The sequence below is a fragment of the Benincasa hispida genome, chromosome 10, assembly GCF_027475165.1.
Source record: "Benincasa hispida cultivar pf3 chromosome 10, pf3_genome.v1.1, whole genome shotgun sequence".
Taxonomy (NCBI): domain Eukaryota; kingdom Viridiplantae; phylum Streptophyta; class Magnoliopsida; order Cucurbitales; family Cucurbitaceae; genus Benincasa; species Benincasa hispida.
In genome coordinates, this window is record NC_143487.1 from 16,731,323 (window position 1) to 16,803,411 (window position 72,089).

Consider the following 72,089-nt stretch of genomic DNA (forward strand, 5'->3'; position numbering starts at 1 on the left):
GGTCAATGATTTTGGTGATGAATAGTAAAACTATATAATACATTAATTACTTGTTCATTTTAGCCTGTTGGAAGGTGTGTACATATTTTATTTGAAACTGACCCTTGTGTTTGTTATGAAATTGGTTGAAACGAAGTTTCACAAACTTGGGGAATACTCTTCTAACTAGAAAGAATCGTGACCAAAGATTTTCTTTTGGGAAGAAAGTAGAAAAGAATTGTGATTCTTGCTGAAGAACGGAGGTACTAATTCCAACTAACTAACTTTACTATCTTTCTTATTGATTTGAGTTTTTTGTTGTCGAAAATAGTTACTTTGCCCTAGGGGCCTTTTTGTAATTTTCTTATGGGCCTAGAGTTTTCATCTGTCTATTTATTTGAGCAAAGCTTCTGTATTTTGGATCACTTCAATAATAAAAAATAAGTCTCTATCGTGGTTTTTCTCCCTGGTTCTAGGGTTTTCCACGTAAACCATTTGTGTTCTTCTTCTCCTTTATCTTTTATTTTCAGCATGGTATCAGAGCAGACGACGAAACCCTAGCCACCATAGATGAGTCTCCTTCGACGACGAACTTCGAGATGGCTGCCACGATTAAGGAGGTTGTCTAACAGTACCTAGAGGTTGCTTTACTGCGTCTTTTTCAACAGATCATTGTCGGACAGACAACCCCAGCCATGGAGATAACCCAACCGATTGACAGTCAGACCGAATCGGGCTCAGCCGTGGATCATGCCCAGCTCTTCGACGATACCTAGAATGCGCGTGGTAAGAATCACACCCAGCCATTCGACGGCGCCCAACCTTTCAACAGCGCCCAGCCATTAGCTCAGCCGTGGATTGCGCCAACCCAGGCGGCCTCGAACCCTCGGCTGCAGATGACGAGTCGTGTCGATCTCATCAACTCGACCAGCCGCCGAGTTTCCGTTGAGCAACCGCCACCGTGGTCCAGCCACGTCCAACAGCAGCGATGCGGCTCACAGCTTCAATTTGGTAGCTTTGAATGGAGATACGGGCAATGGGCGGTCTATAAGTGTTTTCCCTATTGAGATTCAAAGGTGATTTGCTTATCTTCAGCAACAGATTTCGAACCTTGGAACAATTATTGGCACAAACCCACAAAGTGCTTAACCAGAGCCAACCAATCTTCCGTTGTATTTCGAAAACTCGGTAAATTCTTTCCATACTTTACCTACTACAAATTTGTTGTTTGAATCAATGGAAAATTCTGCAGGAATTATTATTGGAGAAAAGTTGAATGACCAAAATAATTTCTTCTGGTCACAATCCATCAAAATGGTTTTGGAAGGAAGACAAAAATTTGGGTATCTAACTGGATAGATACCAAAACCTGAACTTGGTAATCCTCAAGAACGCATCTGGAAAGCGGAAGACTCGTTGTTATGGTCAGTTCTAGTGAATAGCATGGAACCCCAAATAGGCAGACCATTACTCTATACGGCGACTGCCAAAGATATTTGGGATGCGGTGCAGCAGCTGTATTCAAAGAAGCAAAATGCATCCCGTCTATATACCTTACACAAAAATGTCCACGAATGCAAGCAAAGAACCATGGACGTGACATCATACTTCAAAAAATTGTTCCTATTATGGCAAGAGATTGACCTGTGCCGTGAAATTATCTGGAAGTGTGTACACATGACGGAACTCAGTATTCAAAAATTGAAGAAGTTGATCGAGTGTATGATTTTCTAACTGGGCTAAATTCAAAATTTTATGGTGTTCATAGCAGGATATTGGGCCAACGTTCTACACCATCTTTTAGGGATGTGTATTCTGAAGTACGCTTGGAAGAAGATAGATCTAGTGCGATGAATAATCTAGTAGTTACATCTACTGATGTTGCCGCTTTTGCTACGAAATCCTCTGGACCTAACAATGATAAGAAACCTCCACCTGTTTGTGAGCACTGCAAAAAGCCATGGCATACAAAAGACCAATGTTGGAAGCTGTATGGGAAACCTCCAAATAATAGACGACGTCAGTCACAGGACAAGTCCGGCCCTAGACGAACTCTGGTGAGTGATTCGACGAGTGACAAAACCCAGGCTCAAACTCAAGCAGATGGTCAAAATAACTTAAGTGTTGTCGGGGTCAGTGTTATTGCACACTCAGGTACAACTCAATCCTTCGGCCTTATTAGCATTAATGGTTAAAAAAAAAACCCTAGATTATGGATTCAAGAGCCACATATCACCTAACTGGTTCTTCTGATCACTTTATATCATACAACCCGAATGCCGGCAATGAAATAATTAGAATCGCAGATGGGTTCTTTGCCCCTGTTGTAGGAAAAGGAAATCTCTCTCCTTTCGGGGGTCTAATATTGCGTGATGTGTTGCATGTCCCTAAGATTTCATACAACTTATTATCTGTCAGTAAAATACCTAAATTGTCAGACTGTTTTCTCACCCAATTTTGTTTTATTTCAGGAACTGAGCTCAGGGATGACGATTGGCAATGTCTGGCACGATAGGGGGGCTCTATTTTCTGACCGATGATACTTTTTCTAGGGATTGTTATAGGACTAGTTTATTTCTTTAAAATTTTCTACTATTGAGACTGATTTTATGTTATGGCATTACTGTCTTGGACATCCTAATTTTCAATACATGAAGTATCTATTTCTGCATTTATTTCATAATATAAATATATCATCCTTACATTATGATGTATGTATCCAAGCCAAAAAAAGTCGTGTCCCCTTTCATTCTCAGCCTTACAAACCATCTAGACCTTTTAATCTTATCCACAGTGATGTCTAGGGTTCCTTACCAACCACCACTTCTACAGGAAAGCATTGGTTTGTCACCTTTATTGACGACCATACCAGGCTTACCTAGGTTTTCTTTTTGGTGGATAAGTCTGAGGTGTCCTCTGTATTCCAGCAATTCTATGCTAGTGTGGAAACCCAATTCAACACAAAAATTGAAATTTTGCAAAGTGACAAAAGGCGTGAGTTTGTTAACAACTCTTTCCAAGACTTCCTAGCTTCTAAAGGGATTGTGCATCAAAGCTCGTGTACCTACACTCCTCAGCAGAATGGAGTAGTCGAGAAGAAAAATAAGCATTTGGTAGAATTCACTCGTTCCCTTATGATATCTACCTCTCTTCCTTCATATCTATGGGGGGATGTTATCCTCACTACGACCCACCTTATCAACCGCATGCCTTCCTGTGTTTCAAACCTTCACACTCCCCTTGTCTGTTTCAAAGAGTCATATCCCAACACCCAGCTAATCCCAGACGTACTGCTCCGAGTGTTTGGTTGTGTTGTCTTTGTTCATACCCACGGTCCAAATCGTACGAAATTTACCCCTCGTGCCCAGAGATGTTTCTTTATTGGGTATCCTCTCCATCAACGTGGATATAAATGTTATCATCCATCGTCTCAAAAATACTTTGTTTCTATGGATATCACCTTTCTTAAGGATCAGTCTTTCTTTCCCATTAGTCCTCTTCAGGGGGGAGAGTATTAATGAAGAGGCTAATTAGTCCACGTATTCCGTTCCCTTAGAATTATCAGTCGAACCTGAACATGTTGATCCTGTCCTTCCTACCAATCAAGTCCCGTGGATGACATACTATAGAAAGAATCTCACTAAGGAAACAGTGCCACATGTCATTTCTCCAGCTCCAATTCATGAGTCTGACTCGGTCTCAGCTCCAGGTATGTGCATTCCTGCTTGTAATATTGATGATTGTATTGAGACTAATACTTTGCAGAGTGGATAAGGATACAGAAAGGGGTGACAGTGCTGAGAAAATAGAAGGAACTGAGAAGAATGAAAAGACTGCTGGAAAGAACAATACTGAGGAAAAAGCTCCAAAAAATGAAAACAGTGCAAAGGAAGGTGATTGTGTGGAAGTTCCTTCTAAAGAAAGGCCTATGGAATAGACGATTGATTTTAGTAGGAAACTTAGAAAGGAGGAAAGTCGTGATGCGTCTCTCGATTTTCCCATTGCTCTGAGAAAAAGGACTAGATCATATACAAAGTTCCCTATGCATAGTTATATGACGTACAGTAACTTATCTCCCAAGTTCAAGGCTTTCACTACCAGCCTAGATACAATGGTGGTTTCAAATAGTATACATGTTGCCATGGAAACTCCTGAGTGGAAGGCTACAATTATGGAAGAAATGAGAGCTATAGAGAAAAATGGGACATGAGAACAAGTTGTTCTTCCTGAAAGGTACAAGACGGTTGGATGCAAATGGGTTTTTACTGTTAAGTACAAGTCTGATGGCATGATTGACAAATACAAGGCTAGACTGGTTGTTAAAGACTTTACTCAAACATTTGGTATAGATTACTCTAAGACATTCTCCCCTATAGCCAAACTCAATACGATCCGAGTTTTGTTATCTGTTGTTGTTAATAAAGATTGGCCTCTTTATCAATTAGATGTAAAGAATGTGTTTCTTAATGGAGAACTTGAAGAAGAAGTCTATATGAGCCCTCCACCCGGCTTCGAGAACCAGTTTAAGCACTGGGTTTGTAGATTAAAGAAGTCGTTATATGGGTTGAAACAGGCTCCAAGAGCCTGGTTTGACAGACTCACCACATTTGTTAAAGCACAGGGGTATAATCAGGGGCACTCAGACCACACATTGTTCACAAAGAAGTCTGGTTCAGGAAAGATCGCAGTGCTTATTGTTTATGTCGATGACATCATGTTTTCCGGTGACGATAATGTTGAAATTATGAGAATTAAAACAAAGATAGCCGAAGAATTTGAAATTAAAGATCTGGAAAAATTGCGGTACTTTCTTGGGATGGAAGTGGCTCGGTCGAAGAAAGGTATCTCAATCTCTCAACAAAAGTACACTCTTGATCTTCTCAAGGAAACTGGAATGACTAGGTGTAAACCAGTGGACACCCCTGTGGAGTATAATGCAAAACTAATCAATACTAACAATGGAGCTCTTGTCAGTAAAGAGAGATATCAGCGATTAGTCGGGAAGTTGATCTATTTATCTCATACTAGACCTGATATATCATATGCAGTGAGTGTTGTCAGTCCGTTCATGCAGGCTCCCTATGAGGAACATATGACAGCTGTTGAATGCATTTTACGATATCTGAAGGCTACTCCTAGTAAGGGCCTACTGTTCAGGAAGTCAAATAAATGTCGCATTGAAGCATATACTGATTCAGATTGGGTTGGGTCTGTTGTTGATAGAAAGTCAACGTCTAGGTATTGCACTTTTGTCTAGGGTAATCTAGTCACTTGGAGAAGTAAAAAAACAGGGGATAGTTGCCAGAAGTAGTGTAGAAGCTGCGTACAGGGCCATGAGTTTAAGGATATGTGAAGAAATCTGGTTAAAGAAAGTGTTGACAGATCTTCATCAAGACAGTAAGTTTTCGATGAAATTTTTCTTTGACAATAAAGCAGCAATAAGTATTACAAACAATCTGGTCCAACATGATAGAACCAAATACGTCGAAATCGACAGACATTTTTCAAGGAGAGATTGGACAATGGAAGCATATGCATTCCCTACATTCCTTCTAATCAGCAGGTTGCAGATGTCCTTACAAAGGGGTTGTTTGTGAGCTAATAATCTAGTCATGATTCAAGATCGAATCTTCCGGATCGTGTGGAAGAAGAAGTCCACACGTTGCTATTTTTAGTAAGCATTAAGTTAGTGGTTTGTGGTTATTTTGTTGTTATTAGACTATAAATGTAAGTCCATCAATTGAATAAAATATAGGAGTTCCATTACTTTTCTTTTTCTCGCTAATATATTTTGTTTTGTCTGTTTCTTCAAATATATATCAAAGTGCGTGAGATTTTTTTTGGTGCAGATCCCTGGTTTTTAAACCAACATTTGGTATCAGAGCTTCTAGGTTGTCTTCTCATCGCAGTTTCCACCATCCAACGAAGATGTCGAGCATCTCGCAGCAAGCGAAGGAGAACGACGGAATGCTAATTCTCTACCCGATGTTGACTCCTCACAACTACATGATGTGGGCGATAAAGGCGGAAGAAATCCTCGACACCCAAGGAGTTTGGGAGGCGATAGAGCCGGCGAGAGGAGCCAAAGTGGATGTGAAGAAGGACAAAAAGGCGCATGCGTACATTCTCCAATGCATCCTGGAAGACGTGCTTCTACAAATCGCAAAGAAGAAGATCGCAAATGAAATATGGGATAGTCTCAAGACAAGGTACTTAGGCAGCGAGTGGGTCAAGATGGCGCGAGTTCAAACCTTGAAGAACGAGTTTGATGTTCTTTGGATGAAGGAGACCGAGACAATCGATGAGTTCACGGGAAAAATCAGCAGATTAGCAAGCAAGTTCTCCACCCTCGGTGTTACACTTGAGAATTCATCATTGAAAAATATTTCCCCGTCGTCGCCGGAATCGAGCAATTCTTAGATCTCGAAACCATGCCGTTTGAAGAGGCGATCGGATGAATGAAGGTGTACGAGGAACGGACGGCGCGGCTCCGATGAAACAACAATAACTTCGATGGAAAACTCCTACTTACCCATGCCGAGTGGCAAGCAAGACAAAAAGGGAATAGTGGTGAAAACTCTTCGGTAAACAGAGGGCGCGGATCCGGTGGTAGAGATCGCGGAAGATGGCAAGGACAAGGACGAGGTCGTGGCGCGGAGCGTCAAAATAGTGCGGGAGGTACTAGCAACACCAGAAATGGCACTCGTGACAAAAGTCACATAAAGTGCTTCACTTGCAACAAGATGGGACATTACACGTCGGAATGCCGTGGAAAAGGTCGTGACGACGAAGCTCATCTAACTTGCACTGCTGATGAAGAACCGGCTTTGATAATGGTCGTGTCCTAGGAGGGGACACGCACTAGACGTGATCAAGAGGATGTCGTACTACTCAGCAAAGAGCGGTTGTTGCCAGAGATGTATCACAATGACAAGAATGGAGAAAATAATGATGTTTGGTACCTTGACAACGGTGCTAGCAACCACATGACTAGCCATCACAAGAAGTTCCAAGAATTGGATGAAAGCATCACTAGGAGGGTGAAGTTCGGTGATGGATCAACCATTCAGATCATGGGAAAAGGAACGGTCATGTTCGAGTGCAAAAACAGTGATTAGAAGACTCTCCAAGAGGTGTACTACATTCCAAAGCTACGTAGCAACATCATAAGCCTCGGGCAAATGACAGAAGATAGGAACAAGGTGTAAATGGTGGGAGATGCCATGAAAGTGTGTCTGACAGGAGTGGGAAGCTCTTGATGTCGGTGAAGCGAACACAAAATCGCTTGTACAAGATAACCTTGAAAACGTTCAAGAAAGTCTGCCTTCTAACGTGCCTAGAAGATCCAGCATGGTTGTGGCACGCGGGACTTGGCCATGTCAACTTTCATGACTTAAAGCTCATGGGCGAAAAGAAATTGGCAGTTGGAGTACCACTAGTGACTCAACCGAACAAGTTATGTGAAGCATGCGTGATTACCAAACTAGCAAGGTTGTCGTTCCCGTGCCAATCAACTTATAGAGTAGAGAAGCCGCTAGAACTCCTCCATGCTGATATTTGCGGACCAATTTCACCGTGTACTCTCGCTGGCAACAAGTATTTTCTGCTGATCGTTGACGATTCCACAAGATGGATACGGCTGTACATGTTGGAGGCAAAAAGTGACGCACTCGAATCATTCAAGAAATTCAAACTCTTGATGGAGTACAAGATTGGAACGCTCCAGACGGATCGAGGTGGCGAGTTCTTATCTATGGAGTTCACTCAATTTTGCGAAAAAGAAGGAATCAAGTGACACCTCACTGCTCTATATTCACCGCAACAGAATGGCGTCATAGAACGTCGTAACCGAACCGTAATGGCGATGACGAGATCACTCCTTAAAAGCATGCACGTGCCAGCAAGGTTTTGGGGAGAGGCGGAGAGACACGCGGTTTATGTGTTAAACCGTCTTCCAACGAAGGCCCTTGGAAAACGCACACCATTTGAAGCTTGGATGGGAAGAAAGCCACATCTTGCATACTTGAGAGTGTTTGGTTGTGTGGCATATGTAAAAAACACAACCCCTCACCTCAAGAAACTCGACGACCGAAGCTCGCCGATGGTATATTTCGGTGTTGAAGAAGGATGCAAAGCTCATCGCTTATATGACCCGAGTCGTGGAAAACTACAAATTAGTAGAGATGTCATTTTTCAAGAGAATCTTGAATGGGTTTGGAACGAAGGCGTTAATGACGACAAGGAGATTCCGGAGTTTCAGATGATGGACCAATTTTATTCCAATGAGGCCGATAATTTGGAGGACATAGAAACCGGGGTCAAAAATGCCGCACCACAAGTAGCCAAGATACCCGAAATTGGAGAGACTAGTCCATCTACTCAATCGACTAACACACCAGTCCGCCTAAGATATCTTGCTGACATCTACACCAACATAGAGGAAGTTGTAGGCGGTGAAGAACAAGAAAATGTGGTGATGATGGTGGTGTCCGAAGAATTGACTTGCTACCAAGAAGCTACGACTGAGGCCCACTACTACGAAGCAATGGAGAACAAGCTGAAATCCATTGAAAAGAACAACACATGGAGTCTAACCGAGCTTCCACCGGGACACAAACCCATTGGTCTAAAATGGGTGTTCAGATTGAAGAAAGACTCTAATGGAGAAGTTGTCAAGCACAAAGTAAGATTGGTTGTTAAAGGCTATGTACAAAGACAAGGCATCGACTTTGAAGAAGTTTTTGCATCGATTGCAAGAATTAACACCATTCGAGTCATTCTTGCACTCGCTGCAAACCGAAATTGGGAGGTACACGATCTAGATGTGAAGTCGGCGTTTCTAAATGGGGAATTGGAAGAGGAATTATATGTTACTCAACCGGAGGGATTTGAGGTTCCAAACCAGAAACACAAGGTGTATAGGTTGTCGAAGGCTCTTTACGGATTGAGACAAGCTCCACGAGCTTGGAACATTCGACTTGATAAGAGTCTCAAAGAGCTTGGCTTTGGGAAATACACTCAAGAGCAAGCAGTTTACACAAGAAGAGAAGGAGAAGAAAGTGTTCTTGTTGGAGTGTACGTTGACGATCTCATTGTAACAGGAAGTAGCACCGAAAAAGTCAACAAGTTTAAGTAACAAATGATGGAAAATTTTGAAATGAGCGATTTGGGTCTTCTCTTTTACTACTTAGGGATTGAAGTGGAACAACAGAAGGGTTGAATCTTGCTCAAACAACCAACTTATGCCAAAATAATCTTGTCCCAGTTCGGAATGGTTGACTGCAATGCCACGAAGTACCCGATGGAACCCAAGGCACAACTTCACAAAGACATGGAAGGAGCACCAATTGATGCTACGGAGTACAAAAGCATCCTTGGTTGTTTTAGATACTTGCTGAACACAAGACCGGATCTTTCATATGCTGTTGGGATGGCGAGCAGGTATATGGAAAGGCCTACGGCCATGCATCACATGGTGGTCAAGCAAATACTTAGGTATTTGAGAGGGACAATTCACTTTGGGCTCACTTATGTGAAAGGTCCCCAAGAAGTCGATATATTTTGCTACTCTGACAGTGATTTAGCCGGTAATCTCGACGGGAGGAAAAGCACAAGTGGAATGGCATTCTACTTAAATGAAAGCTTGGTTACGTGGAATTCGCAAAAGCAAAAGACGGTGGCACTCTCATCTTGCGAAGCCGAGTTCATGGCAGCCACTACCGCAGCTTGCCAAGCGTTGTGGTTAAGAAGGCTTGTTAGCGAGTTAACTGGAATGGAGCCAAGACCGATAACATTGTTCGTGGACAACAAATCCGCGATAGCTCTCATGAAGAATCCCGTATTTCATGGCCGCAGTAAGCACATAGATACACCTTTTCATTTCATTCAAGAGTGTGTCGAGAAGGGGAAAATTGTCGTTGAATTTGTCAACACCGGAGAACAACGAGCCGACGCACTGACCAAAGCATTGACAGGAGTGAAGTTAGCTGCTATGCGTCAGCTACTAGGTGTGCTTGATTTAGAATCATGTCAGGATTAGGGGGGAGTAGTGTGAGCTAATAATCCGGTCATGATTCAAGACCGAATCTTCCGGATCGTGTGGAAGAAGAAGTCCACACGTTGCTATTTTTAATAAGCATTAAGTTAGTGGTTTGTGGTTTTTTTTTTTTTATTAGACTATAAATGTAAGTCCATCAATTGAATAAAATATAGGAGTTTCATTACTTTTCTTTCTCTCGCTAATATATTTTGCTTCCAGAATATTTTGTCTTGACTATTTCTTCAAATATATATCAGAGTGCGTGAGATTTTTTTTGGTGCAGATCTCTGGTTTTTAAACCAACATGTTGAGATAGAGTTTTGATTATTGTATCAGCAAGTTGGGTCTTACTGATATCTACGCTTCAACTTGAGGGGAGTGTCGAAAATAGTTACTTTGCCCTAGGGGTATTTTTGTAATTTTCTTATGGGCCTAGGGTTTCCATCTGTCTATTTATTTGAGCAAGTCTTCTTGTATTTTGGATCACTTCAATAATAAAAATAAGTCTCTATCGTGGTTTTTTTCTCCCTAGTTCTAGGGTTTTCCATGTAAACCATTTATGTTCTTCTCCTTCATCTTTTATTTTCATCATTTGTATTGGATTTCTTCTACTGATTTTTGCAAAAAGTATTGTGTTGATCCATAGAATCCATTGACAATATTGGCTTGGAAAAGCAAAAGGTGAATATGAACCAAACATTATCGGTAAGTTAATTCTAGTTAAATTTCTTCAACTTTATAAACTTAACAGCTTGAAGTTCTGAGAGACTACTATCTGAGGAAGCTTCTATATGTTCTCATTTGTGAAATTTGGTTTCAAGTAAGAAAAGCTTAAGCTTAAAGTGGGTGAATGTAGTTGTTTATTGGCGTGATGTCTGTTCGTCGATGTCAATGTGTTATCTGGTTATTCTTTTTTATATCATTTCGATTTCTATTGTGAACTATTATACAACATATATGTCAGGTGCTAGTTTAAGTCAAGGTAATAACTAAAGAAACACTGAGATTTAAAAGATTGCATACTGAGTGAAATTTTGAAGTGATAATCATAGGTTATGTTGCATGTGGTGAAGCCTTTTGATAATTTGCTTGATTAATAAGTTGATAATCACATTATTTTATTTACTAGAGATTTCACATCTCCCTTGAATATACATGCATGATTTTAGGTCTCCAAATAGAAAATTTTCATCCAAATTTAGATTGTCCTTTCATATTTTATTTAGGATTTTTCTGTCATTTTTCCACTATATGCCTTGGGAGATGATGGTAATGACAATTCCTTTTACTTTTTTTGCCTGCAGTTTCTTTTGAGATTTGGATCAAGTTAACTTGTTTTCTAGTTTCCCAATTAATGCACAAACCTATAAGGAAATGAGGTATTTTTATGCCAATGTGAAATTTTCAATCAAAGTGAAGTTGGTTTGCAAAAACTAACATGGTAATCATATATTGAATTTTGAAGCACACAATGAGGTTAGAGAAAGGTGCAAATTTCTGCCTCACTTACCTCTTTCTACTTCTATTTTCCCTATGGAAACCCACTTTTACTTGCTAACATTTTTCTCTAGTTCTTCATTTTCATTGTTTTCTATCACTACTCAAATTTGGAACTCCCTTGCTTCGGTCTGTTCGTCAGTCCTTCCTCCGACGCCTTCCGTTCATTCTGCGGAATTCTTTCATATTTTTTGTTTTGTTTCGTTCATAGGTCCTCGGACATATATGAAATGGAATAAAGATGGTTCGGTTCGTTTTTCCTAATCAATCTTTTTTATAGAAAGAGGGCGTAGCGGTCAAAAACTGGATATGTGACGGATTTCTCTTTCGTTATTCCCAACGACGAATTGTCCCGGCAATTTCTGAATATCGAGAAAACGTTGATCAATATTCAGGAAGTCGCTCCGTGGGTTCTGCACGCATTGCAGACGACAAAGTCATGCCCACGGCAACATTCGCAATTACCAAATGCATTAAACCTAGTAGAGATCTTCGACCTGACGATAAAGGAACTTTGTTGTTCTGGTTTGAGAAAGGAGCACCGGCCGAACGCTCTGAATGAATAAGAAACAAGAAATAGACAGCTCCGGGAATCAATGATTGTTTTTGTTGTTGTATTATTGGATAAAATGAGAAGAAGCATCCCTAAACAATAACTATAATCTCTGATCACTTCGATAAGATGGGTTGACCCTTGATCGTCTGCTAAAAATGACCTTTGTGTATGAGGAGGTATGTCCAAAATCTTTATTGGATTGACTGTGGAGTGTCCTGTGTTTGATTATTGCTTTGGCTTTTTACCTAGTTTTCATAATAAACTCAAAATGCTAACTAATGTTTGCTTATTTTATCCAAACTTACATCATCTAGGTTTGCTTATGAATCTTTATCTAGCCCTTAAGATGGTGGTTATATTGGTTTCTGCTAGTTTTCCTCTAGAACCAGCATTATTGATTTTTGCCTCTAGAACTCTATTTGGTAAGCAAACTCCTAGTAGAAGAATTAAAGTTTATAATCATTCTGAATGGATGGTTTCGATGCTGCTGTTTAAGATTTTCTTTTTTTTTTCTTTTAGTTATTCTCACTGCAATTGCTAAGGCAAGGGATCCTATCAAGCTTTTTTCAAGAAGTGTTCTTGCTCCTCAGGTAAACAATCATTTGATTTGTTTTATGTCATTTCTTTGTTTATGGTTCTAGTTTGAATCTTTTTTTCACTATTTCTGTTAACTAATATCTTGAATTGATTCTTTGAGATTTGGCACACAATTTATAAGCTGTAGATTTTGGTACATAATTTATATAAACACTCCATAATGGTTATTTATTGTTACTGATATATTATCATTAGAGCTATAGTGTCCTTAAAGACTAGTTATATGTTTCATGTTTGGGAATGATACTGAAATACTGAAATAGTTCCAGCCACTTTTTTTCCCCTTTCATAGCACTATGTTGTATAGTTAACAATAGGAGCTATTTCATCAGCTAATGACCAATGGTTGTGATATATAAATTGTTGAAATATAGTGAAAAGTGATGTCATTGTCTATTTGATCTTGTAGAAGACATGCATTTTAGATAGCTCTTGTCCTGCCTAATACTTGCTATTGAGGAAGCTCATTTAGTTTAGGTACTTATTTAAGTAGTTTTGGAGTTTTTATTGATGCAACTTCTTGCCCTTTTTTATTTGTGGAATTATATTAACTCTGTTAAAAATTAAAAAATATATAAGTTAAGGATGTGAACCCTATGAGGTCATTTCATATAATTTATTTAGGAATGTTATTTGAGTTTCAATAATTTTTAACGAAATTTTCTTCAAGAAGTAAGAGAGAGGACACCCTTTTTAATTATTTTTTAGGAATTTTGTTTTGATTAGTTCTAATTTGAATTTGTTTGATCTTCGAGAAACCTTCTTTTTATTTTTCTTGTATAATTGTGGTTTTTGTTGTTCTATTAAAATAAGTTGTAAGGTTCTATTTTGCGTTTGCTTTTATTTGTAATGTTCTTTTTTGCATTTTTAGTAATAAATACTTAGTTTTCTTGTTTAATTATCTCTAATGGAACATAAGTAAACCATGTGTAACTTTCTTAATTTAAGTTTCACTTTGTTCTTGTTCTCATAAACTCATTTAATGGATATCCTTGTTTTATGTATTTATAAGTTTTTAGGTTACATTTCCTATAATTTGGCTATTTTTTTAGATTTTCCATTGTGTTTGAAATTTTAAAAATTGTTCTCTCGTGCATAAATGTATACTTTTAACTATGTTGGAACGGAAATGTAGGTTTTCAAGGATTCCAGAGTAATATGAAAATTGGAGCATTATTCGTGGGTATTGTCGTCTCCAAAGTAGAATCTCAAATTTCAGTTATGAACTAGTAGCCGACAAATCAAAATTAGAATCAGCTAAATATGTCAAGTGGGGATAATAACTCACCTAACTTTCTGTATTTTATATATATACTTCTATACTCAGTAAATTGTGTATTTTATATTGTAACTATCTTTTGTTGAAATTTACTTGTTGAATTTATTTTATTGTTGTACTAAGTTTGCTAGAAATTAAATAGTTTTATATGATATTTTAAAGAATGCAAGTGAAATTATTTGTGACACTAAAGTTATAATAGTTTATAATTATAGCTATTATTAATAATAAATAGTAGCAAGAAATTGTTATAAAATCTACTATAGTATTTTAAAAAGCTATAGAACATATATAATATTGAAATCAAATGTTATAAAAACACAAAAAAAATGCTATAGAAACAAGCATAGTACAAGTTTATTTTTATAAATAGTGCTATTGAACAACAATCATAACATTAAAATTATACAATAAAAAGTCTTTAATAGCACTTTTTATAGTGTTAGAAAAATGCTATGGAATGTTGGGGGCTTTTAATAACATGGGCTACGACAACATGCCTAAAATACTATAGAACGTTTTTATAGCATTTGTTTACCACTATAAAAAAAATGCTATAAAAGACTTTTTATAGCCATTTCTTTACTGCTATAAAAAATGCTATAGCAGATTTTTTTTTTATAGTGTTTTCCGATAACGCTAGGAAAAATTTTCATAGCATTAAATTTAATCAATCAAAAATGAATTTTTAATAGCATTTATAATAGTGTTAAAAACGTTATGGAAAGACAGGGATTTTCAATAACATGGGCTACACCAACATTTCAAAAACGCTATAGAAAGTCTACGATAGCATTTTTTTAATGATATCGTATGTGATATTTGTTGTAATGGGTGTCATTGAACCTTATTAGATAAAGATACATGGCCAAAGAATCTATTGGCCTTATGCATTTTGACCCAGATGATCTAGTAATTGAAAGACTAAATCTGACTTTATAAATAAGTCATTAATATGATTGATGAATATTTATGAATTAATGTATCCTGATCTAATGCAACTTAAGTCTTATTTTCTTTGAAATGTTTAAAAGAAATTAAACTAAAATTTAAGTCATTAGGAAAGTCTATTGTGACATTATGATCATATCATAATGATCAGTACAATAAATTTTATTGATGCTTAATTGATAGAGATATGATAAGATCTCAACTTCAAGCATTATGTATAATTTGGATGAAATCGTGCTGTACAGGAGAAGGTCTTGTTAAACTTAGTACATGTTAAGTACTTTGTTAAACATATTCATTATACTTATGACAGAATCCACTAAGGACATGCAATAGAGATTGCAATTTTCGAACATTGTTTCCTCCAAAAAAAAGGTTTGAGAAACAATTTTGGATTATGAAAGTGTTGTAAAACTGATTTACGATATTTCAGTATTTGGGTAAGTTGAGATATTTGTGTCAATACAAACCTTAACAAATACACTTGGCAAAAAAAATGTTTGCAAATACACCTAAATGTAGGTAGTCCTTAAGGAGTTATAAAATGACCTTTTGTACACTTCAAATAAAAAAAATGTATTTGTGTGACAAATACTGATTTTATTAGGAATGTCATATAAAAGACTACGAACATGTAGAAAGGTTAATTTGTGTTGATGAACTAGTTCCAAGTAAAACCACTTAATAGTTAACAAGTGTTGTTTACCATTTATTTTCATTTGAAAGTCAAATTCTAATTTTCAATCAGGTAAGTCTTCATCGTAGTTGGAGAGTTATGAGATAACTCAACATTTACAAAGGCTTACTTGAAGTCTACATTGTCATTTTAGTGACAAGATAAAAACTTATAAACCTCAAAAGTAGTGAGAGAGTTATGAGATAACTTAACCTTTGCTATAACTTATTAGAAGTCAAAGTTATCATACTAGATGACAAGAATTGAAGGAGATTGATAAAAGAAATTATGTCAAAGCCATAAAACTTGAGATAAAGTATTTGTACTTAATCTCAATTTGTTTTTGTAGATTTTCTTGATGGGATAAAGCCCAGAGGATATAAATGGATCTATAGAAAAGAGACTTGAAAGTGTAGAACTTGGAGATAGAGATCTTCAAAGTAAGACTCTTGGCGTAAGGTGAAAACCATCGCTGGGACGGGTGGGTGAAAATAGACTATGAGTCAATTTTCTCACTAGTTACTATAATAGACTCTTTGTACATTATTTGATTCATTGTTGGATATGAGATATGTAAAAAATAAATTCTTTTATGAAAAGAAGTTCAATGCATCTGCATAAATTCAAGCCAATTTTCAAAGATTGAATTGCAAAAGGTTTGCAAAATTGTGATGTCCATTTGAGAAATAAATTTTACAATTAGGATCTTTGAGAACAAGAGTTTGATATAGTATCATAACCCATGACTGTGAACGATGACAATGACAAGAAAACGAAAAGTGGGTATTTATCTATTTTATATTGATATTTACTCATTATGAATAAAGTAAAAATCAATATGAAAGTTTGATTACTTAAACAAATTTTTTATTTGAAATGTTTTTGTATATTAAATGTCCACATAAAGATGTTGAGGACATGATGTTAAGCTTGTCTCATGCATCTTACATTTACAAAGATGTTGAATCGCTACGAGAAATCTAATATTTAGTGTCGAATTTTCATCAATAGTGACGTTTAAAGTGCATATCACAAAAAGAGTAATAATTAGTGGCGATTGAGTGTTAACGTCACTAAAACTTTTAGTGCAATCGCTGGACGTGATAGTTTTCATTCAATGACATGAAATTACCACGAAAACTTTGTTATGCGTCACTAGAGATACAAAATTTTTCTAGGGTTTTTTCATTTATTATCCAACACCTCATTTTACTCTCCCTCGCACCTCTCTCAACGTTTTTACTAGGGCACACGTTTCTCCTCTCTGTTGCCTTCGACGCTCTTGCTGCTCATTTTCTGATATCGTCAACAACGGCCGTCGATCTCTCCGGCGACAACAAGTGCGTGTTCTTCCTTTATTTTCCCTTCTGACTACACTGTACTTTGGAACTCTACTTGTTCATCATCATTTTATTTTCTGTTGCTTCTTGTTAATTTTTTAGCTTCTTCTCCGATTCGATCTTGCGGTAGAATTAAATTTCGTTACAAAATACTTCCTACTCCAGATTATAATGAATTGTTCAAATGTTGATTTGGTGAGAGCAAGAAATCGGTGGTGTTTGGAGTATATCTTCTTTGGAATTCTGAATTCATGAATGGAAGCTCCTATTTGAATATTATTCTTTTAGTTCATGTCGATCCCATCTTGTAAGCTTCTTTGGGAGATGAAGGGATTGAATTGGGATTTTCTTCAATTAATTTCTATTTTGTTGACATATAAGCATGTTTGCAAGATCAAGTGATTGGGTGATCTAATTACCATTGAGTAAATATGGGAAATCAACTGTATGAAATGCTTCTTCCTTTTAAATATGTTCCCAAATTTTGAATGTCAAATTTGTTTATTTTTATTCCATATGCATTTTGGATCAATTTATGAAATCTATTGCTAGTACTAGTTCCATAGAATGTACATATGTTCTAGCAATTTGCTGCATCTTTCGACATTTTTCTGCACTGTATTAAAAATGTTTATTCAAACAATGTCCTTTTATTTACTAATGTTGGTTGCTTTGCGTTTTCATTTTCGAGGTTTCTTTGCTCATTTGTATTAATGTTGGGATTGCATTAGATATTATGACTGAAACTGTGATTACTCAGTGTTTTATTAATGTTGGTAAGAATGCATAAAAAAGATTTAGAATGTTTGCTAAATTCTATTTCGATTCTTATTTTCAAGTTTTGTTAGTTAAATTTGATATCTCGTTAGGTATTAACTTGTTGTGTAATTTGATTTCTAGATATCTAATTACCTTGAATCGATCTGTAAATAAAATTTCAATATAATGGATCGAAGTTGGATAAATTTGAAAGACCAAGGGTCTAGTCAATATTCAAATGGTGTCATCAATTTTCTTGAAGTTGCTAAGAATTATTTGGTGAATAAGGAAGAATAAAATATGCATGTTCAAACTGTTTGGATATCATTGGAATAAATTAGATGACATAGAATGTCATTTATTCAAATATGGAATGTTTCTAACTTATAATCGATGGATATTTCACGGAGAAAAAGTAGATCTTCCTCTATTTTTAAGACATGATTCAAGGTTTCTTAGTGCTACATTTTTTAGATTCTAGTCATAATAGAGATGATGATGGTTTTGAGTATTCATTGCAACCACAATTTGTTAAAGCTTGAATAACTTGGTAGTTTCTTTTTTGTTGGTTGCATTAACAAAGTGTAATTTTGTGTACTAACAACTTAACTTGTTATACTTATTTTGGAAAACTTGTGGATCTTCACTTTGACAAAGTTTGTTTAGAATTCTAGATTTTTTTTTTTTTCGGTTTTGTAAAGATATAACAGATTAATTAATATATTTGATTCTATATTGTTTTGTATTGAAGTGTTGGTATTAGGTTAGCTTAAATTATACTTTAGTTTTTTCTTTAAAAAAAAATAGTAGATAACTTTTGCAACGTTTTATATGATACTAGAAATAGAAACACATCAGCTAGCAAAAGTTCAATTTCAGTTGGATATTTAGTGACGCTACTATTCTGTTTCAGAGTGGTATGTAATTTTAGAGCTTTATGTTGTGCCTTTCTTACTAATGGAAATGAGTAATGTACTTTAAATACAATATTTTATCTATTAAAACCCAAGTGCAAGCCTAAACAGAGTTTTGGTGAGTCAAAGGTCGAACACAGGGACTGCCGACTGAGATGCGTTGAAATTAATGTTTGATCTTAACGCGATGATTTTTTCAAATATGTGTTGAGAATGTTTCACACAACTAACTAAATGACTAAATTACAAGTGTGGTGGAAGTGGATGATGGTGATTGGCGTGAGTGATAATGGATGACGGTGCGTCAAATGTTGGTAATGAAAATGATGATTGTGATTACAATCACAATGCATCATCGTGGAGTAGAAAGAAAATATCAATTGATAAAACAGGGTTGAGAAGGCTTACTAGCATTTTTTTAAGCAATGCATGAGTCTCTGTCCATGTATTAGCTCATAAATGAAGCACTCATTTCTCAACGTTTTTATGTCACATTTTTTCTATCTCTAGGATGCATGCGATGGTTAATTACACACAAGAGGTTGAATTTTTCTCTAAAGCTACTTTTCTCTTTGTCAATGAGATCCACAATCACTTACTCTTTCAAGCAGTTGATTATTTCTACTTAAATTAATTTGTCAGATGGATCTAAGCAATGTAATAAACACACATTAACAAGCTAAACTTTAACTCATGCACAACTTGTGAAAATGCTAGTTGAAGTCTTCTCAACCCATTAGAAAATTAGTTGCATGTGATGAAAAAGAGAATACACATGAATGGATAGAATGTGGAGGAAATCAAATTTATATTAAGAAGAATGGGGTTTCTCAATCTCAATTACTTAATACAAATGTATATGAAAAGAAAAATATGATAAAGAACAGAGAATGAATGTGTCAAGTTGCTGGTCACAATCTCTTGTTTCCCGTAGCTTATATGGTGGATGCTCAAATGGAGGTTGTAATGATGGTAGTGGAGCTCTTTCTTCTTTTTTAGAGAGGAATATTGAGATCTTACTCAGAATTCTCAAGGAAAAGCTTGAAGGAGTGGTGGTAATGGCGGATTGAGGTGGAGTTTAAGCAGAGTTTCAACCTATCTCTTGATGGGAAGTTTGTTGTCCTTGGCAATTTTCTGATAGACTATTTATAGGCATCAAAAAGGGAAGCTTCCTTGCCTTTTTCTTATGATTTGCTAACACCTTTGCATTTAATTTCATGTCCTGCTGCATCGACTACTCACATCACAGGTTCATTGGTCTGTCGCAAATATCTCAAATCAGCTACCAACTTACATTTTGATTTGACATCCACTGTCCACGTGTCTTGTCATTTTCTTTCATGTTGTCTGCTCAATGAGTTGTCCTCTGTGTGCAAGATTGGGCATCTATCTAATCACTTTCTATGTGTCCATGGCTGCAGCTTTTGTTTCCTTGGTTATACTTCATTTCATTCAAATCCTGCATTCAAAGATGTTGGATTTTATAATTTCCAAAATTTATGAGCTTTGTAATGCATGAATGCAAGGTGTGATTATCTACATGAATTTCATATCAAGTTAATGTATTTTTCTCTAATTTTTTTAATTATTCTAAATAAAAATATATAATAGCTTGTATTTCTACAAGTTATCAACCACCAATGCCAGTAAAAGATTATAATTGGTTATTCTTAACGACATTTTTTTGCGACGAAATGTACGTCACTAAAGCTTCTCATCAATGACAAGGAAATATTCGTCGTTGAATATGAGTTTAAGAGATGCATAAATGTGCCAGTGAATTATGTTTAGTGACGCGCTTACGTCACCGAAGACGAAATTTTAGTGACATTACGTTATTACGTCATTAAAAGCTAAGAAGACGTGGAATTAGAGACGTTATGAGCGACGAAATGTTAACGCCACTAAAACCTTTAGTGACGTTATTTAGCTTTTAGTGGTGTTTAAATTGTGTCGCTGAAAGGGCAATTTCTTGTAGTGAATGTTCAATGCAATAGCTTCAGGTGGAATGATAATGTATTATTCTACGGTGAAATTGATATGTTTAAGGAAATGTTTCCTAAGGCACCTCAAGTGTTGAGGGGATGTAATTCTTACATGAGACTTGATTAACATTTAATATACAGTTGGTTAGTTATATCAATTAAATTTACGACCATTGAGTTTGAAAATTAAAATTTACGAGACATTGGTGTATAAAGTTTAAGATTTTATCTTTTATGAGATACATTGTCTCATACAGGGTTTAGAGAAATCCATGTTTTATCCTAAGTGGTATATATTGGACTACAAGGCAATATTTTGCTTGTGAAGCAATAAATTGCATAGTCATGGTATATCCTAAATATTTGAAAGTTGTTTTAGATATGAATTAGTCTATCCACTTTATGAAATAATGTGGTGTGAGGACTAAGTATGAGGATATTTATAAACACCAAGTTGTAGGAATAAAACAGAATGATAGAAACATCATGGTGGTGACTAGATGGTATTTACTAACATAACAATTTTGAATTATATAAAATGATTCTCTAGGTTAAAATGTGAGAGAATTCCCTAAAATGTCTAGGACTACGAGACATGTCCCTAGTGTGCTAGGGCAAGTGGGAGAGCATGTTGGATATAGAGTATGCCCTAGGATACATGTCTCACCAGCTTATATCCTATCGGTTTTAGTGCAAGTGGGAGATTGATGGGATGTATGCCCTAAAGCCTTGTAGTTAATAATTTATTTGAAATAATTGTTGATTATTTTATATATACCATTATCCATTAAAGAAAGATCTAAAGTTATTTTATGCAACTTAAACATATATGTGGTTAACATACGAGTGGATCATGTTTAAGTAATAACCTAAATAGTCTATAGTATATGGATAGGGTTGAGTGTCTTATCCTTGTGACACTATGAATACGACCCACATTGTAATTGTTACAAAACGTGTAAAGTGTTACAAACGATTTGATTCTAATCATTCATGTGGAGACATGTCAGTGAGGATATCCTATACAAAAAGTTTGTATAAGACCGGACCGCAAAATGATTAATCTCTCTTTATAACACCATTGACTGAAGAGATTAACATTTCATAGGATGACCATAGGTGACTCGACCTTAATCCTAAGTGTGTTACGAACTCATGTCTATGATCACAATCCTTTGATCTGTATGGGTGAAAGTAGCTAAATTCGCCAACTCAATATGTCTACCATTTTGGGGATTTGTCTGAGTAAGGAGCTGGGAACATAGTTACACAAGATGAAATTCACTCTTTTTCGTCTTTAGGGTAAGTAGATGAATTGCTTCCTTGAGTGCTGACTTTAGGTCTTAGACAATGGGTCCATCCCTCTCACTGGTCTGAGAGGATTTTGTTTATGGTAGGATCATAAACATGTTGTTCATAAGATGATCAATTGGACTTAAGGACTTAGATGTAATTACAAAGGTAAAATGGTAATTTTGATAGAGTTGTAATTACGAGTGATTCGTGAAGGGTCGACTTACTGTTGATTAGTTATATCCATGGACACATAAATATATTTACATTGCAAAAACTTCAACTGTGGATCTTTAGTGGAGGGACTTGCAGTTAGTGAATGTTAATTAGTTTAATTAAGGAGTTTAATTAACTCATCTCGTATTATTGGAGTTTTAGTATGTAGGTGCATAAGGTCTCCTTGCTAGCTCACTAAGGGTAACAAGAGTTAATTAATTTTGGATTAATTTAAATTGTTCAAATTAAATAAGGGAATTAATTATATAAGATACAATTAATATAATGCATATAGAAACATTATAATACAAAGTTTATTTTGAATAAAATTATATTTTATAATATGTGAGAAATAAATATTTGAATAAGATTCAAATATTAATTATATGAATAAGATTCAAATATTAATTATATGAATAAGATTTATATAATACTGTAGGTTATAATTAATATGAATGAGATTCATATTAAAACTATAGATTAGAATTAATATAAATGAGATTCATATTAAAACTATAGGTCATGTGAGAGGTTGTTATTTGAATATGATTCAAACTAAATTATATTTAATTTTTTAATTAATTAATATTTATTTAATTATATATATATATTAAATTTAATTTAATATATAAATTATTTAAATTAAATTTGAATTTAAGGAAATCATTTCCTTGGGAGTTAGTTGCAAATATGGAAGGGAGTTATAAGTTCCTCTCCAACCACTTCATCTTCATTCATGAAAAGAGAAGGAGAATTTTTTTTAGTGATGTTGATTCATTGGTACATATCACAAAAAAAAAAAAAAAAAAAAAAAAGTTTAACTCTACAAAACAAAATTCTTCTTCTCCCTCACATAAAAAAATAGGTCTCTCTCACAAGAACTCTCTCTACTAAATTTCCTTGATCCTTGTCCGTAGAATAGCAAGGAAACCAAGTGGTGGTGTCTTGCTATGGGTTCGTGTTTGTGTTGGTTCGTGAGTTTGGAAAGAAGTTTCAATGTTCTTGAGTTCGTGAAAAGGATGAGGACTGCGTTGAAGAAGGTCTTCAAGAGGTATTCTTCTCTTTCCCTTAAAAGCGTGCTGTATGTATATATATTTATCCTGTACACGTTCTTTGTTTTCTTTGTTTTTTGAGTTTTCAAAATGAACAATAATGGCACATGCGTTCACGTGCTTCCACTGCGGGATTCGATCTCTTCATTTTCGTTTGTTGCTAATTAGTATTTTGGGGACCATGGAGTATTTTCGTCTTTAATTAGTATATTCTATTTATAAAATTTTGGACTAACTCAAAAGACGGACACGGGGTCTCCACTTGGGTTGGGTTGAATTACCAAGTTATTATTTTTTTTCTTAGTAATTTAAAATACTTAAATTTATGAAAAAAATATCTTTTTAATCCCTAAGTTTTTAGGAATACGTGTCATTGGTCCCGAAAGTTGTTTAGTCATTTTGGTCCCTCAGTTTTGCCACGTAGAAGAATGGTATGGAGTCGGAGATTGGGTAGGAGGGAGAGGAAAGAATGGACAGAAAGAAGAAAGGAGAAAAAAATACTTTTTAAAATATAAAAATATCCTACTAAAATTTATATATATATATATATATAAACAAGGACCTTTTGAACCTATTTTACAAAACTAAGGGACCAAAATGGTTAAATTGGAACTTTAGGGACCAAGTGCACCTATTCTTAAAAACTTGGGGATTAAAAAGATATATTTCCTTAAATTTATCTATAATATATGACTAATAATTAAAATATCATAAAACTCAAACTTAGGTTGAGTTGGGTCAAATGATAAGAAAAAAATATATCCAACTTAATAATCAACTCAATCCGACAAAAATAGAAAAATTTAATCCAACCCAATTGAAAAACAGAACTAACCCAGCAGTTTGGATTGAGTAATTTGAATTGTTCTGGTTGTCGAGTCATTTGAACACCTCTAGTAGAGATGGAGAAATGTACCTATGACCTCAAGGAAGATGGTACTAACTTTAATGTAAATTTTAAGAGTTTAATCAAGTATTTATGAGGTTAGAAAATAAGTAACAAAATTAAGCTAAAAAAGACCTTTGTGGTTCTTAAGGTTTGAGTGTAGTTTCCATTTAGTCCATAGATTTTAAAGTGTTACAATTCTACCTATAAGTTTTGAGTTTAAATTCTATTTGATCCTTAAGTTTCAAAATATTATATTTTTATCCTTGAATTTTGACGTTAGTTTTCGTTTGGTCTCTGTGTTTCAATATTTTACGTTTTTGTGTTTCAATATTTTACGTTTTTACCCCCAAATTTTTGCTAATAGTTACTTTAGTATTTGTCGTTAAATTGATTAATTAATTAAAAATAATTATAAAGTAAAATTCCAAAATTAATTTTAATAGCGATAAAAAAATTCAAGAAAACAAATTAATTGTAATTATTTTTTTATTTTAAATGAACTAATAAACACTAAAGGTCGTTAGGATCGCAGATATTGTTTCATGGGTATAGATGTTAAATACCTAGGATTTGAATGTTTGGGTTTTAAATGTCTATAAAAATTAATGTCTGTGTTTGAATGTGCATAATAATTAATGTCTAGATGTTAAATATTTGTGTTCAATTCAATCATTTGTATATAGAAACTAAAAATAAATTATTACTTAATTAAATGCAAGAGATCAATTAAATTTAACATACAAATAATTTATTTTTATGTTAATTATTTATTTAATTAATAACATACAAATAAATAAATACTTTTTAATTAAAAATAATTTAATTAATTAATTAATTAAAATATTGATAACTAACAATAATAATTTACATTAAATAATTAAGATAGCATAAAATAGTAATGGTAAATATATTAGTTGAAATTTATTATGTCTAAGTATTATATTTATATTTAATAATTAATAAAATTAATAATAATGAATACTTTATATTAATTTATTAATTAATTAAGCTATATTTTTACCGCTCATTTTCCAAACATAAAAATCTCACACTTTTACCGGTATTAGAAAACTCATGTCATATGGATTTTAAAAATTATCTGGAAAACAATATCCTGTGTTTTAAAAAGTGAAATTCTATAAAACAAACAGGATATTAAATGTCTAAATCCAGAGAAAATCTATGAAACAAACAAGGCCTAATAGTAAGATCAGTAAGGTTACATGTGCAAATCTTGAAGTATAGAGACCAAGTGGAAACAAAATTAAGGATTAAAATATAACATTTTGAATTTCAATGACCAAATGAAAATTAAAACACAAAATTTAAAAATAAAAAGATAATATTTTAAATCTATGGACCAAGTGAGAACTAAACTTGGCTAGTTGCATAAATAGAATTCTAAGCCCAAAATAATAGAATATGTAGTACAAGAAGAAAATAACTACATATATAGATCAAAAATGGTAAAAGACTAAAAGACTCATGCCTAGCTACCATTTTGCCCGCTTCTTCTCGATTTTCTCAAATTGAAAGCTATCATTTATTGCTGCTATCAGTGATAGCCACTAAGCTGCTATCAGCTGCTATCGTCGATAGCTGCTATCAATTGCTATCGATGGTAGTTGCTATCAGTGATATCTTTCAATTTGAGAAAAATTAATACAATCTTGAAATATTAGCTTTTAATTTGCTATCAGTTATCCGTGGCTATCATTGATACACTTTCATCAATTGAAATCAACCTTGAAATATTAATACTTAAGGCTATTAGTGTCTATCAAATGATAGATTTATAAGTAGTTATCAACTTTGAATGAAAACCAATAACTTTGAAAGATTAAACTATACATGGAAAACTATTAATGGTCATCACTGATAGACTTTTATAAATGACTATCAACTTTCACTACAAGAAAAATGAGTTCACTCGACGCGTAAATAGAGTGTCGAGAGTTAGGTCGTCGGGAGAAACCGTCTCTCCCGACGACGTAAAGGCCCATCGGGAGATCTCTCGACGCCCATCAGGCGGCGTCGGGAGAGGACCAGACCCCTTCTTCCCCATCTCTCCCAATTTTTTTCCCCAATTTTCCCAAAACCCTAACCCTTACCAGTGCTGCCCCTAATTCTTCCCCATCTCCCCCCTTCTTCCGCCTCTCCCTCTCCAATTTTCCCTTCACTGTCGCTCCTTCTCCCATTTTTCTCATTCTTCTCCACTATTCTCCCTCACTCTCCCCATTTTTCCATCCTTTTACCACCATCGCCGCGCCACCTCTCCTCTCCTTCCCTCTCCCATTTTTCCCCTCTTTCCCCGCTACCGCCGCCGCCGTTCGCCCTCCCCCAACTCCTCTCCCTCCCTCTCCTATTTTTCCCAATTTTTCCGCCACTGTCGTCTCCTCGTCTCGTTCAGCCACCGCCACCACCGGTAATCTTCTCATTTTATTTTATCTTGTATATTTATTTAAATCATTATTTCACATCCTTTTGTACAAATCATGCTCATTCAAATGTGTGTACATATTTATTCGCTTTTGTTAAGATCTCGTCAATTTTGCAAAATATATTTGTTTTACAATTCTCTGAAATTATTTAGAGTAATTTTATAACGAACATGTCATAATTTGTTAGAGATAAACATTATAAAATTCTTTTAAGTTTCAAATTGATTATAACACTATGTTTATGCATATGATGTTGGTTATTTGGAGCCTAAGAATGCATGATTTAACATTTCGAACTTTTCTTGAAAGGAGAAAGAAAATTAGTACATAGATGTTATGTGCTATTTTTAGTATATGAACTTTTTTATGCTTGTATGTTTGTGTCTAATAAATCTATAAATATAAAAAATATAAAATAAATCTTTAAACCTCCAATTTGGTACTTAATAGGTCCCTAACACATTTAATATTTTAAAAAAGTTTAAAGAATCTACTAGACATAAAACTAAATTTTGTGTCTAATAGAAAATTGCTTTAAACTTTTTGTCCAATAAGCTTGTAAATTTTAGAAGATGTTGAATAGATAAAAGATCTATAATAGACACAAAATTGAAAGCTTGGAGACGTACTAAATAAAACATTTGAAAGTTGTTAAGGCAATTTAAACGGTCTAGGGACCTATGTTTTATCTTGCCTTAAAAAATGAAAATTATGGAACTCAATGCTTAATAATACTTTGTACTTCGTCCTCTAATCCAGGTTATTGTTTTGGATTACAAGTTGGTCAGAAAATATTTATTTTTAAGGATGAATAAAGAATGGATTAAACTAGGGAATAAGTTATCAGTGAAGTATAGAGAAGGAGGATCACAGTTCTTAGATATGATGAGGTTTCATTTTAATGATTCTAGACAAATAAGACGTCCATGCAAGAATTGTATGAATTCAATTTGGGAAAAGATAAATATTGTGGAACGACATCTATTAACATATGGAATATCTCCCTTATATTGTGAATGGGTATATCATGGAGAGCCAGTAAACATATCTAGAAGTCATACAAGAAAGAGATACCACAAACAATTTACAAGTTCCAATTGAAAACGAAAATGCAAATGAAGGAAGGATTAAAAATGAAATGTCCTTTAATATTCAAGAAAGAGATACCACAAACTTATTCGAGGGTTTAATGACTGAAGCACGTAATGAATTATACCCTGGTTGTTCACAATTTTCGTCCTTGAACTTTTTAGTGAAGTTGATACATATCAAAGTTCTCAACGGCGGGAGTAACAAATCTTTTGACATGTTGCTGGAATTGTTAAAAGCAACGTTTCCAGCTGGCACCTCTATACCTACTTCCTTTTATGAAGCCAAGCGAAAATTGCGTGATTTAGGCCTAGGTTATGAGTCTATTCTGCATTTCCAGTACGTTGTCGTACTTTTGCTGAGGTTCCAAACGAGTTCATAGAATTGGCTAAGAGTCAATTATTGGTAAGTAATTATAAGTTTATTCTTTTACAATCATGAACATCATCTATGCTAAATCTTACCTCCCTCTTTTGTAGCCTCATTTCGAACTTGATCTGTCCAGTCAACGACTTAACCGATTTATAGAACATCAAATGCAAAACTCCTTCAAAGAATTTAGAGCAGATTTGCATAGACATTACAGAAAATGTGGAGATCCTCAGCAAGCACGTACCAATTTACCTAGTTGGATTAAAAATAGGCCAGAAGATTGGTACTTATGTGATCGCTTCGAGAGCGAAGCGTTTCAAGTAGAATATTTAGGGCATGTATCATTTTCTGCATTTACTAATACATCACACTATTGACAATTTTTTTTCTTCAAATGTAGGAAACGTCTGTGACGAACAGGAAGAATAGAGAGAAATTACCGTTCGACCACGTAGGTGGATCAAAGTCATTCTTGCAAATTCAGGCAGAGTTGCAGGCAAGGGAGGATCGAGAAATAGGACGTGTTGACCTATTTAGGGAAACACACTCTAAAGGTGGCAAGTTTGTGAACGAGGCAGTTGAAAATGCACATGTAACATTCTTTGCTTTACTATCGTGTTTTTTTTCATTTTTAACTTTAGTCACTCGTTCTTACCCATTTAATTAATATGTCTAGCATCAAATGTTGGAATTACAATCCAGCCCCACTCTAGAAGGTTCTCGCCACTAACAGGGGATGAAATTTATGAGACGGTTTTGGGTAGACACCCGGATATTCAAAAGGCCTGGTTGGGGCCCTAAGCCTAAGTCAAGAAGGAGTAGCATCTCATCAAGTTCGTCATCTACTCAAGGAACGGAGGCGGGAATGGAGGAATTGAGAGTCAATTTCGAACAGTCTCAGTCGAGAATTAAGGAACTTGAAGACGTTAAGAAGAAAATGCAAGAGGATCATGCAAGACAAATAGAAGAAATGAAGAAAATGATTGAAGACATGATACGATCACATAGAGGAGACCCATCAAATTAGTTATGATTATTACATTATTTAGTTGTCCAATATGTTGTTATCTTACCGTTATGGTAGCAAAGTAGTTATGTCTTATGTAACTTTATGATAAAGAATTGTTGGCTATCCTGCAGTTATGGTAGCCAAAGAACTGGATTTTGATGTGTTTTTTGTTCAACTATTTTAGGGATAAATTTGAGTTTTATGTGTTGGTCATTGTTTACATGTTTGTCATGGTGGTGGGTAGAGTTTTATTACACCCGTCTTGCCCTTGAACTTAGCTATCTTGTGTATTTATGAATATTTACAAAGTTTAATGTGTTGTGGGGGGATTGAGTTAAACCATTTTGGGGACAAAATTGAGTTTTATGTGTGTTGGTCATTGTTTACTTGTTTTGTGTGTTTTTTATTTTCGGGAGGTTACATGTTTGTCGTAGAGGGTGGGTAGAGTTTCATTACCACCCGTATTGAAGTTTGAACATCTTGTGGATGTTTATCGATATAACATTTGAATGTTTTTGTTTTATTGTAGAATGTTGTTCGGAGATGAGCTGGGACAATTGTTGAAGATGCTGTGTTCGAGACGTGTTTTAGATGTTGTTTTGATTTTATTTCTTTTATGTATTTGTGATATAAATGTTTATGAACTTCTAGTATCGACTTCGTTTGGATATTGTAATTTTTTATTTACTTGTTATAATATGGACTTCATTTTCGTTTTTTAATTATGTGAATCTTTATTTGGTTTAATATGTTTTATAGGTTTTCAGATCAAATTTTAAAAAATTACAAACGATAAATTAAATTTTAATACTCCACATGCATATATTACTGCGTCGGGAGTTCTTATGTCTCCCGACACATTAAATAGAACCGTCAGAAGTTTGGAAACTCCAGACACATAGAACAACCGTCGGGAGTTCGGGATCTCCTGACGCACTTTAAAACGACGTCGAGAGTTATTCGGGAAACTCCCGACGCCCTATATGCACGTCGGGAGTTCCCCCAATAACTCCTGACGTCGGTTTAAAGTGATCTCCCGATAGGTTTCTCCCGACCAAACTCCCTACGACCTTTTATTCGTCGGGAGAGGCTCTCCCGATGAATTTTTCACACTTTTCCAACGAAATGTGACGTCGGGAGAAGTCAGATTTCTTGTAGTGTTTGAAAGATCAACATAGTAGCTATCACTAATAATCTTTTATTATGGCTATCACTGATAGCAACTATAAGTTACTATTACTGATAGACTTTCATCAATTAGAATCAACCTTAAAATATTAACACTTAAGACTATTAATGATAAACTTCTATAACTGGTTATCACCTTTGAAAGAAATTCGATATATAGATATCACCTAAGTTCTATCACTAATATCACTCATATGGTGGTGGTTATCAGTGATAGCTTCTTTCACTGATAAGATGTTATCAATGATCTTACTAATATCTTGCTATCAATGATAGTTCTTTATCATTGATAACGTACTATCAGTGGTAGCTTCTATCATCAATAACGTGCTATTAGTGTTAGTTTCTATCACTGATAACAGTTATCAGTGGTAGCTTCCATCAATGATAACTAATGAACATAATTTTGCCCATTTCTTGTTCTTCCCAAACATTTGTATGGTTTCTTTGCTTTTCGATACCTCTAAAGGACACTTCCGTAAAAATAACAAACGACCAAACCAAACCCTTCTTCTTCATTTGATTTTCCACTAGAATTAATTAGGGTTTTTTTTCCCTTTCGAAGATAATCTTTTCGTCGAAAAACAGCTTGACTGACCTTAGGTTTTGTCCACTAGCATTCATTTTAATCCATCAAGTCGGCCATGAGAGAAATTGCTATAATCCGGCTTCAGAGAAGTTTGAACTTTGATTGCCCGAGGGTTTAGACTAAAAAATTTCACTAATATGGTTGCAATGGTTGGGTTGTCGTTCCACCAGATTTACTATTTGTTCGGTGCTCCATTTCCATCGTTGATTAATGAATTGCAAGTAAAACCCTTTCATATCATTGATGCCACTGATATCTACTTAAGTCAAAATATTGATAGCTAATATCAGTGGTTATCCGTGACTATCACTAATAGACTTTTATCAATGACAATCAACTTTGAAAAACTATAAACTTTGAAAAATTGACCCTTAAAAAAAGATAAAAAGAAAAAAGAAAAAAAGAATAACTTTGAAAGTCCAATCAAACATGCACACTTTTGAATGGCGAAGAAATCCCAAAAATCGAGGAAAGAAAACAAAAATGAACCCAGAAAAGTAGAAACAAAAGAAATGATATAATTATTGGAGTAAAAATAGGAAATTAAAACCCAAACCATGAGCTTCTCTATAAGTCTAGATTAAAATGACTTGGATGAAATCACACAAAATCAAGATTTAAGAAATGAGAGAGAAAATAAATAAATGAAAGAAGAAAAGAATGGATGTTAACATGAAATTGAAATAAGGGTAAAGATGGAAAAAGAAAAAGAAAAAAGAATAGAGCGGTCAAAATCTACTATATGCACAAATAATTTTAAAAAGTACTACAAATATAAAATTAAAAACAACTATACCTATTCATTATAAATTTCCCTAAAAAAAAACCTATGTACGAAAAAATGTAATTCACCATACAATTAAAAGGTAACAATTCCTAAATATAGGTTCTCCAAAATTAAGAACAATTAACAAAACGCATAAAATGGACCACGCAACGTAAACAAAATTATAATTATAAATAATTATCCTTATAATTTAATGTCTTCAATTAATTCATACCGTAAGATTTTGAATCCCCGCCACTTATTCTCCGCCGCCGGACCGCCAGTCTCCGCCTAACCAAGCTCCATTTTAGCAACATTGCCGCCGTAGGTCAACTTCTCGGGATCGTTCTTCCGCCCTGCCCCGATCTCAATCTTTTCCAAAACGTTTCTCAAAATTAATGGAGCCTGCGAAATTAATGACGTTCATCAGCTAATTTTCCAATTCTCTTTCTCAATCTCACTCTATTAAAATTCTCAAAATCTGAATCTGAACCCTAAAATTCACAGAGCTTTCAAAAACCAGCCCTAAAATGGCCGCTCCAAGTACAAAACTACTACGAAACATTTGCATAGCGGTATTGCTTTGTCTAATTCTTACCGTAAATTTGATCCTCATTTTAGTCTTTACTGTTTTCAAGCCTAAGCGGCCTATCATCGCCGTCGATTCAATTTCTCTTCTCGATCTGAACGTTTCTCTGGTTAGCGGCATCAATCTGAATTTTTCTCTCGCTATAGATCTATCATTCGAGAATCCGAATAAAGTTGCCTTTGAATATTCCGAAAGCACCGCCATTGTGAGTTACAGAGGCGAAAAAGCGGAGAAGCGCCGATTCCAGGTGGCCGATTATCGGCGGAAGGGACAGAGAAAATGAACCTGACGCTTACGATGATGGCGGATCGGATGCTGGCGAAGGCGGAGGTGTTCTCTGACGTGGTTTCCAGTCAACTTCCGATCAGTACTTTCGCTCGGTTGTCAGGGAAAGTGAAGGTGATCGGTGTTTTGAAGATTCATGTTGTGGCGTCGTCGTCTTGTGATCTCACCATTGATATTGAGAACGGAAGCATTGGAGATCAGCAATGTGAATACCGGACGAAGCTTTGAGGATTTCAGTTATGGCGATTTTGGAGAGCTTGTTTTTAGTTAGTTTTTTTTTTTTTTTTTTCTGGTATTTGGTGGTATTTGGTGTTGTGTTGAGAGGTTGAAATAGAAAATTAAAGGGAAAAGTAAGGGCAAATATGGAAATATGTAGAGTCCAAAGCGGTTTTGCGATTCTTGTGGCGCCAAATGCATAGAGCGTGACTTTATCGCTTGACGTTTCTTTAGAGAGCGAGTGATGAACCATTTTTGTGCATCGTATTTGAATGGGCCATTGGGTCTCGTTTTATGATTTTAATACTATTTTAATTTTTTATACTTTTAAAATATTCATTTTGATCTCTGTATTTTTAATTTATGTTTATTTTAATTTTTGTATTTTAAAAATGTTAATTTTAGTTCCTATACTTACAATTTTTGCTTAATTTGGTTCTTGAACTTTAAAAAAATGACCGTTTTGATTCCTTAAAAATTAAATGAAAATAAAAATAAAGATACCAAAACGATCACTTTTTAGAAGTATAATGACGAAAATACTCTAAAATTAAAAGTACAAAGATTAACATGAATATTTTGAAAGTACTTTGACCAAAATATAAAGTTGAAAGTGTAGAGACCAAAATAAACCTTCTAAAAGTACAAAATGAAATTTTAAACCTATATCTTTTTAGTCTCGAGTTTCTTTAGAATGGGTCCATCTATCATTGTGTTTTCAAAATGTATATATTTAGGTTGGAATAAGTTTAAATAATCTGTGGAGTAATATTTTCATTAATTTTAATAATTTTTAATTTAAATTGAAATATAAGCTTAAAAACTAATTTTAGAATATTGAGATTTTTTTAAAAAAAAAAAAAGAAAAATATAATTTAAGAAAATAAAAATTATTCAAGAATCTTTTAAATGCACATATTCTTAAAAATTCAAGGACTAAAAAATATTTTTTTAAAATTCAAGAATCAAAGGCACATATTCTTCCAAATTAAATTTATTTTTCTTGAATTACAAACAAAAAAAAAAACCAACAAAATAAAAGTAAAAAAGTAAAAAAATGTTTGTCACGTGTTAGCAACCAATAATTATGTAGTTAGAATCCTTCTATATTATTTAGTTAAAATGCACAAACATAGTTGTATCTTTTGCTTTCTTTGCTTTCTCATATAGCTTTTCACTGGATTAACTTACCGGGGTGGGGTATTGATGAGAAACATTAAGCTAACTCATCTATGTAGTATATAATGAGACCTTAAGGTTTTAGTTTCATGTTGGTAGATTCATGATTTAGAAAGGAAAAAGAAAGTTAAATAACACAAAATTGAAAATTTAGACTCCGTTTAATAATCATTTTGTTTTTTGTTTTTGTTTTTGAAAATTAAGGCTATGGGCACTACTTTCACTTCCAAATTTCTTTCTTTGTTATCTACTTTTCACCGATGGTTTAAAAAACCAAGTCAATTTTTTAAAACTAAAAAAGTAGCTTTCAAAAAGTTATTTTTGTTTTTTTAAATTTGGCTAATAATTCAACAATTATACTTAAAATTATTGTAAAAAATGTGGATGAAATAGGCTGAATTTTAAAAAATAAGAACAAAAAAGAAAATAGTTACTAAACAGAGCCTTAATAATTATTAGAAACAAAATTAAAAGTATACAAAGGTATTATAAGTTTGGACACCTGGACACAAAATTGAAAGTGAACAATTAGTGTGGGATGATGTATAGTCTAATGAGGCTACTACGAAATATTTATTCATGGGTGGGACAAGTTGTTGCTTAATTGATAGGTTCATGATTTGACCAAAATGTATGGTCCGGGAGTGTGAGTGTTTGATCTTTATGGATTAAAGAGAACGACACTTTTACTTATATCATTTTAGATGTTATTTATATATGAGATAGTTCTCTTATAAATCTAAAAAGAAAAAAAGAAATAAAAGTTAGAAATAAAACTAGTATATCGTTGAATCAATTAAAATCTTGAACTAATAATGGTATCATTTCAAAAACTGAATGAGAATATTTTGGTTATTTATTTGAAGTTTTTCCAAAAATTATCATGGATTGGGTTGAGTTGGATTGAAGAACCTTTTAGACTCAACCCAATTGTTCGAGTTATAAATTTATTCCACCTAAATAACCACGTTACTCAGGTCATTTATTAAAAATTTTATTCTAAAAGGAAAGAAAATGTTAATATTTAAAAATTTGATTTAATTATTTTCACATATTGAATTAAGATTAACACAGTTTCAATTTATATAGTGAAAATTTCTTTTCAAAGTGCTAAAAAAAACTATTTTTAAGAGTTTGTTGAGAATGAATTATCCAAAAAAAACTAATGAAATTAAATAAAACTAAAATAAATATATGTATATCTAAATGTATCGTAAGTAAAAAAATATATGTATACATTTTAAAGTTTATAATAATTTTGAGTTGGGTTGAATTCTTTTAGGTGAACCATGAAGCAACCCAATTCATAACTTTCTTATTTATTTGAATCCAATCCAATTCAAAAGAGTTGATAATCCAATTCAAATTATACAAATTGAATTAGATTGATCGATTTTTCGAGTATTGTCGATTTTTTTTTTTTAAACCCATATTTTGAAGGGCTAAGGAATTTGTTACCTAACATGTTTTATATAGGAGTGGCAAGAAATGGCAATGAGTAGGTGTTTTATGTTGACTAGATAAGAATATTTGTTTAAATTGGATAAGAATTAATGAAAAATTGAGTCTCTTTTCAAGTAAAAGAGAACAAATTGTGTATAAAAGAGAGATGAGTGAGTGAGTTTTCAAACTCCTAAACCACTAAAGTAAATCCATTTTCTACTTATCTATTTTATTTTCCAGAAAAATCCACCCAAATCCCTTTTATCTTTTTTAATATAGTTCAATTTTTTATGTAGTTAATTTAGTATTGTCCATCAATTTAACCTTTCACCGTATTCTTACTTGACATGTTATATTTTAAAAAAGAGTTAAAATACTGTCTAAAAATATAAAGATTGAAATTGAATATTTTAAAAGTATATAAATTAAAATTAAAAAAACTCTCAAAATAAACGGATAAAACACACTGTTATAAATAAAAAAAATAAAAAAAATAAAAAAAGCCTTCCATGTCTTAATATTAGAGTATTAGTTTTTTAATTACATACATTAGAGACTGCTAATGTATGGTTAAATTACATTCAACAATAAGAGATCATTTTTTAGTTCTCACAACATGTGAGGTAGAGATTTAAATTTCTGATTTTTTAGTTGATAATATATTGTTTTGATTGATTGAACTATTCTTAAATTGTCGATCTTAACTAAAGTATAAAACTGTGATACAGTTACTTGAATTTTGGAACTAAAATTAACTAAAAATATGGTAGTATAATTTAACCAATTATTCTTAAATATCTTTTTTTTAAAAATACCATTTTCTATTTTTAAAATTTTAGAATGATATTAATTTAAACTATAAATTAATAATTATAACTATTTAAATGTGGGACTTTTCTAAAGCCTATAAAATTATAAATCTCAAATAAAAGCAACAAAAATAGAAATTAACTCAACTCCCCAATTTTAATGTATAAATAGATATTTTCCCAATTTTTAATTAAGAAAAAGTTTCCCTTTGATAGCGTGCTAAGCTAGTAAGCCATTGGAAAATTAAAGATGAGCCGTTGGATCAAATGACTAGAAAACACGTATTGCGATCATAAGGGAGTTCCACATGGGAAGCACGTGGACCTATCCGTATATGACCCCAGCCCTAAAGGCGGGTTGGTCGAGTCGAGCTCTTCTTAATTTCCATTTATACATTACGCTGAAAAATCAATTTTTATTGTCTTTTCCAAATTTTGAAATTAAAGCCAAACCTTCAATCTTAATCCTCTCCATTAATCCTCGATCCCAAGATTTTTCTGATTCAGTGCTAACAGATTTTCTCATTCTAAGAGCCGACTTTTCGCTTAACCAAAACGGTAATTGTTTTTTCTCAACTTTTTCTTCTAAGGGTTTTGGAGAATTAAGAAATGTATGGACTCCCAATTTGCTTAATTTCTTTGTTTCATGTTCTTTGATTTTAATTTCCTTCAGTTTACTGTTGTTGTATCAGAATTTTAATGAAATTCTAATATGATGAAGGGAGAAGTTGTAGATTGTTATATTTGAAGACTTCTAATAGCTTTACAGATTGAGAATTTGATTTTTTCCAAATTCCTGTTGGGCTTTTGGTTGTGATTCTGATTGTATAGCCGTTTTTTAGCTTAGTTTTATGTATATGAATACTTGTAATCTTTTCTTTTTTGGGAGTTCATTGATTTGAATGGTTGCAGATTTCCCTTTGCAGCCAGGGGGCTTAAGGCCGGGCTATGGTGGTTGATCTCCATTAAAGAGAAACCAGTGCTGCTCCAAATCTCTGGTTTTTCCGGGGAATGCCGAAAAATGACTCTTATCCTTCACAATTCTTTCTCAGACATCTATAGTTGTTCACATGCACTTGAATTGTCTTCTTTTGCATTAGAGGAAAACAGTGTCATAAATCAGGAATCCCCTCCTGATCTCTTCTTTAAAACGCTCGATTTACCGGCAAGTTATAGTGGAGTGCAAACACCTACTCTGTCGTTGCTTGATTTATGCGAGGATGGTTGAGCATCAATTTGTTAATTAAGTTCTGCATTGTTGATCCAACCGATATTAGGATATTGTATTTTGTGCTTTTTTCTATTTTGGGATTTAATAGATTGGGATGGAGAATAAGGCGAGTGTGATGGTTCAACGATATGAATTGGGGAGATTGCTCGGCCAAGGAACCTTCGCAAAGGTATATTATGCGAGGAATACAGTAAACAATCAAAGCGTGGCTATTAAGGTGATTGACAAAGAAAAGATTACGAAGGCTTCGCTAATCAATCAGATTAAGCGTGAAATATCTATTATGAGACTTGTTAGACATCCTAATATTCTATATCTATATGAGGTTATGGCTACCAAGACTAAGATCTACTTTGTTTTGGAATATGCTAAAGGTGGTGAGCTCTTTGACAAAGTTGCTAAAGGGAAGCTGAAGGAGGATGTTGCATGGAAATACTTTTATCAGTTAATCAATGCTGTTGATTTTTGTCACAGTAGGGGAGTATATCACCGTGATATAAAGCCAGAGAACCTACTGCTTGATGAAAATGAGAATCTTAAGGTGTCTGATTTTGGTTTAAGTGCTTTAGCCGAGTCCAAGCGTCAAGATGGGTTGCTACACACGACTTGTGGTACACCGGCTTATGTTGCCCCTGAAGTCATCAATAGGAAGGGCTATGATGGTGCAAAAGCTGATATCTGGTCTTGTGGAGTAGTTTTGTTTGTCCTATTAGCAGGTTATCTCCCATTCCACAATTCGAATTTGATGGAGATGTATCGGAAGATCGGAAAAGCAGAGTATAAATGCCCTAGTTGGTTCCCTCGTGAAGTGCGGCGGCTGCTTAGCAGGATGCTTGATCCAGACCCCACTACTAGGACTTCAATAGCAATGATAAGACAAAGTTCTTGGTTCAAAAAGGGATTGAGGTCTAAGAATGTAAGAAGTGGAATAGAAAGCAATGCTGTAGCATCCGAAGATGCAGCAGCTGTTTCTGGACCATCTCAGAGAAGTGAGCCAGCAGATGGAAATCAAGAGCCAGATAGACCTCCAACTTTGAATGCTTTCGATATCATCTCCCTTTCCGCGGGGTTCAATTTATGCAGTTTATTTGAAGACAATTCAAAGAAGAAAGAGACATTGTTTACGTGTAGAAAACCAGCCTCTGTTATTCTCTCAAAACTAGAAGAAATGGCTAAACTTCTTCGGTTTCGAGTGCAGAAGAAGGAAGCAGGCCTATTGAAGTTTGAGGCACTAACAGAGGGGAAAAAGGGGGTACTATCCATTGATACAGAGATCTTTGAGGTTACTCCATCTTTTTATTTGGTGGAAATGAAAAAATCGAATGGAGACACATTGGAATATCAGAAGATATTGAAAGAGGACATAAGGCCAGCTCTACAGGATATTGTATGGGTTTGGCGAGGAGAGCAGGAGCAGCAGCAACAAAATCCTCAGCCTCAGTCTCAGTCTCTTGAACCACAGGATCGGGTTCGAGATCCTTATACCGAGCAAGAGCGAGCATCACAACCGCAGTAGCAGCCAGCTTAAAGAAACACAACTCACAAAGCCTGGGTTTGCAAGGATCTTAAACGACAAAGTCTCCCGACTTGTACTATTGACATACTTCTTTGTACATTTGTTCATCCACCAAAGTTGAACTACATTCTAATAAGCTCTTATCATAACAAAATTTCAAGATCTATAATCAGCTTCTTATATCTTTTACTCTATCAACATCTTGTTGCCAATCATTACACAAATTACGTTGTTTCGTTCGTCTTACTTTAACTGTCCTAACAATTAATACATATAGAATCTGTCTCTTGACATTAAGCAGACTGAAATCTTGTCTGATTGATCAAAGAGGCATCATATCAATGAGTGATACAAGCTCAGAAGCAGGAGTAAACAAAAGCCTGCTCTAATGTAAGTGAAACCCGTGAACTTTATACATCATGAGATATTTTTCTGATGAGATATAAACTTTGTTGTCCAAATGATATTGAACTGCAGCTGCTTTCATGACAGATTGGAAATTTTGGCATAGGGGTTTGGGTTGAACTAAAGTGAAGGTTTGGTTGGTTTATTCGGCAAAAAAGGAGGAGACACGTTTGCAAGTGATCATGTGGTGAATGAGACTTCTTTGGTAACTCCTATCCCCAAATGTCATTCTTCCAAGTCATTCACACAAATAACTTTACAGCATTGCAATGTTTTGGTGGTTCTGGACTGAAATGGAAAGCCCTTGCTTGCTTTTAGCAACTGAGTGCCTTCATTGGCCACATTTGCTTTTCAGCTTACCTTTTGTAGTTAGGTGTTAAATTGCTAATGGTTATGGAAAAAAATTTCTAGTACTACTATAATGCATAATTTTTTTTGTGGACAATATATGAGAATAGGGGATCAAAACTCAGACCTCGAGATTGATAGTACAAGTTCATATCAACCATCATAAATTGGCCTAGTGGTAAATAGATGGGAATGACCTTGATAAAGGGCTAGAAGTTCATTGGTTCAATCCATTGTTGGCCAGCTAGTTATGATTAAAGATCCTACGAGTTTCTTTGACACCTAAATATTATATGGTCAGACAGGTTGTCCCGTGCATTAGTCGAGGTGTAAATTTTCTTGACACACAAATTCATATCGATTTTATTTTGCTCATTGATGTAGTATGTATTCTTTTTATAATATTTGGATTCGTCAATAAATAATATATTAATTTATTTCATGGATCATAGTTTTATAATATATTAATTTATTTCATGGATCATAGTTTTAGTATATATATAAATATTTTTCCTCTTATGCATCATATCGAATGTGAATATACTTTGAGAAATTATCCTTACAATGATTCAAATTGAAGATTGTCTGAGTTATTATTAGCAATAATGGTATAGGAATCTTTAAAACCATTAGTATATAAGAGGATTGTTCATTACATTACAGCTTAGCATGGGACCCCTTAATCATTGACTAATTTGTTAATTGGACATTTCCAGCCTCACAAACCATATTCTTTCTTCTCCTCTTCCCACTTGAACCTATTTCTCACCATACATTTTCCCATTAACAATATTTTTATATTTTAAGCAAAGTTGGATAGAAATGTACCATTTAAATTACGATTTTAGTCGTCCAGCCTTTAAATTTTCAAATTAAAGTCTATAAATTTTAATATTTTTTTAATTAATGCATCTAATAGACAAAAATTAAAAGTTAGGTTTTATTGGACAAATTTTTTTATTTACATGCAATAGATCAGGTCATTTTTAAAAATTTTGAATTCATTAAAAATCTATTAGGCACAAATTTAAAATTTATCAATTTGGAAATGAATCGTACACAATAATGTGACCAGGTTAATTGAGAGACCTTCAATAATAATTGGTTAACTTAGACCTCCTTCAATATAATTTTATTTTTTTTAAGTTTCTTTTGACAGATATACCGGCTCAATTGACCAGTATAATATTATAAATAAGAGATCTGGAATCTTCTTTTATTATTTTTCATATAATTTCATTTAAAATATGATTGGTTATTTACTAATATCTCGATCACGGTTGAAAATGTTGATGTCAATGAAAATATAGAGATATTAATTTTATGAAAATTTCGATAAAAATATTGATAAAATATTGATCTCAATGGATATTTTTGAAAAAATATATATAAAAACAAAATTTTAAAAATAAATTTAAATTAGTAAATAAACATTTTATGATTTTAAAACAAGTTAATATATCTATTATTTATATTATATTTATAATGGTGACATTTTGATGATTTTTTTTGTTCGGTGGATTTCTACGATATAATGAAAATATCAATCATCCCTCATGTGATGTTGAACCCGTGATCTATATTTCAGTAATATAAATACATACAATGTCGGTTATGTTAGTTTTGGCATTAATATAAACATTTGATTGCCAAGTACTGCCTAGTTATAATATTTTTTTCTGAAAAAACCTAGTTATAATATTTAATGCCTTAATTGCACAATGTATTTAATATAAACATGTATATGTATATATATATATATATAAGCCCCATTGATTTTGATATTTGATGTTTGTATTAGTGTGGACAGAAATTTTTTCTGCCACACATTCAAGCAGTGTTTTCATATTCATCTGATGTGTCCTTTAAGCATGTCATTTCTGAATTCGAAGGGATGACAATAGGGCGAGACGAGGCAATTCGACACGAAAAAAATATTACAATAATCTCGGTCCCTACACATCTCCACGAAAAATCTCTACAAATAGATTCAACTAGCCTTTTCAAATATCAAAATGTGACCACATGAACCATGGTCTTAAAATCAAAGATTTTTAGCATGAAAATGAAAGCAAAGAAGTAATGAAAAATGCATTCATTTTTGGTTAATATTAACATGTGGCATTTTTACATACATATACCCCAAAAAAAGGAGGGGCCTATATACAAATTACAATAGCATAAAATTAAAAATTAAAAAAATAATAATAATAAAAAACCCTATTTCTTAAGACTGCCTTTATTGGTTTTGAAGAACAGCAGATTAAAAGGCAAATGAGAAATTACATCATTAACAAAATTTATTAATTACTTCTTAACTACTTCATTCACCTTCTTAATCCCATCTCTTTTTTTTCCCTCCATTATTATAATTTTTAATTTTCTTAATTCAATTGGACATTGAAATGGTAGATGAGATGCCGTAATTTTCTTGTTGGGTTTCTGAAGAAATCCCCAACGTCTCACCGGTTCCGGTCGCCGGAATCTTATCGGGATGTCGACGTTGACGCTTCATTGCCGGTGAGATGAACTTTCAGCTTCTTCTTCAACATTTGCTTATACGATTCTGAATCTCCACATCTTCTTCTCACCTCCACCACCGCCAATCCGTCGGTTAACCGGTAAATTTCAACTCCGACAATCAAATTACGATTCTGGGCTCCCAATTCAACTCCAAATTCTTTCTGTTTCTTCACCTTCAAATTCTCGGCCCTAGCGAATTCCTCCAGTTTTTCCACGGTCTTCTCCGGCGATTCTGCTAATATGAATCGCTCATTGTCGTCCACTGCGTTTTGTGAATTGTCGAACAAACCAGACAGATCCAATCCTGAGGAGAAAGATATAATGTCGAATGCGTTCATATTCGTCGATAGAGATTCGTCCTTCTCTTCCAATTTCATCTCGTAATCATCGTAGAAATTGATCTCTGTATTTCCCCCTTTTCTGAACCATGGATCATTTACAATCTCTTCAATGGTTATCCTCGTATCGGGATTCGTATCGAGAACTCGCGACAGAAATCTCTTGAGATCCGGCGACATCCATTTAGGACACCGATATTCCCCTTTGTAAATCTTCTTATACATCGCCATGAGATTAGGATCGTTGAACGGAAGATAACCGGCGTTCAGCACGAAAAGAATCACACCACATGACCACACATCGACTTTCGCACCATCATATCCCTTTTTCGACAAAATCTCCGGCGCGACATACGCCGGAGTTCCACAAAGAGTGTGTAAAAGGCCATCGGCACGGATCTGTTCCGTTACCGCACTGAGACCAAAGTCAGAGACCTTCAGATTCCCATTCTCATCGACGAGAAGATTCTCCGGTTTGAGATCACGATGGTAAATCCCACGCGTGTGACAGAATCCGACGGCGGAGATCAACTGCTGGAAGAATTTCCGGCTGAGATCTTCGCTGAATCTGCCCTTGGCGATCTTGGCGAAAAGCTCGCCGCCTTTGACGAACTCCATAACGAAGTAGATTTTAGATTTGGTAGCGAGAACCTCATGGAGTTTAACGATGTTAGGATGGCGGAGACGTCGCATAATGGCAATTTCCCGCTTGATGTTGAACATTAAGGTTGTGCCGTATATCTTCTTCTTGTTGATGACTTTGACGGCGACGCTATGGCCGGAGCGGAGGTCACGGGCATGGTAGACCTTGGCAAAGGCGCCGCAGCCGAGGAGCTTGCCAAGCTCGTATTTGCCGAAGAGGGCATTGTTGTCGGGGGAAGAGGGTTCGATCTCCGGCATGGTGCGGCGGAGGGCCAGAGATCGAAGGGTGAAATCAAAGAAAAATCGACAGAAAATGGGTCAGAATGAGAAGAGAAGTAGGAACTCAGACAGAGGATATTGAAAATGATTATGAACAGAGAGAGAAAAAGTAAATATAGAGAAGATTTTGGAATAATGCGAAAATTGGAGAAAATGGAATTGCACTATTTTGGAAATGGGAATTTTGGTTTGTTATTTAATGACAAAATTTTATTTATTTATTTATTCATTTATTTTTGGGGATTTTATTTTATTGTTGGCCGAGCTTTTTTGGTTTGGGTGTTCGGGTTGGAATAGGAGCTGTTGCACAACTATGGATTCCTTATTTGAATATTGATAAAATACCATTTTGTCCCTATACAAATATTTGATAAAAACTAGCCCTTTTGTTTTCGGTGTGAAATTAATAAGTCTGAAGTTAATTTATTAGAGTTAAGTTTGTAAAAAGTTAAAAAAGAAGAAGTTACTTGATAAACCTAAAAATTAAATAGAAATTACTCATAAATGTGAAAATTAGAGATAAAGACAAAAATTGAATTTGAAGTAGAGTTGTTTACACCAACTTATAATTAAGAGTACACGACTAAAATGGAATAATAGAAAGTTCAGAAACTAGAATATAATTCAACTCAAGATACGAGGCGGTTAAAGTGATATTTTAACCTTAAATTTTAACAAAACCATAATTATTTAATATTATCATTTCAATTTCAGTTTAAATTATAAAAAATATTCCTACCTGTTAGTTTCAATAATATTCGACCTTCAAAAATTTAGTTTTAACCTATTATGATTTAAAGTTCAAAGGTTGTTTCAAAACAACTCTAGTATTGATAATCTTTTAATCATAGTTGTCGTCTTCTTCCTTTCAACTTAACACTTTCAATTTTTTTTTCTTTCATTTATGATTTTTTTCCTAATCTCCAAATTTACTTTCCATGTGTTTAGATTCGTTCTTGAAATAGAAATTTAGGAATATAGTACCCATTCTATAATATAGGGGTATTTTCGACAATTTACCTTAATTTTTATTTTTAAAAATAAAGAGAAGGAAAACGGAAAGAAAGAGAGAGAAGGAATCCATCATTTTTCGACACGGAGGCAGAAGCAAACTTCCGTAAGGGAATTTACCGAATTTTCCAATTTATTTTTTAAAATAAATAAAAAATAGTGAATTAATTGATTAAATGAATTAAAAAAAACATTTAATAAAGATTCGGGTTTAAGGGTACTTGTTTAAATGTGATTGGCTAGAGAGAGGACACGTTTGTTAAAAGATGCCACGTCAGCGCCGTCCGCGCTCTCTAGCTTTCAAGGCTTTGACTGCTGAAATTAATTGAAGAAAAAAGAAAGTGGATATGAAACGACGAGGAAATATGTCGTTTTCGTATTAAAGTTCAAACTCTGCACTTTTCTTTTGTTTCTATGCCTCCCCTTTTGCCAATTCAAATTTTGGGATTTTTCAAAAATATAACCCTACACAATGTTAAAAGAAACAATGAATATTTTACAATCGAATTTCAATTTTAATTTGTATAGTCTACTCAAATTTCAATTTAGACTACTTGAATTTCTATGAAGTCTAGCAAGACTCTGGGTCAGATGGGTTTTCAATAAATTTCTATAGATCTGCTTGGTGTGTGGTTAGAGATGATTTTTGTGAGGTTGTACTAAATTTTTTTTAGTCCTGTTATCTACCTGGTGGTGTTACGCTACTGCTATTACTTTCATTCCAAAGAGGCTTGGTGCTGAACATATGGAGGACTTTCGTCCTATTTCATATTGCAATGTTGTGTATAAGTGTATCTCGAAGGTCTTTGCTAAGAGATTATGGTTGTGGTTACCTTCTTTCATAAGTGATAACCAGTCAGTATTTGTTCCTAGCAAATCTATTTGTGATATCATTTACTGTGTCGGAAGCTTGTGAGGGGTTATCAGTTAAACAGAGGGAAGCCGAGATGTGTGTTGAAGGTTGACCTGATTTGGTTAATTGGAATTTCCTATTTGGTGTGCTGCTTGCTATCAGTTTGTTAGTTGGGTGAGGGGTTGTGTTACATCGCCAATTTTCTCTATGATGATCAATGGTTCTCTTGAGAGGTTTTTCCCGGATAGGAAGGGGCTGAGGCAGGGGGATTCATTGTCTCCCTTTTTGTTTTTTATGGTGATGGAGGTGTTGTCCCGATTGTTAAATAAGTCTCCTAAGTCGTTTAGGTTCTATGATCGGTGTGAGCGTGTGTGCTTGACTCATTTGCAGTTTGCAAATGTTCTATTGATTTTCTTGTAGGATTGTATCAGTAATAGCAAAAGCACAAGGATCATCTAAGCATTCAAATTCACTAATTTTGGCAAAAAAAAAAAAAAAAAAGCATGCTCTTGCAGAAAAATAAGTGAGTTTCAAGACATACCTCTTGTAGAACTTTTTCAAAGCTCTTTCTCCAGCTACTATCTTCTCAAAATCTTGTTGCAGACCACCTCAAGATCGTTCCCACTATTCTCTTTGTGCTCTAGATTAAGTTATGGGACTCATAACAAGCTTAAATCAAGGGATGAAAGAGATATGCTCACTGTAGAAAGCCAGTTGAAGAACTCTTTCTTCAAACCAAATTTTCTCTCAAAATTTTCATAGATTGCATCATCGTTTTTCACTCCAATCTCTTCACTATATTGCAAATCAATATGTAAAGGAGTGAGTTGCATGAGTTGCAGCTCATGCTTGGAGAAGACAAAGCCAAGAAGATGCATTATGTCTGGGCTACTTCAAAGTAGGGTTGGAATCGGTTCGGTTCGGTTCAATTCGGAGGTCAAACTGAACCGAACCGAAATCATTTATGTATAGAACCGAACCGCACCATTTGTGCTGTTCAAATCGAACCGAACCGGTTCCATTCGGTTTCTCTTTTTTTTTTCCTCTATTTTAAAACTTTTTTTTTTGTTTCTTCTGTCTTTTATTTTCCTTCTTCCTTCCACTCTCTCCTGCCTTTTATTTTCCTTCTTCCTTTTTTGAAATTTGTATATTTTCTTTTTTTATTTTACAATTTTTTCACATAATTTAAATAGCATAATAATTTAAATTACCTTTTATTTTTCTACTTCCTTTTTTTGAAATTTGTATATTCTCTTTTTTTATATTCTAAACATAATTTAAATATCAATCCACAATAAGAACATGTCCAAAGTACATAATACACAAATTTCTTAAATATCAATCCACAATAAGAACATATCAATCCAAATGACTACAATAAAAAGTTATCCAAAGTACACAATACACAAATTTCAAACAACTACCTTCAAAGTTTAAGTCATATAAAAGCAAATAACTAGCTAAACACTAGTGCTGAATTTGAAAAGTCCAATCAATACAAACAAATTTGTTCGCTTGTCAATCATTATTCTCCTTCTCCTTATTTTTTGCATTTGTCACTCCGTTCAATCCCGTTATGAAGACTAAGAAACAAATTATAAACTTGTTAGTAGTTACTATAATAAATATATGAATAAATATGTTAAAAAATATATAAATATGTTTAGAATATACGAACCCTCCTCTTCATCTTCAATTTCCTCCAAGTATTGTCGTAAACCAATGCAAATTTGTTCAAAACATAACCAGTTTTATGCACATACAAGTGCCTCAACAGTGGTTGGAGATAATAAGGTACGAAAAGAATCAATCTCTCTCCCACTAGTACTGAATACGGACTAGAAGTAACTGTGGATACTGGAATTGCTAAAAGATCTCGTGCAATTTTTCTAAGAATCTTGTATCTAGAAGAATTCCTTCTCCTTCCAAAAATCTAAGATATCAAAGTTATCCTCACGTTTAACACGAGGCTCCAGTAAGTAAATATCAACTTCTGAATCCACACTTTGTGAATCATCTTCATCCAGATCTTCAAAATCAAAACGGAAAATCTCTGAAGTACTTGCACTTGTAGATCTAAATGGAGAACTTTTAATGGTACATGAAGATTGACCTTTATTAGCAACTGATAGTGACAAATTGTATTCATTGAACAATGCTCTCAAAACACCCTCCACCTTACTTCATACGGCTTTTTCCATATCAACATCAAATAATTGATTTAGGCAATCAAAAGAAATTTCATCTTATAACGAGGGTCCAAAACGAAGGCAACATACAAGAATAAATTTGTTCTATCTTTTTTTCCCAATACTTATCAAACTTTTCTTGCATTTTCGTTGCCATTTCTTGCAAAAGCACATCATTAGGACCAGTTGCACTTGAATATTTTTTTATTCAATTCTAGACAATACTAATCTCATGGAAGACTGTATTGGAAGTAACATACAAAGACCCTGAAAGCCTAACAGGTACTTCATAGAACACTGACAAGAATTTGGTCAATATTTTCGCAATTTCCCAATCCCTAGTGGTTAGTTTTTTCTCCTCATTCATGTAGACTGTGTCGTAGTCTTCTAACCTCTCAAATGCCTTTTCAAATTTTATGGCGGCCTCAAACATCAAATAAGTAGAATTCCATCTAATTGGAACATCAAGACACAACATACTTTTACTATCTATTTTCTTCTCTTTGATACACTTCTCAAATATGGCAAGTCTAGTAGGAGAAGATCTAACAAACCTCCAATACCCTCATTCTTCTTAAAAACCAACTTACTTTGTGTTACATCTAACTTAGACTTCTTAATCTGATAAGGATTTTTTTTTTACAGTAGTGTTCAATATGCATTCTCATAGTTGAATTTCCATTCCTTCTAGGATGACATACGTATACCATACCCACAATAGTTACATTTAGCATGTGGATCATCATCACTATATTTAGAACATTTAGTAAAGTGATCCCATACCATAGATGAATTTTTCCTCTTTCTTCCATTTGCATGCTTTGAAACTGTCTCCTCACTTTCATTTTTTCGTGGTGGTGGTAGTGGTGGCATAAAAAAAACATCATCATTGGAATCGTTGCTCTTGCTCAAGCTCAAACTCATTGTGATGGTACCTATAAAGGGGAAAATAGAGAGAAAACTTATTGCCATCAAAGAAAATGAGATTAAAATTTTATGAAAATCATTTACTTAAACTAAAAATTCAAATATTTCATTGAATTCATGAATTGTTGAACCCTTCCCTCCCTTGGCAGTTGGTTCCACCACAACCACATATTCGTTTTTTTTTTTTATTTACCTGAATGCCCGATGCCGAACAAAATTGGTGGAATCTTCTGTCGAGACCGTCGACGTCGAGGGAGAAGGAGAACTAATGAGTGAAGACCGAGGGAAGACGAAGAGATGGAATCGGCTGAAAACGAAGAGATGAGATCGGAGATAAAGAGGACGAAGAGATAAAGACGAAAAGATGGAATCGGCTGAGGACTAAGGGAAGACGAAACCCCAGGTCAAAGTTTCGAACGAGCAGGAAGACGAAACATGAGGTTGAAGTTTCGAACGAGCAGCTGAAGGCTGAAGTTGAAATGAAGAATGAAGACGAAGACTCGATTTTGAACTCGAAGACGAAGACTCAAACTCGAAGCTGAAGTGAAGAGTGAACTGTGTATAACGATTGAAAAATTGGAATCACGAATCAGAGCACTAAGCGCGAGCGACAATCACAAACCCTAAACGAAAGCGGAAAGTCGAACTGCCGAAGAAAGGAAACGTTTATATATATATATATATATATATATATATATATATTTATTTATTTATTTATTTATTTATTTATTTATTTATAACTTTATATATTTATATTCAAATGGTTCGATTCGGTTTAGAAACCGGTTTTCAAACTTGGAACCGAACCGAACCGTTTAAATTCGATTTTAACTCTCCAACGAACCGCATTGATCCAATTTTTTCGGTATTGTTTATAAATCGGTTCGGTTCGGTTTGATTTGATTTTACAAATCGGTTCGGTTTAAGCGGTTTTGCTATCCATCCCTACTTCAAAGATGGATAATGGAAAATCACTTTTTTCCATTTTAGTATTTTTCTTTTTTACTTTTTCCAATTTTATCACAAAATCAAATTTTGATTTTATAAATTCTTTTTTATTTTAAAAAATGAAAATTTTAATTAATTTCATAAATTAATTATAAAATAAAACTTAGTTAATTTAATATCAAATATTAAATTAATTTTAACACATATCCATCTTTATATATTTAAATCATATTTAAATATATAAATTCTCCTATTCCGTTTAATTCTCAAATTAAACATGTAATTACATCTCATATAATTACTAATTCCCTTAATTCTAATTTGAACGTTTCAAATTAACTTATCACGCTGTTCACCTGAGATTTCAAGAGAAATTTATTTTGTGGAACTTGAATTTTGTATTTGCATTAATCTTGTAGAAAGTGAGTACAATCTCTAATACATAGTATTTTGATGCTTTCAAAATAAATTATAATCTTAAAGTGGTTGATTTTCTTGAACGATCGGCCTTTGGGCTTGTTAATCTCCTTGGGTGATCGACCTTTGGGCTTATTGATCTCCTTGGGTGATCGGTCTTTGGGCTTCTTGATCTTCTTGGACGATTGGCCTTTGGGCTTGTTGATCTTCTTGGACGATTGGTCTTTGGACTTGTTGATTTTCTTGGACGATCGGCCTTTGGGCTTGTTGATCTTCTTGGACGATCGACCTTTGGTATTGTTGATCTTTTTGGACGATCAGCCTTTGGGCTTGTTGATCTTCTTTGATGATCAGCCTTGGCTTGTTGATCTTCTTGGATGATCGGTCTTTGGGTTTATTGATCTTCTTGAACGATCAGTCTTTGGGCTTGTTGATCTTCTTAGAGGATTAATGTTCACACGAGGCTTCCGAAGAAACTTGTTTCGTGAAGTTGAACTTAAGTTGATGTTGATGTTGATGTTAATTTGATGCGATGTGGTTCGATCTCTAGTGCTTGATCCTCTGATTCTCTCTCGGTTGGATGGATGTGCTTGACTTGAAGAAGAAAAGCACCGAACGTTCTTGAAGTAGAAGTCTTGGAAGAGTGTTTGTGTCTTCAAGGTTCTTCTGTCTTCTAGGAGTGCAGCTTCAGGAGTCTTGAGAGCTTCTGCTTGTTAATAAATTATCTCTGGGCTCTCTGAATGTAGAATTGCTTGTATCTTCAAAGGACTTCAATCTTCAGGATGCTTGCATCTTCAAAGGACTTCAGTCTTCAGAATGCTTGTATCTTCAAAGGACTTCAGTCTTCAGGCGTGGCAAGCTTTAGGAGTCAATGAGTCTTCTGATTGTAGAGAATTCTCTATAAGCTCTCTGGAGTATAGAATTGCTGACCTTTGCAAATGAAGGGAGCTTCTCTATTTATAAAAGCTCCCTAATGGGCTTTATGGGCTTGAGCCTGGTGTTGATTGGCCCCTGAGCCTGACTGTGGGCCTAATTTAATTGGACTTAGGTCTGGCCGTTGGGCCTAATTAATTGGATTTGAGACTGGCCTTTAGGCCTAATTAACTGAGCTTAGGCCTGTTTTGGTGTTTTAGGCCCACATTAAGCCCATATTTTGGTGTAACTGGACCAACACCCAAATTATAACATCAAATTGGTCTAAATTAATTTTATTCAATCGACGTCTGCGACGAAAACAAAAAATTTATCCTCAATTTCAATTTGAGACACATGTCAACTCTTAATTGGCCACAAATTTGATGATTTTGGGATTCCGTTATTAATTTAGCAAATGAAGTGGCGGTTCGTGGTTTGTCCGAAATTTCTCCTCCAACACACGCTATTCTAGAGCTAGTAGGTTACGAGCCAGTAGGGGGACCTCGCGGACCTACAAATCATGGGCTCCAATGATCCAAGATTAATTGGCTAAACTCATTAGACCAAATTAATCTTCATTCGTTAACTAATTGGTCACTCCACTAAAGTCCACAGTTACTTCCCTCACTGTAGATGCATTGTGTCCACATGATTTAACCATAATCAATAAATCGACCCTTCACAGATTGTTTGTAATAACGACTGGGTCAAATATCTGTTTTACCCCCGAGATTACGTCTTATTCCTCAAGTCCCTACTGATCCTCTAATGAACAGCTGGTTTATGATCCAATCACTAAACCAAACTCTCTTAGCTCAGTGAGAGGGTGGGGCCCTTGTTTAAGACCTGGATTCAGTACTTGAGAGAACAACCTTTCTCCTATCCCTAAATTGAGTAGGCGTGAACTCCGTCTTGCTCCCTATGTCCCCAGCTATCTATCAGGTTTTACCCTGGAATGGGAGTCTTATTGAGCCGGCGCTATTGAGCCAACCCTCAACTATGCAAATCTAAGGGCAATCCCAAATAAACAGGAGTTCATAGTTAGCTCAGGATTAAGATCGAGTTACCTAGGTCATCTAGGTGAAATAGTCAGTCTTAAACAATAAACAACGTTATACAGTAAGAGTGACTTATTTATTGGTTCTAATCTTATACAAACTCATTGCATAGGACGCTCCCACTCCTCATGTCATAACATGTATGAATTAGGATCACATCGTATGTAGCACTTTACAACTCTTTGTAACAACTACATAATAGGTAGCATCCAATGGTGTTACCGGAATAAGGTACCCAACCTCATTCATGTACCATAGATCATTTTGACTATTTACTCGACTCTGATCCCCTTTTATATCTCCACATAAAGTACAAGTACTCATACAATAGTCATGAGTCTTAGTTTATTCGATTTAGACTTTCATACAATTTATGAGATCAATAACAAATATATTGATAATAGAAAATGTTTATTATTTTACAAACTGCGAGTTTTTAGGACATAAAACCCAACATCTCTGTGCAGCTGAGAGGGGTTCTTTGGAGTTTGTGAGGCGGGTCCTGGGGGAGTTTGCGGAGTTGTCTGGGTCAGTGGCGAATGTGGGAAAGAGTTCTATGTTTGTTGTGGGTGTTCATTCTTGTGAGGTTAAGGAGCTTGCCACTTTTATAGGGTTTACCCTTGGAGTGCTGCATGTTAGGTATCTTGGGTTACCGTTAATGGCTGGTCGATTGAAGGCAGTGAATTGAGCCCCTTTGATCCAGAGGATTACAGCTCGTATTAGGACTTGGGCGACTTGGTCTCTTTCGTTTGTTGGGAGGTTGCAGCTAGTTAGGTCTGTCTTATAGTCCTTTCAAGTGTTTTGGTGCAGCATATTTGTTTTGCCAGCGAATGTCTCTCATGAGATTGATCGGTTGTTACAGAGTTATTTATGGAGGGGTAGTGGAGAAAGGCGAGGTGGTGCACAGGTTACTTGGAATGAGGTGTGTTTATCGAAGGGTGAGGGGGGTTATGTGTTAAACATATGGCTTCGTGGAACCAAGCTGCTATTATGAAGCAAATTTAGCTTCTTCTAGTTAAGTCTAGCTCATTATGGGTGGCGTGGATGGATGCATATATTTTGCATGGACGGTCCTTATGGGCAGTTCGATGTGAGGCTGGGAGGTCTTGTGCTTGAAGGCTATCTTACGGTGTAGAGATAGATTCAAGCATATGGTTCGTTTGATGATGGGTGATGGGAAATCATGTTTTGTATGGGTCTAGGGTGGTGTGTGACGTAGAAAGTAATCCTAAGGTGTAGCTGTCAGAGTTTATGGATGGTAAAGGAGGTTGGAGGTGGCCTACAGTGTCATGGGAGTTTCTAGAGATATGGGGTTTGATTCAGGCAGTGGGGTCTAAGGTGAGTGGGGAGGATTATTGGGTATGGGTTTCGAGTGCTAGTAGTTAGTTTTCTATCGCCATTGCATGGGAGAGTTTGCGTCCTCGTCGTCCTAGGGTGTCGTGCGTGTGTCTTCTGTGGTCTGGGGGTGGTATTCCGCGTCATTCCTTCTGTGCTTGGTTAGCCGTGAGGGACAGGTTAAGTACTCGGGATTGGTTGAAGAGGTGGGATGTGTCGTCTGAGAGGGGTGTCTCTTGTGTATGGGAGGTGTGAAGTCGAAGGACCATTTATTTTTTGAATGTGGGTTTGGGAGAGAGGTGTGGTCGAGTGTCTTGCGTTAGTTAAGGTCGTCTCATCGGGTGGCGGGTTGGAGTGTGGAGTTAAGTTGGGTGAGTCGAATGGGGTCGGGTAAGGAGTGCATAGTAAACTATTTCGTGTTTTCTGATGTGCTTCTATCTACTACATCTGGAGCGGAATCGACGACTTCATATGAGTCGATCGAGAACGACATCGACTCTGTTCCACCTTATAGTTTCTATGGTTCGTGCTCGTGCTGCTTCCTGGCAGGTTGACCTTCTTGGGCTTATCTAGCCTGTGTTTTGTTGTCTTTCTTTCTTTAGTTCTTTCCGTTGTTCTTTGTTCTGTTGTTGTCTCCTGCTTTTAGGTTCTTCTTGCTTCTTGTTTTTTTTTTTCACCCTAGTGGGTGGATTGTTTGAGTTTGGTGTGATTTTTGTTTTCTATTGGGTCTTGTCTTTCCTCGTGCTTTGTTGCTATGTTGCCTTGATCCCGGAGCTGTGGGATTCTTCTTGTTGTTGTATAATAATATTACCTATTCTAAAAAAAAAAAAAAAAATCAATTTGTTTGATAACATATTTTTAATTTTAATTTTAAACTTATTTCATAAATTTAGATATCTGTTTGATAGCATATTCAGAAATTTGATTCTAATTTAAACCATTATTTTAGATGTGTTAGATACTATATATTTATAAAACATAAAATTAGTTGTAGTTACCCATTAATATTTAGTTGACAATAAATTATTATTAATTTATTTTTTAATATGATTCATGATAAAAAAAATTATATAATTATTATTTTATAATATTATATAATTTATAATACGTTATATTTTGTTTTTAAAAAAAATGAAGTGGGTTTATAACATGATACATTGTATTTCTAAATGTTTTTAACTTTGTTTAATATAATTTTACATTTTAAAATTTAAAATTAAAAAATTGGATACAATAAAAATATAAAAATGTTTTTGTTTTCAGAAATAGAATGTGGGTTGTGTACCAAACACATATTTGGTAAATTCAAGATTCTCTACCCAACAACCTTTTATCTCTATCGTGAAAATTTTCACAACGGTAGAATGGCTCCTCATGAGCATTTAGAATTAATTTAAAAAATAGGTGATTTTGAAAAAAAGTGTTTGACAAATGACAACTACTCAAAATGCATTTTGAAAGAAAAAACAAGTTTATAAAATAAATTGGTTTGGGACAAATAAGTTTTTTTACAGTGTGTTTGGGGCAGAAAGTATCCTAAGACTATAATAACCATCTCGTACTACAGTAAATACTGCATTTCCAGTTAGCTACACTCAACACTATTTTAAAACCCTCATTTGCTACCATATTTATTGTTTGCTACAATTTTTATTATTTTACATTCATCATTTTTTTATTCTTTGTTACAGTGTTTACTATTTTCTTCCCAAACTAAAATAGTTTACACCTCAAATACATACTATTATAACCAAAACTAAAATAATCTATACCCAAACGCAAACTATTATAACTCAACTATAATAATTTAAGACTATAATCACCAACTTATCGCCCCAAACGCCCCATAATGTTTTACAATATTCTCTCCTCATTTGTATAAATCTTACCAAAATGCCCCAAAACTCAAAAGTCATGTAGCTCACTCCAGTATATTGTTGTGGCTACCTCGCCCTCTGTCAGCCAACCCCGATCATTGCCACCGTCCAACTACGTCGACCACCACCTTTTATCATCTTCAACCACTGTCGGTGACCAACTTCAACCACGACCTATGCCACCAGCTAATTACGGCCAAGTCTATATCATAAAAATCCTCATCAATTCTTCTAATTATTAGTGTACCTCAAATGTCTTATTAAACTATTTTTCAATGCAATGATGAATGTAGATAAATATTTTTCATGGTTTGTATATGATAGTTTCCTTATTTTCTTTTGAACAAAACTAGTTTCCTGAAATAGATAATTATGACCAAGTCTATATCACTAGCTAATTACCGTGAATGGATTATATTTTTCCTTAAATAGACATGACCTAAATTGACATGAACGAGTCTTAAATATTTGAAAATATTTTTCAAAGTATATGGTCAAGATTATATTTTAACCTTATAGAGTTGTTTTGGATACTAAGTTTAGTTAAGAAATTTGTGTTTAGGATACAGAGTTATTTAGTTTATGATTAGGAATGATGTACAAATTTCAATAATAGATATTATTAAAATTGGTGAAATCTAATTATTAAACATAATAACACTAAAAAAATAAATAAATAAGTCGGCGCACGCGCACGCGCACGCGGCACATTAAACTAAACGCGCGAACAGCCGAAATGAATTTTTCACATGCTGCTTCTTATTTATGGCTTTTAATCGAAATTGTATTACTTTTTAATCAACTTTTTACTGTATTAAATCTTATCTCCCCCACTCTCATATCTTGCCGTTTATCCTTACTTTAGTTAATTAATCAACACTCTATAACTAACACCACTCTCATATTTTTTATTTAATTTATATATATACTTCAATTTAATATTATAAAAACAAATTCTCTCAATTATTTAATATGAATCAAATTCATATTAAGTTTGATATTTTCTCTCAAATTATATCTCATATAATTTTATATAAATAATTACCTTTATTAATCTAAACAATTCAAATTTATCCGAATTAATTTGATTCTCATTTTTATCCCAATTGAGCTAACGAATGGACCATATGAACCTATAGTTTGAAGTTTCAATGGTACTCGATTAATTAATCAAACTCTTTGATTAAATTAATCAACTTTCATTAACTATCAGTCACTCCATTACAGACCGACAGATGCACTTTTTGCACTACATATATATTTCTGTGTCTATTGGATATAGCCAATCAACGGTTCGTTGACTCTTCACAAATTGCTCATAAGTACAGCTGGGTCAAATTATCATTTTGCCTTTGTAGTTACATCTAACTTCTTAAGTACCCTTGATCCCCACTAAAGTATAAATTCACAACTTACTCAGGATTCAAGTCAAGTCACTTATGGTCATCTTGATGAAATGCATGTCTCATCTATCAACGTTGTTATATAGAGATACTACGTGGTTCGGTCTTATACAAACTCTTTGCATAGAACACCGATACTCATATGTCTACACATGAATGATCAGTATCAGATCATTTGTAGCACTTTACAATAATTGGAACAATTATAAAGCAGGCTATATCGTAGTGTCACCAAGATAAGTTACCCCAACCATTTAGGTTACCACTTAAATATGATTCTCCTGTATGCCTCTACATACACGTTTAAGTTTCAAAAAGTAACCCTGGATCTTAATTTATTGGTTTTTGCAGATAAATACAACTAAATGATAAATAAAATACCTCTTTATTTTATTAGATAAATAAATTATTTGTACAATACAATTACAAATACAAGACCCACGAAATTTAGGGCATCAACCCCAACAAACACAACATGCATATCCCAAATCAAAGGATGATACATTAAAGAAGATAGAACAAAACATATTTCACAAGTTTTTCTACACTCATGATCTTGAAGAAAATTGCGACATCATTGTACAACAAATTTGTTCGCAAGATAACCTGACAAATTCATTTACAAAGGCATTATCTATCGCAACCTTTGAAAAATTGGTGCACAATATGGAATTCGACGACCCAAAGATCTCAAGATGGGGAGTATATATACTTTTTAAGAGTATCAGATTATATTGAATTTTTTGGAAAATAAAACTGTTAAAAATATCACTATCAATTAGTGATAGTCATTGATAAACATCTATCAATATCTATCACTGATAGAGAGTAACATTTTATTATAGTTGTAAATAAGTTGACTCATTTTATTACCTTTGAAAACATACCTTTTATATATATATATATATATATATATATATATTTTATAATGTTTTTTTAATACTACTGCTACTATATAACTAATTTCAATAAAAAAAAATAACTTAGAAAGACAAAATTCAAGATTTAAAGCCGAAAATAGAGAAAATGTGAAAGTGTAACAACAAAAATGATATTTGTATTATAATATGTTAAATTAGGTGTAATGTAGATGTCCATTATTAGTGTCCATTAGCCATGCGATACTTATCCATTACCCCATGTGTTGTCGTGTCTCAAGATTACACACTATTACCGTCCATGTAATTCACCTCATACTTGTCAAATTGCCTATAAATAGTGACATTTGGTGGGTTTTGAAAGACACATATGTTGGTGATCAATCCATAAGAATTGGAGAAAGTGGAAAAATCCATTCTTTGTTATTTTGTGTACTTTTTGTTATTTATTTATTTATTTTATTATATATTATTATTATATTATATTTTCTTTATATCCGTATATTCGTTGTGTGCCGCTGTATTTCTCAAATTTACAGCAATTTAGGCTTATTTAAATTGTTGCATGGCCTTCCATATGATTATTATTTTTTATTTAAGAGCTAAAATATGGAACAAAGCCGACTTTCACCGACAATATTAATCTATTTGACTTCATTTCATTGAATTTTTCTTTCAACTATATTTTATCTTGTTTCAACATGTCAATTAGTCGTTTTTTTTGTTATAATTCCTTCGCGATGCTTCTAAAGTGGTCCCCTTCCCTCACGGTTCCTAAAAGTCAATGTTGATGCTTCTTGAAGTTGTGATAAAAAAATCGGGATCTTGGGTGGGTGGTTCGTAACTCTAAAGGATTTTCCATTTGTGTCGGGTACAAGGTCACTAATCGGGAGTGGCCAATTAAAACTTTGGAAGGCGAGACGATTAGAGTTGGTTTACCTTCTCTTCTCCAGCTTAGAGTTGAGTTATCTCAACTTCTCATTGTGGAATCTGATTCAACATCTGTGCTCTTAACGAGTCGTCATTCAACATTTCTAAAACAAAGAACGTGGTTGAGAATATGTTGGATCTCGCAAGTCGGATGAGTGTTTATAGTTTTATCAAGTGTAATCGCTATTGTAATTTTGTAGTTATTTTTTGGTGCAAGCTGTTCTGGATGTTTTTGTTCAGAACTTTTAGTTTAGAAACTTTTTAAGCTTGCTGGAGCTCTAACTTTTCAAATTGGGTATCATATGCTTTTACTGGGACTTGATTTATTCATTTTTTCCCCATTAATGAAGTTATCTTAAAATAAAATTAAAAAAAAAACAGACAGCGATTTATTGAAAAACAACTTTGATTCTAAAATTTTAAATGAATAAAAAAAGCGGTAAGTAATACCTTTTGAGGAAAATATCTATTTAATTGTATCGATTTTTATCTTAAATTTTCAACTTTGTATTACTCAAACTTAGAGTTTACAAGTTAACTAATAGTTTTAATTCATTCGAAAGATTATTAAAAAAAAAAAAAGTTGATCAAAATATCATGGGATTATTAGAGATTCAATCCATTTTCAAAATTTATTTTGATAAAAGTCTAAATTTTTTAATATTTTCGTATAAAGATTTAATGAACTTTTCAGACAATAATACCCTTTGTGGCGAACAATTGAAGAGAAAAAATGCATTGACAAAATTTTTTCATATTTACTAAACATCCTTGATGTTGGAGAGAGAAAATAAATTTATTATTTAGTATTAGTTAGTTGGATTTTTTTTTTAATTTTTTTATTTTCAATTGGAGAGAAAAAATGTATTTAATATGATTTTATTTTTCATTCATTGCAATTAATGTATCAAGTAACTAGTTTTATTGGCGGATTCATATTATTTTTAAATATACCTTTGAATATTAGATTTTTGTAAATATTCTAACCAATATATAAAATATATTGATAAATATATTTGATATAACTAGTTTCACGACAACTTATTAGTTTTTCTGGCGGATTAATGAATTTTTTAAAATATAACTTAGAATATTGTATTATATGTTTGTAAATATTCCGATCAGTATCTAAAATAAAATATACTCAAATAAATGGTGTACCAGTCAAAAGTTTTGATACTCAATATTTAATGTATATCACAATTTATATCATAAATAAATTTCATTTATATTATAGTATATACCATAAATTCAAAGTATTTAGATATAAATAAAAATATCTACCACAATATATATATGAAGGATATATATAGGATTAAAAAAACAAAAAAACAAAAAAACAAAAACGGCTCCTTAGTCTGCATGAGCAAAACGTCCCCATCTTCATCTTTGCTGCCATCTGTCTTCGTTCGACTGTCGGCGACGTGTCCACCAATCGTCCAAGTCGCGTCGCCGCCAAGTCGAGTTGCACACTGTTTGAGTCACGCACTGTCTGAGTCGTGTAAATAGTTGCTCACTGTTCGAGTCTGCCATTCGTCGTCCAAGGTGTTCGCTAGCAAAAAATCGAATCTACAGATGGAATATTGAGGGTTGTTGAAGATGGAAAGTCTTCCAGCTTTTCTCATAATATCTTGGTTTAATTGAAAAGATTTGAAAAATAATAAATCTTTCTTAAAAAACGTGTGTGGCCTTTGATTTTTCCATCTTAAAAACTCCTCTAATTGGTTGGGGGTCTAAATAGTAATTGACTTTTTTTTTTTTTTTTTAGAATATTAGGCATTCGAACTTAGACATAAATGAAATATAGGACACTTATTAGAGCCTTTATGAGTTGTTATCCCCAACTTTCCTTATACTTTTAAATGTTCAACTTTGATCTTAAAATAGTCCTTCCTATTAAACTGAAATAAAAAAAAAAAAATGAATTGGCAAAAAATAATAATAATAAAATAAAAAGTGAAATATGATTAGAAAAAAATCCAAGTAAAAATTTTGGGTGAAAAATGAATTCCTCCGTCTTTCGGCTCCGATCCACTCTTTCTTCTCCATCAAGCTCTCTCTCTTCCCATTCAATCTCTATAGAGGTAGATTGCAAGAACTAACGCAGCCTCTGTTTATGCAAATGCCACGCGACCACACTCACTATGTGCCCATCTTGCGAACACATCGGCGGAGGCAGCACCGCCGGTAACGGCGACGGAAATTCCAAGGGCCCATTTTCGAGCCTTCACCAAGCCTACTGCTGCTTGCAAATGCTATGATTATAATGCCATAAATAATCAAGAAACGGGAAGAAATAGAGAAATAAATGGGAAGAGAGAAAGCTTGAAGAAGATGATGATCAAGAAGAAAAAGTGGATAGGAGGAGAAACAGAGAGAAATTGAAAGGAGAGAGGGGTGGCAAAATTTTCCGTTGTCCTGAATCCATTGGGGTGCTAAATCCCGCGATTTGACTGGGCATGAGATAATTTAATCAAGCCTTCAATCTAAGTGTAGGATGAGAGAATTGAACCTCATATCTCAAAATTGATAGTATGATATGATACACTCTTGTTGGCTAGTTGTTTTCTTTTTTCTAATTTAATTTTCTAATATAATAAATTTTATTTTATTTTATTTAAATTTATAATAAAAAGTATTAAAATATTTTTTAATACTAATTTTACATAAACTTTACCCTTAATTTTAAATAATACAAATAATAAAATAAAAAAGGGAAATTATAAATTATAAATAATAAAAATAATAAAATCAATAATCATGTAGTGTTGCAATTTTTATCCACACTAAATAAGATTGAAAACTCAAGATAAAATTTGATTCAAGTCTGCCAAATTCAAAGACAAAATTTTGAAGAAAAATCAATTTAGATTTTCATCCAACTCTAAACTTCAAAGTGTTATAATTTTTACCCTCAATTCAATTTTTGATAATTTGTCTACTAATTTTTATAAAAAAAAAAACTTCATAAACTCATGAATATTAAATAAAATAAAAGTTTGCACCAAGATAACTTTGTATAATACATAAACTAGCCATTGAATCATTTTTCCAAAATCCGTAAATTTCAACAAAGAAAAGACCCCTAAAAGTCATTTTTCCCTAAAATTTCATCAATTGTACATACATATAATAAAGAATTTAACAATATTTGAGGCGATAAATTATTAGAGAGTTAAAACTGAAATATTTTTAAAAAATTTTAAGTTAAGACTGCAATCCTTATAGGTATAGTTTGATTAAATTGAAAATTGATGATTAATTTTTTTTTTTCTTTTTAACGTAGAGTGACGTGATCAAATCTCAAATCTCTAAAATAAAAATTCACTAGCTAAGGTTGATAATTTATGATTAAAATCGATAAACCTAACAAATTCGGGAGTCAATTTGATTTGTTTTTTCCCCAGAAATTAACATTGGTCATAAACCAAAAATTAAAAAAAAAAAAAAAAAAAGAAAGAAAGAAAAATCAAAGGGCATAAGGGGGATTTCACCTTTGGATGGAAATCATATGGAAAAGGCTGAAGCATGACGCAAGCGGCATGTGAACGCATATACACGTGTCAAGACATGATTCTTCTGGCAAAATGAAATTTGCGTAAAGATATCAAATACCTAAAAAAATTAAAAAATATATAAAATAAAACAATTAAATAAAAGAAAGAAAAAGATCGAAAAAACTGGAGGAATCACGGGTGTATGTGTGTATCTGTAAAATTTGTTCAACAGCTCCACCTACGCGTATTATATTTTGATATTAAAATCAGTTCACGCTTAATAATTTATTATTATTTGAAAACGAAACCCACTTCCATAAATCCATCTCACTCAACATTTCTACTACTCATCATTACACGTCCATCAATGCATATCTATGGTTCAATTACAATTATAGCCTTCTAAATTATTTGAGCAAATTAATAATTGTATCGATTTACTCCCCAAAATTTGAAGATTGTATCAGTTTAAACTCTAAATTAATGACGGTATAAATTTAGATTCTGAACTTTTATAAGTATGTCAACTTAAACCTAAACTTTCATAATTGTATTATTTTAAATCCTTCATTATGTTTTATTTGGATGCACTTATGAAACTGCTCAAATTGATATATTTATGGAAGTTTAAGATTTAAGTTGATACAATTATGAATGTTTTAAGGTCTAAACTTATACAATTATTAGTTTAAAGTTTAAATTAATATAACTCTCAAAGTTCATGATTAAAATTAATACGAACTCCTAAAGTTTAGGATTTAAATTGATACAACTCCCAACATTTAGGAGTATAAATTGATATTTACCATTTTTCTAATAGGTTTTGAATTAACTTTCACTGAAGAAAATATCCATTTATATCCCTAAACTTTAAAATTGAATTAAGTTATCATTACAAGTTTAATTAAAACAATTATATGTTTGACATAATATTTTCTGAACTGAATTTGAACGAGAGTATTAATTGATATATTTATAAAAGTTATGAAATACTTATGAAAATTCAAAGTTCAAATTGATACAATTATTAATTCACGATTTAAATCGATACAAACATCAAAGTTTAGAGGTGTAAAATAATTTTTTCCCCCAAAAAAGAATAGGTCTCCAACATATCCCTTAATTTTCAAATTTTATATATAATGAATCTTTGACGAAAACTTCGATTCTATCCGATGCACAATTCAAACTTATATCTAATAGATTGATGAATATTTAAAATTTTTGAATGTGTCAAAAATATATCATGCATAACATTGAAAGTTCAGTAACCTATCAAATGTTTTTAAAAGTTTAACTATCAAATAAGCATCGTTAAAGTTTATAGACTAAACTTGTAATTAATCGAAACGAAGTATTGTACCGTACCGTCAACCGCACTGGGCGGAGGCACGTGAACCACCATGCAAAGGGCGACTGTCCCACACGGAAGAGACGCACGATGGTGGTGACAAATCCCAACCCTTGGTGCCTGATATTCTTTTAACCTGTCTGCCACATCTCCAACCTTGTACTTTCCTTGTATTTTCCTTGTGCTTCCATATATTTCGACAATCCATGTAATGTAGCTCAATGGAATAGTATCACTATATTATTGTTATATGAATGTTATAAAGAGAGATCCTACAAAAAGCCAAATTCACATTTATGTGGTTGATTAGAACATGAATATTATTAGAGATCGATGATGTAAATATAGCAATCAGATCCAAAATATTCTGACAATGTAAAAAAATTTGCAAATATAACAAAAATTATATAAATTCTCATGATATAGATTTTACTATATTTGCAATTCTTTAAAAATATTGTTATACACTTAAGTTCCGTTTGATAACCATTTTGTTTTTTAATTTTTGTTATTGAAAATTGAGTTTATGGACACTATTTCCACCTCTAAATTTCTTCATTTGTTATCTATTTTTCATTGATGTGAGTGTTAATGAAACTTCCAGACAGCCTAACACTAATGACAATCTGTGAAAGGTATCCCCAAGTTGGAATTCCGGCAAACACCAAGAAGTATCCATTCTTAACACAAAGAAATCGCCAGCTTTTAGAAAAGATTTTATCTTAGATTATGCACGTGGGGTTGTCTCTTCTGGGAGTTAAGCGGTGAGATTATGTAAGGGGTATGGCTTCTTCGGGGCGACTAAGGACACACCCAACCAAATGATCGGTAAACGGGTCTCCTTTGGTACAATCTCCTCTGCCAGGTCTATCCCGTTTTGAAACAAAAAAAAAATGGTTACCAAATAGCCTTAACTATTAGCCTCAAAAGTACTACCTATCACAGCTACCCATATTAATAAAGGAACAATTACCAACTATATAGAGTAATTCAAAGAGTAGGAGAATTAATTAGATAAAGGGGCATGAGAGAGATTTATCCGTTGCCTGATCATTTCATGGTTATGAGGGATATGCATGAATTAGGCAGCTCAGAGACACCCCTTTACAAAGCTGGCCTTTCCACTCCTACCTGATATTCTTCCACTACTTTATGGCACCAATAATTCATACTCCTAGGAAGTCGTTGTACAATCATTAACTTTCACTATTCTTCAATAAGAACTGAAAAAGGAAATTTAAACGAAAAGCATAAGATTACAAAATACGAAAAAAAGAGAAGATAAAAGAAGCAAGCAAATGGCGCAATATTCAATAAAGAGGGAATCGAAGGAATTAATAATCTATCTAACTTGTGGAGTAAATTTACTTGTTCGATGTTCTTTGGAATCTAACGAAAAAGGTGAACTTGTTTCTAACTTGATGGAAAACAGTATCTTCAAACCAACTCACCTAAGGTATTTCAAAAAACTACCTCTAAAATACAAAATAACACATTAAAAATAGCTTTGAATGTTCGTAGAAGGAATATATTGAAATTCAAAGCATGGGCCTGTCAAGATTCAAGAATTGACTCAACAAAAGCTAACAAGTACAGGCAATCAAGCTCAATCTTCAATCACCCACATATGGAGCATCTACATAGAATAAGGTTTGCAAGAAGAATGTCGCACAAGGCTTTCAATGCTAATTAATTCTAATATTTCTGATAAACTCTATATCCATTCATGTATTAATGATTGTGGTAAATTTGTGAAGTTCATTTTCTCTCATTTTCTTACCATTGTTTGTATCAATAAGTTAAAAAGAGTTGAATTCTTAGCATCTTTTTTTTTTAAAAAAGCAAAATTTTAAAAACTACTTTTCATAGTTTTCAAAATTTGAGTTGATTTTTGAAAACATGGACAAAAGTAGATATCAAAGCAAGAAATTTAGAAATGAAAGAGGTATTTATAGACTTAATTTTCAAAAACTAAAAACAAAAAACGAAGGAAAAACTACCTTTTTAATTCCTAAAACAGATGTATTCGATCCCTAAGATTTCAATTTGGCCATTTTAATATTTTAAAAAATAAGTTTAAGCAGTCCCTCCTATCTCCTACATCGATTAATTGTTTTTCTATTATTTTAAATACATATTCAAAGTAAAAGTAAAAAAGCTACATTTTTTCTCTCTCTCACCTCCAACCCTCCCTCCTCTCTCTCTTCCCTCCCCTCCCCCACCATGAAGATGTCCTTCCCCAAATTGCCTCTCATCTTTTAAATGACTTTAGCTTCTTTTTTTCCACTTAGAAGAGAATGCGTTGTCATTTTTTTTTTTTGTTTTTCAATTGGGTTCCACCAAATTTTTTTTCTTTAGGTGACGATATAAGACCTACAACTATAGGGGATCACCGGCTGGAGAGACACCAATGAAGGATGCAGGCATAGGATTTTATTTAACTTGCAGCATATTTAGCGATTTTGGTGAAGGAGTTTGCTAACTGGTTCATGAACAATTAGTGAGATTGTTAAAATGAGATCAATTGTGGCATTAGACATAAATTTATGGACAAAATCCGATAGATTATACCAAAAAGTCTATATTTCGAGAGATGATGAAGAAGGGAAAGATGCTGAAGTATAAATGAAGATTTTGAGAGAGGATGAAGATGAAGAAACAATGACCGTGGAGAGAGGGAAGGAGAGAACGGAGAGATTGGAGGAGGGAGAGAGATTTAAAAAAAAAAACAATTGAATATGTATATAAAATAATTAGAAAAATATTTAATTAAAGTAAAAAACAGGAAGAGGGACCTTTTAAACATACCTTTCAAGAATGAGTGATTAAAATAGCTAAATTAAAATTTTAGGGACTAAATGCACCTATTCCTAAAAACTTATGGACTAAAAAGGTACTTTTATCAAAAAACGAGAAGGGAGGTTTGAACCTCTCCCCTCTTGGTCAAATAGTTACGTCTCACCAAACTAAGTTATGTCAAACTTCCCGAAAAGATATTATATTACTGATTAAAAGAAAATATAAATCACAATGTGGGAACTCAAGGCATATAATGTAAATATAAAATAGGTCGAGGGTAATTAGGGGATAGTTACATGTTAATCCAATGGAGAAAAACAATATAACCTTCCCATGAAAACAAAGGAAAACACAAGATTTAAGCAAATAGTCACAATAAGTAAAAGTACAATTGCATGATCTTCACATACGGTATAGGCTTACAAACAATTGCGTTCCCTTCGAGTATCTTGTACAACTTCAAGCACTCCCCTCTTTTTGCCTCAGGAAATGTGTTGATGTCTTAAGATCTGCGCTTTTTAAATAGTTAAATAACAAAAACAAAAAACAAGTCCACGATTTACCTGTAGAGAGATCAGAGAAGTAGCACTGTTTTTGGCTAACAAGAAGGAAAACGGGGAAGAAGGGAAAAAAAATGTCACTAAGCCCCATCCAAAATTAACAAGACCTTGTGACCAATTTCTATAAAAACCATTAATCTATCCAGAAATTGGATCTATTAGCCATCAAAGATCAACTTACATTTACACCTTTTGCCCACTTACAATCTAGTTACTTGCAGTTGCAGGGTTCACTGCATAAAATATCAACAGATACGAACGAAAGGGCAACGACATAGTATGTAAACAAGAACAGAAAAATATCTCAGTAGAAATGAAAACGAAAATTTACACTTGACGGAACAAATAACCTAATTTATAAACATGATTTCCTCTTGTATAAGCCAGACCTAATGTTTACTTAGATGTCAATTATCACGAAGAATGCAACCTTATGCCTTTCTTATCCTTTTAGCTAAGATCACTTGAAGTGAGCAACAAAGAAACAACCCATGATACAAAAATGTTCAAACTTAGTTGCTGAATTTCTAAAACAAAGTCCTATCGCCGTTGGCTATGGTATCAACTAAGTGAGTCTACCAAATGAAGTTGGAGGACCACCTCTGTTTTCCACAAAGACAGATTAGATTTTTATCCTCGAGTTAACCAGCACAATTCCATAATCTAATTGATTATCCATCTCCTATTACATGGAAATAAAATATTTCTAAGATTGTGTCATAGGAGAAAATGAGCATTGGTCACAGGGCATAGAATTACATAACAAAGATAAAAAAGAAAATCAAATCAAATTTGTAACTGAGAGAACAATAAAGTATAATAAATCTAATTCTACAACAACTATGGCATGCAAGTAGAAAATGCAGCCCAATATTATGTTAAATAAATTTGAATTTTACTCTTCCTCCTACATGGGAAGGTGTACAAGCTCAAAAGGCATGGAAGAGTTCCAGAAAATAGAGTGCTCATTCATCTTTGTATTTTTTCTAAACCTGTTATGAAATTGTACCTTCAAAAGTTGGCCATAGGCCTTGCCGGGGTCTCAAATGTAGGTTACTCTAACAATTTGAATAAAGTTTCAAGATAAAATGGTCCAAACCTACGGTGGTTGTGTCAACATGCTTTCTAATACTTCTACACAATTATTAGTTCCTCTTCTGAAAAGAATTTCAAGTGATTGTTACAATTCTAAACCATAAATATAATTTGATCGGAAACGTAGACCAATGATTGAATGGTGAAAAATCAGATCCCTATCCCAAAAAAATTAAACCAATTCCTTTAGAAAAACAAACTCAATTAACCAATGAACCCTTCAACATTAAAATCTCAAGTTCAAAATGACACAAAAGCATCACGGTTGATTTCAAGATTTTTCAATACATGATAACACCTTCGTGTGCAGCCTCCGACCATCCATTACTCAGCTCATTCATTCTATAGTTTTCAAAAAAAAAAAAAAACGTCATACTAGTTTCCTACAGTCGTGATTCATACTTTTCTAAAGAAGTAAACGCGGAAAAAGAGAGACGGATTTCGATAATGAATAACGCATAACAATTCATATACCAGGAAGATTAAGGAGAGGACGGAGCGAAACCTTCAGAGAAGCGTCATCATGAGGCTCCGGAGGGAGCAAAAGAGTAAAGCAACGGAGAAGAGACGGCACGGAAAAGAGAGAAGAAAAGCGGAAATGCGAGCAGCAATCGTATAAGATTCAGATTGAAAACTATATAATTACTATCGTAATATACCATCAGGTTCTCCTCAGGTTTTGGCAATCCACATGTTCGATCGCCGCTTCAAGAGCATTTCCATGGCAACTCACTTTCTCTCTTCCAACGCCGGAACCCTAACATCCGTTACCGCCGTTCACTCCCTCTCCATCCTCGAGAGGATTTTGGGTTGGCGGCAGATCCCCAATCCTCATTTTATATGATGCCTGAAATATTTACAGAAGTACTATTACAGAAAATTTTTAAAATAAATAAATAAATATTATTTTGTTGAATCTCCCTAAACTTTCAAAAGAAATTTTAAAAAAAAGTTTATTTTAGTCCTACTGTTAAAATTCTCCTAACTTTTTAAGGATAAAATCAGTTTAAATATGAAATTGCATGTAATATGGGTTGAGCAAGATCAAAGTAAAATGTCAATACCAATACATCCAAATAGTGAATGACCAAAATATTAAACCCAAATGACTTTTGAGATCTCATATAAAAATTATTTCATCACCTAATTCAAAATTGAAATCCGAGATCTTTTAGAGTGACCAACTTACTTCGCAATCTAATCATAAAAAAATACAAGGTATTCACACCATTCTGTTTAAGAGTTAACAAAATTTTAATAGCAATGACCAAAGTAAGTAATTTTTAAAAGTTGAAGGACTAGAATGAATGTTTTTCAAAGTTTAGAGATTAAAATAGAACAAGATTCAAAATTCAGGAACCAAAATATGGTTTAAACCTAAAAAATGACAAATATCAATTTATTCCCCTGCATTTTGGGGTTGTATCAATTTAATGCGACTAATAATGATATCAATTTAAACTTGCAACTTTCATACATGTATCAATTTAAACCTTGAATTTTCATAAGTGTATCAATTTAAACTCACAATTATGTTTTATTTGGATATAGTTATGAAATTTTATGATTTAAATTGATATACTTACAAAAGTTCATTGTTTTTTTATACAATTATTAGTTTGAGGTTTAAAATGATACAACCCCAAATTTTAGGGTTTAAATTAATACACTTATAAAATTCAGAGTTTAAATGGATAAAATTATTAGTTTAACGTCTAAATTAATACAATTCCTAAAGTTCAGTGGTATAAATTGATATTTACCTATGAAACTTCCAAATTCCATAAAAAATCAATTTAGGCCTTCAGTGAGAAATTTAAATTTCATCATCAATTTTAATTATTTTTACAAGCATGTATAATTGATGAAGGGGGGATTTCAAAGGCAACATGAATAGATGGTTTAAATTGATTTATTTGTCACCATGTATAAGTTTAACTAATAAAAATAAATTATAAGTCTCATAATATTTGTTCGACGAGACTCTCGAATATATAATCTTTACTCTTTAAGCTTGTTGATCTTCTTAGATGATTGGCACATAGATTTGTTGATCTTCTTGTATGATCGGCCTTCGTGCTTGATAATCTTCTTGGATGATCGGTCTTTTGAACTTGATGAACTTTTTGGAGGATTGACCTTTGGACTTGTTAATCTTGTTGCTTAGTTTTGATCATCTTCAAGCTTGTTGATCAATTTAGATTAGTATTCAGCTTGTTGATCGTTCTAGATCAGCCTTTGATTTTGTTGATTGTTTGGATCAACTTGTAACTTTGTTGATCAGCTTGGATTGGCCTATAGTTTGTTGATCAACTTGGATTGGCCTCTAGCTTGTTAATCGACTTGGATCGCGCTCTAGTTGGTTGATCGTTTAAGTCTATGGTTTTGTTAATCAGCTTGAATTTACTTATGATTTGTTGATCAGCTTGGATGATTGACTTGGAATGACCTCGAACTTGTTGATCGACTTGGATCGACCTGTGGAGTTTTTGACTTCAAGAGCTTCAGAAAGCCTTCTAATCTTCTGGAAGTCTTTAGAGTTTTAGTTTTTAGATCTTTAAGAGAGCAAAAGTTGAACTTTGGAGCTTTAGTCTTGAGAGCTTTAATTTATCTTCTAATCTTTAAAGCTTTGATGCTTTGTAGCTTCAGAATTCAGAGCTTCCACCTTCAGTTCTGTTGGACTAGTATGACAACCCTAGAGGAGGTGAATAGGGTTTAATTAATTTTTTTTAAAGTATGCTCAATTTGATCTAATTAGATATTTCTAAATTAAATTGAAAAAAAATCTAATTTATGCTAAATAACAAGATTGATAAAAAAAATTATGTAACAATATACTCAATCAATCTCAACCAACAAAATCAAGCAATTAAAATTAAATACAATAATAACTATGAAAGATATAGAGAAGAAGACGTCGTGGTTTTTATAGTGGTTCGGTCAAACACCACCTACATCCACTTTCCCAAGCGTCTTTTGGGGACTTAGATTAAAAAAAATCTTCTTTTGATTCTTTCCACAGTCGAGCCGCTACCTTGCTCCTTTTACATGTTCAAGTGCAAACTCGATCATTTCCATGGGTTAGGATCCAACCGTTACAATGCTTTGAAACTTTAAATCACACAATGAAACTCTCTAAAAAGAGTGGGTATACAAGATTGAGTTCACACACTTTAATCCTCACAATACAATAGAAATTTCTCTAAAGAATAAGATGAAAAAAAATGAAATTGGAAGTTTGTAGAGAGAGTAACAATGATGGTTTTTTTTTTTTTTGGCTAATTTTGAGGATTGTAAAATGTGAAAAGTTGAAAATAATTTTGGAGAAGATAAAGTATAAAAAGATAGGGAAGTGGGATAAATTTTTTTTTTTTGATTAGAGCAATTGGATTGTTCAAAAAATTAAATTAAATGGTTGAGATTTAAACTCAATTAGCGGTTAGATATAAACAAAATATAATATAATAATATATATCTTCTAAAAACATTTATTTTAAAACCCAACAAAAAAATAAGAGTCCACCATTTGTCAAAAACTAGCCATGAGACACAATCATAAAATGATATCAAATTCATTTTTTTAATTTAACAAAATCATTTCATTTTTTTTTTTTTTTTTTTTTTACAAAATCAATTTCTTTTAATCCCCTTTTCTTTCAATAAAAACTAAAATCTACCATTTGCAAATTTAAAGCCCCATATGTCACTCATCTCATAGCTCCAAGTGGCTTTCTTTAATTGGTTTAATTTGATGATTAATTTGTCACGTCACCGTATGTTTTCGTTTGGAATCGTTGCTCCGAACTCTATGCTATGAACTATTCAAAATAATAAAATTATTAATAAACAAAATCATGTTTGTTATCATTAAAATATTAATTAGTTAATTAATTAAAATTAATTAATTTGGGATTAAGGGTAAAAAAGGCAACAATCTCTCTTTTTTTTTATGATGACAAATCATAGAAGAAGAATAACTTGAAATACATATAACCATAAGAACACATATGGTCAACAAGTAATTTTAATATCAAGTATACATATCATCACAAAGATCATGCTTAAAATTCATTCAAAAGAATTAACTTCTTCCCTTTAACTAATTCTCCCCCTAAATAATACATTCAACACAACCATAACACATTTTTCTTATACTTCTCCCCATTTGGAATCATAAAAAAGAACAATAAACATATAAGTGCTCCCCTAAAAATATGACATATACAAAGATTCCAATTCTCCCCCTATCAATATTCGTTATATAATAATATCAAGTATGCCTATTTTTTAAAAAACTTTCTTCATTCAAAGGCTTGGTAAAAATAACTGCTAATTGATTATTAGAGCTTACAAATTCAAGGGTAATATTACCATTTTGCACATACTCTCTAATAAAATGATGCCTAATATTAATATGCTTAGTCCTAGAATGATAGATAAGATTCTTAGTCAAATTAATAGCATTAGTATTATCACAAAATGTGAGCACGCTATCAAACTTTAATACAAAATCAAAAAGAGTTTGTTTCATCCAAAGAATTTGTGCACAACAACTGACAACCACAATATATTTTGCTTCGGTAGTGGATAAAGCAACCGAGTTTTGCTTTTTACTATACCAAGATACTAAGGAACTACCAAGAAATTGGTAAGTCCTACTAGTACTCTTACGGTCAAGTAAACTACCGACAAAATCCACATCGGAATATCCAACCAAATTACATTCAACATTTATAGGATACAACAAGCCTACATGCATAGTTCCAA

At 33.5% G+C, this 72,089-nt stretch overlaps 2 protein-coding genes, 2 long non-coding RNA genes and 1 pseudogene across 15 annotated transcripts; 3 read left to right on the forward strand and 2 right to left on the reverse strand.

Moving 5' to 3' along the window:
- The first annotated feature begins 16,673 nt into the window (after positions 1–16,673).
- On the forward strand, positions 16,674–20,163 carry LOC120087757 (uncharacterized). 2 transcript variants are annotated; one of them, XR_005484673.2, is made up of 2 exons: positions 16,674–16,914; positions 17,017–20,163. It is a non-coding gene; the product is annotated as an uncharacterized LOC120087757 (long non-coding RNA). The 2 variants fall into 2 exon arrangements; XR_005484674.2 differs by having other exon boundaries at positions 17,080–17,424.
- Positions 20,164–31,887: 11,724 nt separating this feature from the next.
- LOC120088953 (late embryogenesis abundant protein At1g64065-like) lies at positions 31,888–32,838 on the forward strand (annotated as a pseudogene).
- Positions 32,839–36,377: 3,539 nt separating this feature from the next.
- LOC120088672 (CBL-interacting serine/threonine-protein kinase 10-like) lies at positions 36,378–38,942 on the forward strand. 2 transcript variants are annotated; one of them, XM_039046090.2, is made up of 2 exons: positions 36,378–36,555; positions 36,910–38,942. In XM_039046090.2, exon 2 carries the CDS (start codon positions 37,323–37,325, stop codon positions 38,742–38,744), a length of 1,422 nt encoding a protein of 473 aa, XP_038902018.2. In that variant the 5' UTR covers positions 36,378–36,555; positions 36,910–37,322; the 3' UTR covers positions 38,745–38,942. The 2 variants fall into 2 exon arrangements, with proteins under 2 accessions (XP_038902018.2, XP_038902019.2); XM_039046091.2 differs by having other exon boundaries at positions 36,924–38,942.
- Positions 38,943–41,577: 2,635 nt separating this feature from the next.
- On the reverse strand, positions 41,578–43,494 carry LOC120088605 (CBL-interacting serine/threonine-protein kinase 11-like). Its single transcript, XM_039046015.2, has one exon. It carries the CDS (start codon positions 43,256–43,258, stop codon positions 41,984–41,986), a length of 1,275 nt encoding a protein of 424 aa, XP_038901943.1. The 5' UTR covers positions 43,259–43,494; the 3' UTR covers positions 41,578–41,983.
- A 15,712-nt stretch (positions 43,495–59,206) lies between these two features.
- LOC120088460 (uncharacterized) lies at positions 59,207–68,169 on the reverse strand. Of its 10 annotated transcripts, none has more exons than XR_016523668.1 (5): positions 66,078–68,169; positions 64,000–64,091; positions 62,886–63,735; positions 61,515–61,599; positions 59,207–60,275 (listed from the first exon to the last, which is right to left on the reverse strand). It is a non-coding gene; the product is annotated as an uncharacterized LOC120088460 (long non-coding RNA). The 10 variants fall into 10 exon arrangements; XR_016523667.1 differs by having other exon boundaries at positions 62,886–63,140; positions 63,915–64,091; positions 66,078–68,168; XR_005484932.2 differs by having other exon boundaries at positions 62,886–64,091; positions 66,091–68,169.
- Between the last annotated feature and the right edge of the window lie 3,920 nt (positions 68,170–72,089).

Excerpts from the sequence above, each read along its gene's own strand:
- LOC120088605 (XM_039046015.2), bottom strand. The coding sequence starts at position 43,258 with ATGCCGGAGATCGAACCCTCTTCCCCCGACAACAATGCCCTCTTCGGC.
- LOC120088672 (XM_039046090.2), top strand. The coding sequence starts at position 37,323 with ATGGAGAATAAGGCGAGTGTGATGGTTCAACGATATGAATTGGGGAGA.